We start from the raw sequence: 72,089 nt of genomic DNA, 5'->3' as shown, positions 1-72,089 counted from the left end.
CTATTTTATATATATCTATATATTATAGAAGTAGTTATTTGAAAATTAATATCAATTATTAAATAAGGATATATGTAAAAAAATAAAAATAAGCTTGAAATTTATAAAACCAATATCAATAGTTTTTGGACCGGAGATAGTAATACCAATGGACTTTTTTTTACTGCACAAAACACATCTTGCTAACAAGTGATACAGTAAGATATCATTCTTGAAAAATATATAAATACATAGATTAATCAATTTTAAGTACATGATCCAAACATCGAAATGGAAAAGGCAAGGGCATACACAGGCATTATTATGGACTATAAATAGCAACAAACATTAGATAGGAATAAATTCATGAGCAATAATATTCCTAGCCTCTGCCACCGAAACGAGCCTTAAGTTTCTTGACTTGTGCAACATCAAGGAAGGTAGTTTGTGCAACCAAGTCAGAAGGCAAGGTGTTGCCAAATAACAGAAGGTCAAGTAGTTGTGCTCCAGGGTTTGCACTACTGAATGCCAGAAAAGCAGTGGCTTTTCCGTTTCCAGAATTAACCTGAAAATGCAACTGTCCTTGTGGAAAAACCATAATATCTCCAGGTTTCAGTGTCTTGGTATAAAGTGCAGTTGGGGTCATAAAACCAGCAGTGATTTGACCTTCCACCATTATTAGAAGTTCAGTGGCAGCAGGGTGTGTGTGCATTGGGATTGATCCACCTTTGGCTATGTCTAACCGTGCCGCAGATACACCAAGACCATTCACACCTGGAAAATCAGTAACAAATGCGGAGGTTAATGCAGCATTGAAAGTGTTTGTGGTGTTTCCAGCTACAAAGCCAGAGAACACAAAGTCATCCACTGTGACTGTGTTAGGTGGCTTGCACTGATAGCCTGAAGGGCTATCTGGACCTTTTAGGTCTGCTACACAGAAATCATTGACAGAAGCATGGGAAGTGAACGAGACAAGAGCAAAGAGGAAAAGAAAGTGAATCATCTTCATCTTGGAACTTGGATGAATGGATTTGGTGTGAAGGTAATGTGGAATTGGCTATCTATTTATAAAGCTATTCTTACACGCTGAAGATACATGGCCTATGGCCTTGCTGCATGTACCCCTAAATCCTTGAGTTAGGATCGTACTATATCTAATTACATCTTGTTTTATTTTATATATGAGAATCAGACTAACGTGTAACGTGAACCACCAAGCAAAATTAACTAGTGGCTGTATCATATTCATGTGAGAGTGGACATTAGAATGAAAACAATAAAATCATATTTTTATTATACTTTTAAAATACAGGTGCACATTTAAACTAGTAATAATTAATTAGTTAAAGATTAATTGATATATGTAATTATTTAATGTGGGTTTTAATATTTTCCTTATACCGGATAGATATGCAAATGTGATTGAAGATGAAGAAAGAAACTGAAAGAAAAATGTGGGTTGACAGTGAGATAAAAGAAAAACTAAGTGTATATTTAATATTTTCCTTATACTACTTTGCATTGTCAACATAGCAATTGGTTGCAATTCAATTTGAAGAATTCCCCTGTAACATGTCTACACGCACAAGTTATTCGAAACACGCGCGGCAGCACTTGAGTGTACACTTAAATTTTAATTTAACTACTGCAAATGTAGGAAATAAATAATTTAATACATAATTATTTAATCATTTTTCTAATTTTGTCCAAAGAGACATTAAAATATCATTTTTTTAAATCTACTGTAGATTTTTCTTATTCTTGTAGAAGACCAGATATTCACGGTAGAGATCAATCATGTTGCTTGAGTAACGGGGATTAATAATATCAGATCTTGTATGAAAAATTAGGATATAAAAATATTAAAAAGAGAAAAATGGAGTTTACTCATATTTTTTTAATGAAATGATCATTAATTAATTTAAGAATTAACAAGTTAAAAATCAAACTTAAGTAGTGGGTTGACATTAACTAGACGCATGCATCATGACGAAGACTTTGATCTACCACAATCTACAATGTAAACGTGTTAGATTGAGTTTTAAACCAATGACTTTTATTAATAAAGTCATTTAAACAATGAAGTTGGAGAGGTTTTCCTTAAAAAAAAGGTGTCTACTATCAATATAACTAATTGAGATCCCAACTTGAAGAGGTTGTTTGTTTATTTCGTAAGATTCAGTTCCTTTGATTCTGTAATGGTCGAAATGGGAGCATCATCTTATAATGGCAAATTTCCCCCGAAGGGGTCCTTTTACAAAGTAATTCTCAAAATGGGGCTCTTTCTAAACAATTTTCGGGATGGGTTTGTTTTTTATGTGAACTTTCAAAGAAAACGCCAGCAGCAATGACGATTTGAGCATGCAGCAACACATGGAGGGAAAATCGCTAGTACCAGCGGCGATTTCGTGCTAGCTGGACTCGCCAGTTTGACTGGGAGTTGCACCCTGTCTCGCTAGACGTAGTGGCGACATGCCTCCAGGCTAGCGCTTCTGCCGGTCTCGCCAGTTTGACTGGCGAGAAGCTTGAAAAAAAATTGTTCATTTTCTCCTATAAATGGATCTCTCCTTGACTCCTTCACGTACCAGTTCAAAAAAAGATTGTGAGTGTGTGTATTCTGAGTGTGTGTTTGGTTTCTGTTAGTGAAAAAGATTTGCTCCTCCTTGTGTTGCTTCTTGCTCGTGCGTAGCTCCTCTTCCTTGTAAGTGTTTTTAACTCATGTTTTAAATTTCATGGCACACACTTATTTTGATTTTGAACTTTGAACTCTGAAAGCTTGAAGGCTCAGGAATTTATAACTGTTGCAGAAGGCAAATTTGGAAGTTTAGAAAACTTTTAAAATGCACACAAAAATCATAGGAGGAAGAACCAACTATTTAAGCTGAACGATGTCACACACTCAGAATACACTGAACCAATGCTTTTGGCGGTTTTGGCCCTAGCCTGCGCACCCCATGGCTTTATCGTCACTGCGTCTGGCGAGACATGCAGGGACCAACTCACCAGTTTGACTGGCGAGACCAGTTGGCTTGAAATCGCCACTAGTCCTGGCGAGTCCGCTGCCACGTGGACCATCCGTGGAGGACTTGCCATTCCTGATGGCGTCATGCATTCCTCCCACGTAAAAAAAGACATCATCCCGGAAATACTTTCAAAACAACACCATTCTGGGAATTTGTTTGTAAAAGGACCCCTTCGGGGGAAATTTGCCTCTTATAATTAACTAATTATTTCGTGATACAATGATTACATTTGTGTCATCGTAGTCCAATGGAGCCCTTACGTGCTTCTCATGAAGCTTCGATTTAGTCTTTGAGATTGGATAAGCCCAGGTAAGTTGTCCCTTGTTGATATGTTATCTAGAGGGGTTGCTATTGGCACTTCCACTTTTGCTATTAGCATTATTTATGTGAGTGCTTTTTAGTTGTATTGCCAATTGTTTCATAGATGAAAATACAAGAAAAACGTATTCACATTCCAAAATTAATGTGGGTGAGAAAAAAAATACAACGGAACGAGTGCAATAGGATCATATTTCTGTTGTACAAGTGTGTAATAAAATTGTGTTTTTATTGTATTTTTTTCTGTTAAAAACTAATTTTATTCGCGATGTCTGATTGTATTTTATTTGAAGTCGGAGAATGATATATATGAAACACGTGCGGCAGCACTTGAGTGTACACTTAAATTCTAATTTAACTATCATTTCCTGCAAATGTAGGAAATAAATAATTTAATAAATAATTATTTAATCATTTTTCTAGTTTTGTCCAAAGAGACATTAAAATATCATTTTTTTGAATTTGCGTGCAGATCTTTCTTATTCTTGTAGAAGACCAGATATTCACGGTAGAGATCAATTATCTTGCTTCAGCAACAAATATTAATAATATCATATTTTGTATGAAAAATCATGATATAAGAATATTAAAAAGAGAAAAATAGAGTTTACTCATTTTTTAATGAAATAATCATTAATTAATTTAAGAATTAACACGTTAAAAATCAAACTTAAGTAGTGGGTTGACATTAAGCAGACGCATGCATTATGACGAAGACTTTGATCTGCCACAATCTACAATGTAAACGTGTTAGATTGAGTTTTAAACCAATGACTTTTATTAATAAAGTCATTTAAACAATGAAGTTGGAGAGGTTTTCCTTAAAAAAGAAAAAAGGTGTCTACTATCGATATAACTAATTGGGATCCAAACTTGGAGAGGTTGTTTGTTTATTTCGTAAGATTCAATTCCTTCGATTCTGTAATGGTCGAAATGGGAGCATCATCTTATAATTAACTAATTATTTCGTGATACAATGATTACATTTGTGTCATCCTAGTCCAATGGAGCCTTTACGTGCTTCTCATGAAGCTTCGATTTAGTCTTTGAGATTGGATAGCCCAGGTAAGTTGTCCCCTGTTGATATGTTATCTAGAGGGGTTGCTATTGGCACTTTCACTTTTGCTATTAGCATTATTTATGTGAGTGCTTTTTAGCTGTATTGCCAATTGTTTCATAGATGAAAATACAAGAAAAACGTATTCACATTCCATAATTAATGGGGGTGAGAAAAAAAAATACAAGAGTAACACGAGTGCAATAGAATCATATTTCTGTTGTACAAGTGTGTAATAGAATTATATTTTTGTTGTATTTTTTTTTGTTAGAAACTAATTTTATTCGCGATGTCTAATTGCTATTTATCCAAGAAAATTTTACAAGAAGGAAATTGAACACAAGTTTGAATATGAATAGTCTTTTAGGTTGTAAATAATTTCTTAATTAATTGAATTTGAGATCTTTCATTTAAAATTGTTTAGGTAAATATTTTCCATTGATCCAAAAAGAAAAATATGAGATCAATTGATTTATTTTTGCAATTTACACTTTTGAGGCATTGAACCTTTTGTGGATCGATAGAAATAAATTGAATAATTTAATTGATATGTTTTCAAGCATCTTGTACATAGGTTACTTTTTTTCTAAACACATGGAGAATCCTCATCCAGTTGTGAGTGTCGATCTTAAACTAAATTTGTTTCTTAAATTTAGTGCTAAACCACGAGGTACTACTTTGCTTAAATTTTGATGTCGTTCTCTTGAATTTTCTCCATTCTTTAGTTTTCTAATAAAAGAGGCAATTTCTTGTTTTTATACCTTGGAACATATAGCCTACTATTGTAAAAACCCATTTTTAGTCCCTCTGAGCCTTTTAACTCCCATTTATTCTTTTAATTATACCGCATTTTATACCTTATGGACTGAAATTAAAACCAACGATAACCTTAAATTTTTATTGGAAAGTGAAGTAGTAAGCTTATGCTTAAGCTTGCAAGCTCAGCCAACAGAAAACCTCTAATGATGCATGAAAAATACAAATCATTGCAAGAAGATAAAGGATACCTGTCTTAAAGCACGAGTCATGGCCAAAATGGCTCCTCTCCCCTCACTAGGAGGTTGAGTTAAATGATATGCATCACCTAGTCAAAATCCACATGAAATAAGTCAACCAAATATAAAACTAAGGCTAGAAGAAAATCCTACATATCCTGCAATTAGACAAACTACCTGACATCCCATAGCCACGAACCTCTGCATAGATTTTGGATCCTCGGTTTTTTGCATGCTCAAATTCCTAAAAGATAGGAGAAACAAATAAATAACAAAGATCAAATATTATAAATAAAGTAGGTCAAGAGGAATTGTAGGGATAGATGATATATACACAATAAATTTCTTAGCCAACCTCCAAGACCAAAACCCCAGAACCATCACCTATCCTGAGGAAAAGTATAACTTTGTGCCTTATATATATATATATATATATATATATATATATAATGTTGTTTTTAGGCTGGTGGAGGGGGATTCTTTCCTCCTCACTAACTTTGTTTATCATCTTGTGGTAGTGATGAAAGTTGGTAAATAAATGTCCTTTGTTCAAGAAGTGATCCCAAGTTATTCATTCCCTGTATTTGTCTTTCTTTTCACTTTCATATTTTCGTTAAGTATATAATTTAATTTTTCAGCTAAGGTGGCAAAGAAGAGAGGAACATTGATATTGTAAAATCATATTCAAATAAGTTTGCTAGTATAGGTTTTAGTCCAAAGTCCAAACAATAAATCATGAAAGAATGGTCAACATAATTAATTAGTTAGCAAAATGAAGACATATATTGATCCTACAATAATAGGATATTTAACCATTCACATAGTAATTAACAAGAGAAAAGCCAATCGAAGGAAATGTAGAAACTCCTACACATGTTGAAATGCTAACTCGAAATTTGTGTGTACACTTCATATCCAATAATACTACAACTTTAGAGTATTGCTCATGTAGAAGCAAATATAATTAACAGACTCGATCTATTTCTACAGTATCCATATTGAATTACGGAGAGAAAAAAAACGCTCCCCTGGGTTTTTTCTTAAATTAATAAATAAGTATTAAAAGTTTATAGGTATTGCCAAAATGACTATGCCTGGACGAGCATGCACAATTGTTTGGTTGTTTACACTGATTCGTTAAAAATGATATATTATCATTTGAACTTGAAGATTTGAAACATGGAATTTCATAAAGAATTTTATAGAATTTTTAAATTCCACTGCAAATATTGTGAATAATATTTGATATATGTCGCGATGTTCATATATAATAGATTTTTATCATGTTATAAGAAGTACAACTGCAATATTATGACTAATTTCATCCAGAATCAGAAACTTGAGTATATTTCATAGCCATCTTGATTTAAGGAGAAAACATGCTCCCCTATTTTTATGAATAAAAGGGTTTTAAAAATTAATAGGTATTAAAAAAAAATGAATGAATGAGCAATTGTTTGGTATGTTGTTAACATTGATTCGTTGAAAATGATATATTACAATAGCATCGACAAGCTTGAGTTTATCATTTGAAGCTTCGAAACATGATGTCTCAAAAGAATTATTATAGAACTTTTTTTAAGTTGGACAACAATTTAATTAATTGTGTTTTATCTTTGATATCAAATTAAAATGAAGGAAAGCTCTGTTTCAGAAGGTTGTTATTTCTCATTGGATTATGATGTTAGAAATTATTATAAGTTAAAGAAACAAGAAGCAAGAAGATATATTCCCTACATCTGTTCTACGGGAGGCCAATTCATTCTGCAATAAAAAAAATAATTTTCATCTTGAAATACATATATAAATAAATTAGTAAATGAAAATGCAGTTGCCTGTCTAGCACTACAGCAGCTGAAGGAGACTAGGAGCTCATTCATATTTGTAGTATAGAATATCAGTCAGTTGAAAGTAGTATCTTCACCTGGAAAGATCATCAAAGTTATTCAATACCAGTGAGTTTCAACAAACTTACCTGCTCGCAGATCAGTTGTGCAGAATCTAAGATGTCACTAACCTTGTGAGAGAGAAAGTTAATCAGCAATCAGCAAAGATATACAAATCTTTTATGAGAGACAAAGCAACAAAACAAACCTTGAGACATGACACGTCAAGAATTTCAAATCCAAGCACTTTTTGCAAAGAAGATCAATCCCCAGAAATCTCCAAGCACTTTTTACAAATATCAATAAAAATGTCACCGTTGTTTGAATGAAAACAATTTTTTTTTAATAATCATGTTTAAATACACGGAAATACTTTTTTTTACTAATGTTGGGGGTTGTGCGTTTGGGTAACTTGTTTGGGGACAAACAAGAATAAGTTTGAGGAAGGAGTCAAAGAGATAGCAAGCTCTATACAAAAATTAAAAAATATATTTAAATTCAAATACAAAATCTTAAAATTTGTTAAGAATTAAAAATATATTTGAATCTTATCTTATAGTAAATTTCAAGGTAAATAGCAACTTTTGTCCCTTAACATATACTTTATTGACAAATGTGTTCCTAAATGTAAAATTTAAAAGTACGATAAGTATATCACATTATTAACTTTCATCTGTCACAGTCAATAAAGTAACCTGACATGGAGTGACATATTTGTCACTAAAGTGATTGCTAAGGTGGATTGTTAGCATAGTGACATATTTGTCATAATATTTTTTTTTTATTTTTCGTCTTCCTACTCTGTTGACAAATGTGTCCTGAAGGATGGAAATATAAAATTTAGTCATCAAAAATATAAAAAGTAAAACAAATATATCGATCGAGCGTTAATAATAGATTATAACTAATTATTATTATTATTATTATTATTATTATTATTATTATTATGTGTTTGTAATTTACTATTCTTATTCGTTTAGTACTTATGCAATATATTTTTTAAATTACCTTTTAATATATATATATATATATATATATTTATTATTTTAATTTCCTTATCAAACCTTAATCTTTACTGTTAAATTTTTTTTATCTTATATCTTATAATTTTATCAAATTTTTACTAAATTTCTCACTTTTAATCTTTAAAATTATTCCATATCTCAATTCCAACTTAAGTACCCTTATATTTAGATTGAAAATAATATGTTGAGTGTTTTAAGTAGAAAAAACACAATCAGTCACGTGACCAAATTTATTTATTTATTTATTTTAAAAAAAGAATTTAATCAATTTTTTTTTAAAAGAAGTCTCACAAAATTTAAACTAGATAGAGCTAAAGTGGAATTAGAAGTCTTTTTCCTTAATCAATATAATGTATATATATATCTCAAATATGAAAGAATCATTTGGATAAATCTTATGTGCTTTCACTCGAGACAACTTTTATTATACATAATATAAGTGAAATGAAAACAGTTACTAACAAATAAAGAATCCAAATAAATTTAAATAAAAAATACAATAATGCTCAAACTAATGAGATTAACTTCAAAAAAAAAAACTAGTACAGAGGTTTATTACTAATGAGATTAACATACCGTGGAAGAGTACGTAATAAAAATTAATAATTAATTGAAGAAACAAAAAATTTTAAGAAATAAAAGACTTTCATTTTTTTAAATGGTAACTCAATTGATTAAATTTTGTGAGACTTTTTTTTAAAAAAAAGAATAGTTGATTAAATTCTTTTTTTAAAAATAAATAAATAAATTTAGTCTCGTGACCGGTTGTATTTTTTCTACTCAAAACTCTCAACATATTATTTTCAATCTAAATATAAGGGTACTTAAGTTAAAATTGAGATATTAAATAATTTTAAAGATTAAAAATGAGAAATTTAGTAAAAATTTGATAAAATTATAAGATATAAGATAAAAAAAATTAACAACAAAGATTAAGGTTTGATAAAGAAATCAAAATAATAAAAATATATATAAAAAAAATTTAAAAAATATATTGCATAAATACTAAACGAATAGGAGCACTAAATTATAAACGAATAATAATAATAATTAGTCACAATCTATTATTAATGTCCAAATATATTTGTTGTACTTTTTATACTTTCAAGAATTAAAGTTTGTATTTTATCTTCAGGGACGCATATGTTAGGAGTGGAAAGACAAAAAGTCAAAAAAAAAATTATGACAAATATGTTCATATGTTGACAATTCACATTAGTACTCATTTCAATAATAAATTTATCCCTTATGCTACGTAGACTACTATGACAGATGAGAGTTAATGACAAAATATATTTATCGCATCTTGTACACATTAACATATAAAAATGATTATTTATCCTAAATTACATTAGCGAAGATGTAAAAACCAATAGAATTAAGATAAGAATCATATATAATCCTCTTCTTGCATTGATGATCAAACCGTTAAACAACAAACCTTCAATAATATTTGGGATTGGACATATAAATGGGACAATGAAACACACAAACATATTTATGCTGAGGATCAAGTTTATTGGAATAATTATATATACTAGGTAGTAGGAGTGGATTCATAGAAAATCCTAACCACTGCCACCAAAAATGGCCTTCAATTTCCTCACTTCGGAATCATCAATGATGGTAGTTTGTGCAACCGTGTTAGAAGACAAGTTGTTGCCAAATAACAGAATACTAATTGGTTGCACTCGAGGGTTTGCGCTACTATAAGCAGCGTAAAAAATGGCATTTCCCTTACCAGAATTTACAAGAAAATGTATCTGTGCTTGTGGGATAACCATAACATCTCCTGGTTTCAGTGTGTTCTGATAAACTGCATCGGTTGTTATAAAGCCAGCGTTGATTTCACCTGCCACCATCATCACTATTTCATTGGCACCAGGATGTGTGTGCATTGGAACCACTCCACCTTGAGCTATGTCAATGCGTGCTACAGAAAGGCTAAGACCGTTGACAGCAGGAAAATCTTTGACAAATGCAGAGGTTATTGCGGACTTGAACACGTTTGAAGTGTTTCCAGGGCCTAAATGGAACACAAAGTCATGTGATGTTACTGTTTTAGGTGGCTTGCAGTGATAGCCAGTAGGGCTATCTGGACCCTTCAGGTCTGCCACACAGAAGTCATTGACATTAGAAGCATGGGAAGTGAAGGATAGAAGAGCAAAGATGAAAAGAATGCGAATCATCTTCATCTTGAATGAAAAGGATTTGGCATAAGGGAACGATGCATTGGCTAGCTATTTATAGGGTAAGATATGATCTTGAGTTAGGTATAAATTAATGCAACTATATATGCAAGTCCTTCAAATTAACGCAATTAGGAGGGAGATTAACATTGTAATTAAGATAGCAAGAAAAAGAGTTCCAATGCCCGTACGTAGTTGGATGAAGCTCTCTCACTCTTCCTCTCTCTTGTTGGTGTGTAACTATCTTATTCAACCATTGGTCCAAAAAAATATAACTATATCAAAACCTTAGAAAAGCTGAGACTACCGTCTCTTTCACGTTTGCTCGTTTGTATTAATTTAAGAAACGTTACCATTTTATTTAAGAAATTTTATATTTTTTATTAAAGAAATTCTACATTAGTTATTTTTAGAAAAACAATAAAAAAGGACAAGATAAGAAGGCATGCGATTTGTTTGGATTGTTTTCAATAATATATTAGGAAGGCTACTATTGGTCATTCAAACATACAGTGAGAAATTATGTTAGCTTTTAAAATGTTTTCAATTTCAATTTAGTCTTTTAAGGTTCGTTTGGTGGCAAAGATATGGTAAAACAAAATCAGATATAATATAAGAGTTGCGTAAAATAGAACAAGAGTATAATAAACTCTTAGACAATACTACTTCAAGTGATGATATAAATTTGTTCTATATATTCATAGATGGATAGTCACATTTTTTTAATCACTTAAAAAGATACCACTTTTTTATGTATAAAAAGATACCACTTAGAAAGTAATATGATCACTTTAAAAAATTATGTGATTTTTTAGGGGTGATCTAACATACCTAAGTAGAAATGGGGTTACATAACCCAATCCAAAATGATCCAATAAAATTAGAACAAGTGTGTTATGGATTGGGTTCATTTTTTAAATTCTTTTGATACAAATCTTTGACTAATTTTATATTCTTCTTATTATTTTTTACAAATTACATTTAATCTGAAATTGCGCTCTTGCATTCCCAAACACGCGTACATCTTTGTCACCACCGAATTTCACCCTTTCACCACCACGTTCGTCGTTTTTTTCGCGGAGTGTTGGCGACAAGATTCATTGTGAAGGGATACATAAACAATTAAACTAAGATTCTGATTAAGGGCTTTTACTGGGAAGGGGTTCTCGATTTTGATTGGAGGTTATTTATGTTTTAGGTTTTGTGTGCTGAATTATGATTGAGATAGCAAATATTGTTTTTCTTTCTCTTTCGGTGACTTGGAGGCACGCTTTGGTTTGTTCCTTTTTTTTTTTTTTGTTTTACTGGTACCACTAATTTTAAACCCTAAACCACTGGTACCTTTGTGAATAAAATTTTAATTTGGTTGATAAAAAAACATTCATCCTCTTCGATCCTTTTTTCCTCTTTGCTTTCAAGTTTTTTTTGAAACAACCCTACGATGTGGAATCCCAATTAGGATTATAGACGTGGTATCCCGATTGATCAGATTACAAATGTGGTGTGCATAGTAATAACATAAACCAGGCTGTGCTTTTATTGTTGTCAAGGCACCATGTTTGCTGAACATCTTTTTCTATACTGTGTATAATAGTGTTTTTTTTCTAAGTCAAGCACCTCTTGTGGTATTGGTTTATTAATAATGTTGCTTTTGCCTTTTAAATAAATAAATGTGTTTGGAAAGGAGTTTCTCTAATGGATGCAATATTGGATGAAGAAAATTAAATCTCATCATTTTCTTGTAAGAGAAGGTATAGAAACAATTGCAGAAAAAAAAATCTAAAATCTAAAAAGTGGACATAATTTAAAACTGGTAGAAGATAATGAGAAGAATATATAACCAGTCAAAATTTTGTGTATAAAAAATATAAACATGTGAATCCAACTTTTAATACAGTTGTTTTAATTTTATTGGGTCATCTAGGATAAGATTGTTTAATCCCAATTTTAGTTTGGGTTACCTAGACAATTTTTTTAAAAATAATTATTTTTATTTTTTTTATACTATCACATGTATATATTGGAGAAATAATCATATTCAAAAGAAGTAAGATTATTATGAGTAACAAAACTTTTCTCATATATTTAGTATAAATATATCATTTGAACCGAAGATAATTAGTTAAGTTAGAATAAATGTGAGTGTTAGTTGATCAATGTGTTCAATGATTTTGATGGTTTTATTTTTTTAATCTTGATCGTTGATGATAAGATCTAATAGTAAATGTCTATTTCTGTTGCTCCCACATAAAAAAAGTCATCTATGATACACATTTGTCTAACAATATTAATTAACATTTTATTATAATTACACACATATTTGTGTAATAATTTTAACATTTTTTTATAATCACACACACAGTTAGGTATTATATTGAAATAACTATGAAAACTTGTAGTTAGGAATACCTATTCTATTTCTATTGAAATAAAGGTAGGAATGAAATTCCACCAAACAAAATGTCAATAGCAAAACCATGGGAAGCAAAACTGGCTATCTAAACAAGCATTGCCTTTTCATAAAAACATGAGAGATTGAGAACGTTTTTCATTAGAGCTAACTAGTTGTTCCACCTATTTCTTGAGGAGACTTGAAAGTTGAGACAACAAGCTTAAATAATTGATATTAGTTTCTTTTTTTTATAAAATGTAATATTTATAAATTTAATTATTTTTAATATTATTCTTATTACACATTTAAAAAAATATTTGAATAATATTAATTTATTTTTTAATATTTTAATCAATATTATATGTTTAATTTAATTTTATATGTCAAAATTTTGTGTGAAGATATATAAAAAATTATATCGAACATAAATAATATATATATATATATATATATATATATATATATATATATATATATATATATATATATATTATGTAATAGATATAAAATATATAGACAAGATATTATCATACCCATCATTTTCTAAATTAGCTCTCTGGCTTCTTACTTAGGATATAATTTTTTTAGTCCTTACATTAATATTTAATTTTATATTATTAACTACTAATTTAATGTCTAACTTAAAGTTAATTCGATGCTTTAAATATTTTTGGAGCTTTAAATTAATTAATACTTACTCTTTATGATGCATGCCAAATTAATTAATGCTGTCATAGTTTGGCAAATCAATATCAATATTCATGAGACTATATATCAACTCTGTAAGGCCTAACTAGATAATGACAACATTTAATTTAATTACCAATGCTTTCTCTTTACAAGAATTGATCTAGAACTAAAGTTTTTTTTTTGAACTTAAATATCTTTTTCTTTCTTTAAATTGCCAAATTTATTTTGTCTTTCAAATTTAAAAGTGATTTTCTAGTCTCATAATTTGAAAATAATTCATTTAATCCTTATCAGGGACTACAATGATCACAAATTAGGGACTAAAAAATAATTATTTCCAAAGTATGAGACTAAAAATACTTTTTAGTTTGGAATATAAAAAAATTATCCGAATTTAAATGAATAAAAAGATATTAATTTAAATCCTTTTTTCACACATCTTAATAGATGCTATTTGGGTAAAAAGATGATAAAGAATAAAAGAAAGACAGGAGAAAAGTTAAAAGAAAAAAAAAAAGATATGATAACTGTAGTTATAAAAAAATATAATGTAAAAAAAATATAAGGAAAAATAGTGTAGAAAAAAAAATCAAAATATTATATTTAAAACAAATTTTCTCATATATATTTGTAAATTTTTTTATACATCAATCATAATTGTTATTTTAAATTTGTATTTATTTATTTTATATTTAATCCCTATCATTATATTGACTTTGTTAACTTGAGACGTTAACTTCTAATGAAAAAGACATACCGATAATTTCAGGAAAAAAAATAGACTAAAAGAAAAAATATATTAGGAACAACTTAATAGAGCCAATGTAATGATAGAGGTGAAATACCAAAAAATACATTTCAAGGATAAATGCAAAATTTGTAAATTTTTCAGATATTAAAAATAAATAAAAAATTATTAAGTACTAAATGCAAAATCTGTAGAATCCACTAAAAAGAAGTAGTGTTTAGTGATTGAAATATTCTAATTCAGTCGTTAAAATTTTTGAGATCCACTAGTAAAAAAAGCTGATTTATGATGCTAATTTTAAGATGATTCTTGAGGAACATATACACAGTGATATTTTTTGTAATTATTTGCATGGATAAGTTTTGTATGACTCTGTCATTCTAAGGACGGTTATATGGACCGATCGTAAATCGGTTCTTAGTGGCAATCTCATAATTATTTTTGGGAAAAATGAAGACGGTCTTCTGCACCAGACCGTCGTTGTTTTCTTAACGCGCGCACCCTAGGTCGTACCTATCTCCCATTTACCATCGTCTCTTCTTACTCCCCTCCCGAGTACTGCGTTAAGCATTCCTTCTTACTACCCTCGCTCGTGTTGGGAAGGTTGTTTTGTGACCTAGAGAAGTCTCCTGCCTCATTCGTCGCTACTCGGTGCGTGGGTATCGCCATAGAGGTACATTTCTTTGTACTCCAACGTTTGTGACTGCTATGGTGTCTGCTGCCAATGTATTGAAAGAAATACTCTGTAGTTGAATCTTGTTTGTGGTCTTTGGTGAATAATGTTGCATCTAGTAATGTGCTCATTATTTTGTGTGAGCATGGAGCATTGTATAACATTTTTGGCAGAATTTTGTACGTATTTTTAGGCTCTGGGTTTTTTAGGCTAGAAGTTTGAAGGTTTAACAAAAAAAGGATATCTGTGTTAGGGTAGCTTCTATTTTCAATTCCTTGGACACCAATGATTGTGGGAAGCAGATGTAGTTCATCGTTTCCTTTTGGTTTGGGCACTACATAGTAATCTGGGTATTCTGGGGTGTGGTTTGTCAAATTTGTAATCTGTTTTGGGTTTGGGGGTCTGAAGCTTTGGTGTTGGACCATATCCATAATAGTAAGTTGCACAGACTATGGCTAGCATTTATGAAAGATCCATTGAGGTCACGAAGGTGGATCGAAGAAAAGCCATTCATAAATTTGTTAGTAATATTATATACAAATGGTTCAAAGTAGTGATGAGGTACCAATTCCATGAATCCCTTGGGTGTTTATAGATAGAGGTAGCCTAATCATTTTGTAACGACCTGAAGCATATGCATTAAGGAAATTGTAATAATATACATAATTATTGTATTCAGCAACATAGTTGGTAGAGGCATTCCTATTTTGGACCAAGGATTTTGGTAGAGGCATTGTTGTTGTTTTTTGTTCATTCTTTTTGTTTTTGTCTGTATAAAAGTTGAAGTCATTTTATATATAAAGATTTACAATATCAGAACAGACATGAAGATTCAAATAAGGTTGATAATATTCACCAATAAAATGTTTACATTAATAATGATATATAAATTCACATTCTTTGCATATATATAAGTGAATTCTGATCCATTGGACTGGTATTTGTTGATTTATTTGTGGAAGCCACAAAAAGGGATTACCAATAACACTAAATTAGAAGCAAGATATTATGCGGAAAAGAAAACTATATATAGGCAAAATATATATTATATTATATAATATAGGCACAAAAGACATAAACATGGTTGGAGCTGCACTGTGAGTGCACTTTAGTGGCTCAGCTTGCCCAAAGAACAAACACCCTTGTGAGTGCAGTTTGGTCTTCCCAAACTGGTCCAAGTAGCGAAGGAACTGAAGAACATGGTTGGAGCTGCATTGTGAGAGTGCCACTTTGCATGGTTTAATATTAACATGTCCTGTTGCATAGGAGGCTTTTAGGGCTTAAAGTGTGACAATTGTCACACACCACTCAGCTTTGGGATACAATTGAACTTTTAATTATAAGAATAGTGGCAGCTAGTATGAAACTATTGTCCACTTGCTTATATAGACTCTAATATCTTGACTACAATTAGTTATTGTTAAAGCTGAAGTTGTTATGTGAAATTTTTGGACTTCAAGCATCAATGTAAATTTTTGCCCTGAGAATGAAGAAGCTAACTCTACTTGTTTTTCTCCTAGGTACCTACATGAACTTTGTTCATCATCTTTTCTTCATAAGAATATAAAGTCAGCCTACATATTGGTTCATACAGATTTGAATCCTCATCTTTCTGACAGTGGATTGACAAGGTATATTCCAAATGCAAGCCAGGTTATTTAGTTTTTGTAACTTAACTGCTTAAGGTTGTGCATTATTAATCACTTAAAAAAATGTTTACAACTGAAATCAATTAAATATATGATTAAGTTGAATTATGCAATCTACTCATGTTACAATTAGCTAGATATATCATATATTTCTTATGCATGCTTCTATCCTTGACAAGTGCTATTAAGGACAAAAATTATAGTAATAATTTGGAAATGAAGGTTTGCTGTATTTGTAAGGGCTAAGGTTGTTCTGACATGAAGAGGGTCCAGATGGTGGCACTGACCCTTTTGGTAATTGGCTTCCAAACAAGCTTTGGAAGTCCCTTATGTCTCTTGTGCACTCAGCTGTACTTGAAGCCCCCAACAGTACCAAAACTAAGAGAATGAAACAAGATCTCCCCAATCACGACATAATGGGCAGTTCTTATTGACAAAAACTGAGCATATGCCTCTATAGAGAAGCAACTGTAGTTAACTGAGCATATTATATAGAAAAAACTCAGAATCTAAATTAAAGAGAGTATGAGAAACTATGTTAAGGATCATAGGATAGAATAGAGAAAAAAGGAAACATACTGGACTATTTTTGTAGATAATAAGGACTTACATAATCCTCTGTGGGTTCCACATGATAGACTAACTATGGAAACCTGCACTTGGGTCAAACCGTACATAGAATTGTTGTTCCCTGTCCCGCTTGCCTTGGCTGAAAACTATTGTGTGAAGGATGTATGGATCTCCACTTATGAAAACAAATAAAAAAATTGTGTAGTTGTGCACTGTAGGCCAAAATTGTCCTCCGGTCTAGTAGTTTGCCATATAAACATTTATCAGCTGTGACAAAGTAACTCCAGATTATGATCAGAACTTGACTAATGACATCACAAACAAATAATAGTTAACAATTTTGAAAGACACCATGAAGCCTTGTACCAAGTTTCATGTCTATATAGGCATGACATGTACTGTTCCTATGTTGCCTCCAGAATGGTATGATATGAAACATAAACAAAACCAAAACAAATTAATTTAAATTAATGAAAGCAACTATATATAAGAATTAGATGCAGTTAAACATGGTCATAATCATTTAGACTTAAGGCGTAACTGAATCCCACGAAATTTTTTTTCCAGCTGATTAGAGAGCAGCCCAAATTTTACAAACTGTATTTAAGTCCAAATGTCAGAAGTTCTATTTATGAGTTTTAGTTAAACATATGAACATGAATCATTATACTTTTGTTGTTTGTTCAGCATGCACCTTTCTTTGTGTGCAAATTCTGTTCCTTTCCTGTTTTTTGTTGAATTTTTTTCCCTTTTGTCTCGTATAAATGCATTTTTTATTCTAATATGCCATTTTTGACTAAAAAATTTTAGGTTTTGAAGGCTGACTGTTGGGTTGGTATTCATAGTTTCTTAGTTGCCAAAGTCAGACTGCAAAGGGAATCAGAGGTACTTCCAAGTTTATACCATCATTTGAGCTTTTTTTTTATTAATGCTATAAGTTTTTGCTTATAATGTATTTGGTATGTGTATGTGTATGTGCTAGTCTGATGTAGTTATACGTAGGGATATCAATTTCCATCATTGCTCTGTGTTGGTCATATCATGCATCTTCCTAATCCCACTTGTTGCCTTCTTTTGTAAGCATGTACGAAAATTCTGTTGGTAGATTAAAACATTGTCATCAACAAAATTTTGTATGGTTAAATCTGTAATTAATTGTGTTTCAATAGTGGTGTATTAAGATAAAGTAAAAATGATAATAGATAACTTCACATAGCCTCGTGAGATTAAAAGCAGTGCCAAATCAACAGAGTGAAACATTGAGATTCAGAAATACTCTTCAAAACATGTCTATAGGCAACAGAAAAAAATGATTCTTGAAACTGATATCTACCTGGAGGCTCTTGTCAACATTTCACCAGTTTTGGTGTCACGCACAAGCCAATCACCAGTTTTGCAGCTGCTGTCTTAGGTTAAACTATTACCAAATTTGGGATCCAATTCATGTACTGCAAAAGAACAACATTAGTAACAACAGTCAACATTGGTGGCTGCTATATATGTTAGGGAAGCCTAACATAATATACGGTTTGTACAACCTGCACATTCAACACAGAAACATATAGACATATATAAAAACGATTTCAAGAGTAGCAATGGATGCCTGCACACTCAACAACTTCCTGTGCAGGCATGTCCACCTAGTGAACCAGAAGGTGGATCAGTAAGGTGCCAAATTATGAATGAAAGTTACTCAGCTAGCAACTTAATCAAATTATATATCTGTTGAAAACTAAAAGTGGTGCAACTTAATTTGTTAATCATGCATTTTGGTTTGGGTACAAAATAGGGGACAACCACCAAGAAGTAGGAGCACTTACAAAGGACCAGTAGAACCAACGAGAATACAGGCACGTGAGAGGCCAAGGAGTGCGGGTAGTATGTCAATAGACATTAACATTGATGTACACACTCATCCACGACATTGGTCAATTGGATGAAATAGAAATTGTAGGGCTTGTGACAATGGATGTGACTAAGCAAGATTCTATTCCACATGTATCAGATTCCTTTGGGACATCAGGTCCTCAATCCTCAGTAAGTGTAACAGAAAAGCTTATCGTGGCCATGCCAAGTGATATATGGTCAGTGGTATATATATTAAACCCATTATAGTTAGCTGAATTTGAATGTATTTCTTGTAATTAGTTTTGCCTGAATGGAACTCTGACCTTATGTAATCAAAAAGGGAATGTGGTGCTCTTCCAAAACTTGGCAATGCTCATGCACTTTTCAACAAGGTATGGCTCCGGTCTTATAATTAGGTTCTACATGTTGTAGTGTTACAGATCCATTAAAAAATCTAACATGTCTTATCCATTGAGGCTCTTTTTTGGCAAAATGAAGGTATGGGATTCTCTAAAACTTCTTCTGTGGGCGGGCAAATTTTATGGAGTGCTGTCAACTTCTTCCTTTGGAAAAAGAGAAATAAAGTTGTCTTCAATAATGCCGTGCCTGATAGGAATTGTGTTTTTACGGCCTGATCCCTCCTTTCAAGTCTCTTTCGTCCAATACTCAGGCTTCTCTGAGTTCTGACAGTGTTATGTGGTTCTCATGCAGCAATTTTGCATACAGTAGCTGGCCACTCTATTTTTACACTGGCGGTGACAAGCTATCATCACTGTTAGTGTAGTGTAGTAGGATATCTTGGTGGGGAATGTCGTTATGGAGGAGGGGTACTAGGTAGTCAATTAAGCTTGGTGGTTATTTTAATATCAACATAAAGTTACTTGTGGATTTTCTTACAGAATAAAATTCGTAGGTAATTTTCTGTGAATTTTCTTGTTGAATAAAATCTTTAGGGAATTTACTATGATTTTAAAAATAATTATATATATATATATATATATATATATATTTAAATAATTGTTTTGAAATGATCTTTTAATTTAAAAAAATATCTAAATTTATTGAATTCATTTTTAAAATATAGAAATTTTTATTTAATTTTTAAAATATTAAAAAAATTAATCTTTATAATTGAAAAAATAAGTATTATTTAAAATATTAAAAAGAAGAACATCTATAATGCAAACGTTGAATTTGAGTGATTACTTTTTTTAGTATGCATTACTGGGTATCATCTCATACCCTAAAATTAATGAAAAATTATAAAAAATATTAAATATTTTCTCATGTTATTTTCCTTGAATTAAATGCCAACAATAGTAATTTGTTACATCCTGATCGAACAAGCAATTTATGAGTATAAAATAAATAAGCCAAGTTAAAAGTGCATAAATTATTTTCTCATTTGTAGTACATCCTAATCCAATTATTTGATTTTCTTGTATTATTACTATTGTTTTAATTACAAGTACTACTACTGGTTATTGGTTAATATTTAATACAAGTTATTGAAACTCCTTTTATCACACTATAAAACAATACAATTCATACATTTTTAATTTATTATTTTATATCTATCTAACTACAAAGAAAGAAATAAACAGAATATCTTAGTCTTACTTTAATTTTCGGTATATATTATTAGCAAATATATATATCTCTCTAGCAGTGGGAATTACTTTAATTTTCCATATATATCTCTATGTTTTGAAATCTCATTAAATTCTTGAGATGAATCATCATCGAATTGGTAAATGTATTTTTAATACTATATGATATATTAAATAATAAATTTACGTAATCATAAAAAAAATTAAACAAACTTATAAATTAACATAGAAAGCATGCATGTCTTACAAAATAAATGATGCTCCCTTGGATGATGACCGTAGGTTACACAAACAATCAAACAAATAGCTGATAATTGGGTTTACACCTTTGAATCCTTGTCATAATAACGCCCAAACAATGCTCCTATGAAATTAAGCAAAGATTCACAAATCACAACCATTGGCATTTCAGATAAATACACTTGCCTGAGATATCTCAAGTATAAATCAATATAAATTGCACGTTTTCAAAAGTTTAATCAGTTATCGGCAACTTAAATTCAAAAGTCTGTAACACAAATAGGAATTTCTTTTATTGTTTCTAAGATACTCCTATTCTTCTACTTTCTATATACCTAATTTGAAATAAAAAATAAAGACAAACTGGTAAATGCATCAGTCAAGAGTAAAATAAGGACTCCACTAAGAAATTAGGTGCACATCATGCCATCACATGGTTTAGTAGAAAGCTTCATGACCAAAATAAATCGAGCCCCTAAAATAAGCATATCTAAACATGTAATAGTCAAATCCAAACGAAGGCCAGAAATATGAATTGAATAACCAGAACTCCATCATGGGAATAAAAAATAGCAATAATCGAAGAAAAAGCAGACAGAAATTAATGGACAATTGAACATATCAAAATGGCATGGCTGACATGTTCTCCAGATTCAGTAAAAAAAATTAAATGGACTATCATGGATAAAAAAATATATTTAGAAAAAACACTTTACAGAAGACAGTGTAATTCAAGCATTCAAATGACAACAAACCACTTCCTACACAATTTAAATTCAAGCATTCAAATTCCTGTCAGATGTTTAAGAGATCATCAGTGTTACTATCAAACTAACTGATATACAAGCACAAGCTCTAACAATAGGCCAAGCTTATGGAAGATAAAATTCTAATACAACTTAGGTTACTGACAGAATTTAGAAATTTTCACCATGCCTCCTAAACAAAACTCTGTTCTTCAGTAAAGTAAGGTTCCCGCATCATTAATAAAACAAAAAGTAAATAATAATTTGTTATTAATTTGGAACCTAAATAATAAAAAATAACAGTAAACATATGTTAAGACAACATACCGCTTTTAAACAATTAAACAAGATATCATATATCATCGTATCCAATATGATCACTGTCTAAATGTTTATAGTCATTCTTACAAACCGAAAACAAAAGATTTGAAAATTTTAATATAAGTCCTTTAAGTAATTCCATTAAGGAATCATTGACCAAAACATGACACTTTTAGAATTTAATCACTAAAATGTGATATATTATATATAAAAATTTTGATAATTTTTACCATTGACCGGATCAATTCACCAGTTACATCATTTATCACATTTATATTATCCTTTTTTTATTTTTTTCTCTCCCTTGTTTCCTTCTGAATCCACCCTAAAATAAGTAAAACAAGGTATTAGTGTGTTTGAATATGTTATTATTTAATACGTTTTATATTTATTACTTTTAAAATAGGAAGTAAAAAAAGAGAAGGATGAAAAGGGTAGTTTGAATATTTTTATTCATTAATAGTTACCGGGAAGAGAATCTAAAAATTTAAAGGTAAGAAGTAATTGTATTAAAGGCTGCAGATTGACCAAAGTAGAGGTACTATTAGAAAGTAATTACCAAAATAAGAATATTCTAAAACATATTACTAAATTTCAGTTGTTTTGACATTGACCGGGTCAACTCATAGTCACATTATATATTATATTTATTATTTTTTTCTCTTTTTTTGCTTGGTTGAAAGAAAATGGAGAAAAATGAATGGTAAGGATATATTTTTATAAAATTTTATTATTTGGTTTAATTTTTAGGAGAAAAAAGAAAAAAGATTTAAAACATCTGAAGTGCATTAATTAAAATATCCCTCTCTTATGTGTTGAAATGTAAAATTATATAAATATACAAGTAAATTAATTTTTATAATCCCTTCTCCACTTATGAACCCAACAAGAAAATGATCATTTTTCCTCCTATTAAAATCTTTCATTTGTTCTTCTCTTAACAAAACAAAATGTGTAATCAAAATTTCTCCCCCTCTTTCCTTCTCCTCCTCTCTTTAAACCAAATATAGATCTAGAACGTAAAATAAGGTGGACGATACGACATTATTAATTAATAGTGGGGAAATTTTAAATGATAACAAGAGCGCTGCCATAGTATGTATACTTTAGATATGTTATTAAAGAAGAGATTAAGTTGCTCTAAGAGATTAAAGAAGTTACCAGTCCTGCATTTATATCATTTGTTTTCTTTTAATCTAATGATTCTAATTAGTAACTCATATTTATTAAAAAAATTAAGGATAAACACAACAAGGTATTAAACTTTTTATTAATATCTTGTTTGAAATATTATTATTTTTATTATAATAAAAGAAATCAAGTGAACATCTTGATTTCTTTCTTAATTACTTTCTTGAAATCAATGATGCACTCAAACTAAACTCTAAAATTTTTATTTATACATCGTCAAACTTCAAACCCTCAAATCATAAGTTTGGAATCAAACTTAAAATGAAAGCAAAACACACCCAAATGCACAAGTTTATTAATTGCTGACGATTATCACTAAAACAAACACTAGGTATGAGTTGATTCATAAGAAACCCTAGCCTCTGCCACCAAAACGAGCCTTAACCTTCTTGACTTGTGCAACATCAAGGAAGGTAGTCTGTGCAACCAAGTCAGAAGGCAAGGTGTTGCCAAATAACAGAAGGTCAAGTAGTTGTGCTCCAGGGTTTGCACTACTGAATGCCAGAAAAGCAGTGGCTTTTCCGTTTCCAGAATTAACCTGAAAATGCAACTGTCCTTGTGGAAAAACCATAATATCTCCAGGTTTCAGTGTCTTGGTATAAAGTGCAGTTGGGGTCATAAAACCAGCAGTGATTTGACCTTCCACCATTATTAGAAGTTCAGTGGCAGCAGGGTGTGTGTGCATTGGGATTGATCCACCTTTGGCTATGTCTAACCGTGCCACAGATACACCAAGACCATTCACACCTGGAAAATCAGTAACAAATGCGGAGGTTAATGCAGCATTGAAAGTGTTTGTGGTGTTTCCAGCTACAAAGCCAGAGAACACAAAGTCATCCACTGTGACTGTGTTAGGTGGCTTGCACTGATAGCCTGAAGGGCTATCTGGACCTTTTAGGTCTGCTACACAGAAATCATTGACAGAAGCATGGGAAGTGAACGAGACAAGAGCAAAGAGGAAAAGAACGTGGATCATCTTCATCTTTGAACTTGGATGAATGGATTTGGTGTGAAGGTAATGTGGAATTGGCATGCTATTTATAGGGCTATTTGTATAAGTTGGACACCGAATTAATATATGCAGTAACTAAGAATTCAAGTTTCACAAGGCAAGAGCTGGAGAATCAGATCGAGATTAATTTTAATTTATATATTTGCACACCATTTCTATTTCTGCATGATTTGTAGATTACTATATCATTTTCCTATCATTCTTACATTACTTGTTTTTCTGATAATAAAAAATAAGATCATGAAGACACCTTTTATTTAAAAATATATATATAGGCAATTATATGTTTCTGTGATGATATATTACAAGCACGTGGAACTTGGACGTGCACGACATGCAAATTATTTAGGTGTTATCATATCTGATAAATGATAATATTGTGATATTATCGCAGCCAACATGATCAGTGGGGAATGACGGATGCAGACCATTTTTTTACTTGAATGTGAATATATATATATATATATATATATATATATATATATATATATATAATAACATTTATTTTTCACTCTCAAAAAAATTAGTTTTGTCCTTTCTAATTTTTTTGGCCTACATATTGTGTGTTTTATAAAAAATTATAATATTTTTTCTATAAAAAATAATTTGGTAAACGAAGGATATTGCATTTTGTCTTTTTCTCTTAAACAGATACAATCGTTTCAAATCCTCTTTAGTTTTAGGTTACATGCATTCTGTGAGTATTGATTTTAGTTGCGTTATTTATATTATGTCATATACTAGTATAATAAAAGAAAGTTCCGTCGGTAGAGGAAGCTAGAAACCGCAGTCAACTAGAACTTTTTATTAGATATAATCAGTTTTTTTTATTAATTATTACTTTATAGATTATAGACTAATGTAATATAATAACTATAACTATTAATTGAAAACGAGTTATTTGAATTAAGGAATTGGACAGCAATGATCTGTTAGCCCTAGCTTGAACCGAACAACAATAATCAGTCCTTTGATCCACCACTATACGACGCTGCTACCACATCACTACCCTCTCTAGTTTCTCCATTATTGCACCTTCATGATCACACACACAACCTGGCACGCCACCTCATCTCTCTGAGCTTATTTCGTGTCTCTTTGGAATTTTGTTATAAAAACCATAAAATATGATCATGTTGGTAAATGCCTATATATCTTCCGTAGTTTTGACTAAAATATAATAGTTTCGTTGCTTCCAATTGGAATCCAAATACTCTGTATATCTTCCTCATTTTTTCCATATTACTTCTTAATCTCTAAGTTTTGAAGATATATTATACGCAAAAGATTTAGATAGCTTCATAACAAGCAATAATTGGGCTTTTGAGCTTTTCCCTCGAGCATACCGTGCTTCACGTGTTATGCTGCTATACTCATTACAGTGGCCCATGTGCCAAATTTACATATGATTTTTTTCCTTTTTTTTTCGTTTCTTGGTAAGATAACAAAGTTACGATTAAGTATAAATAAAGGAAAATGATGCATGCACACCACTATATTAATTGACACCTAAGGATAGAAGAAAAGATATATAAATATAATTAATATGATGATGTAATATATTAAGAGAAATGTTAATGTTCATGTTTGTGATGTTGAGGTCTCTATATAATTAATTAACTGGTCATGAATATTAAGATTGATCATTCATCATCAGCGAAATGTATGTTTTATCATTCCAATGTAACAATTTGAAGAACCTACTCGGATACAAATAAAATTTCAGTTTAAATTCAAAAAGAACATATACTAGTATTATTTTTGTTTTCTTTCACTTCGATCAAATAGTGAGGAAGATAGTTAGTGATAATCGGGGAAAATAATTGGAGTGGGGACACGAATTATACCTATATATTATATTAGCCTTTCAATATACTCGAGTCATCATTTTATATAAAATTAATTTGTTTTCCCTCAATCACCACTTTAGTCATAGTTTTATTATATGTGAAAATCAAATATATTCAATCAATTGAGTTAGAAGAAAAAAAGAATATTTTTTTAAAAAAATAACAAAGGAAAATATGTAAGAAAAATATATTTTTGAATTGATATTTGTTCTAAAAAAATTTAGTAGTAGATCATATCTCTAATTTTATTCACAAAATTAATAATAAATATTTTTTAAACTTATTATTTATTAAATAACTATTTGTTAAAAGTTAAATATTTAAATAATTATATAAAAATTAAAAATCCGGCCTACCCTTTTTTACACTCTGAATTCGACCTCATTGATCTCTAATCACTGTTATGCCTAAATAAAATTTCGGAATACTAAATATGTTGCAGAAATTTTGACGTTGTGGCCTAACTTTACATATTTTTGAGCTTAATTACAATTTCCCCCTCCAATTAATTATTTTCTGATTAATTTTATCTGCCAACTTTTTTTCACATATTTTGTCTCCCACGTTTCAAAATGTCATAACTTTTATATGCAACACTTTCGAATTCTGATGATTTTGAACAGCGCCTAAACATAAGCACTTGGAAAGTTAGAATTATATATATATTTTAACATGCAAAATGACAATTTTTAATTGACATTATTAATAAGTTCTAATTTCTTTTACGCCCGACAACTCTATAGTCCAACATCTCCATAGTGATTCATTAAAGAAAATAAGCATCGAAACAGTAAATATACGGAGTTGTTGGAAATAAAAGAAACTAAATATATTACTAGTCACAGTTAAAAAGTATCATTATGTTAAAAAATAGTTATTTTCAATATTTGTGTTCATGATAATTTAAACAGCCAAAAAAAAAAAGTGTTAATATCGTTCATGATCCAACAGATATATAACAAAAAGAAAGAATTCGTAGCATTTAAAAAATGAGGTAAAATACATTAAAAAAATAAAGGACAAAATTTGCAAAATAAAAACAATAAATTGAGGGTAAAAAATATAATGAAATCATATTTTTATCTCGAGTAGTTATGTAGTCCCATCACTTTGTAAAGAAAACAAATGATGCAGCAATTATTGGCGCAAAAAATAAAAAAGGAACATACGACTTGTATGGGGAAAATAAAAGGCACTATGATCTATGCAATTATGGATTGAAATGTTTTATCTTCTTTTTCTGGTTATTATGGATTGAAATATTACTTTTTTCCGTCCAATAATAATTATTATATAAAAAATAAGTTATAAAATGATTGACATTTTAATTTTTTAATATAATATTGAGTGAGTTTATTTAAATTTTTAAAAATTAAATTTAAAATAAATCTATTTTAAGAAACAGATAAATTTTTTTTTAAAATAAGTATAACATTATTTAAAAAACAATTTAGATAAATACATTAAAAAATAAAAAAACTATTTATTTTATTAAATTAAATATTTATTTAATAAAAAAGTTTAAATAAACTAATCTAATATTACTCTTTTATTTTTATTTTTCTCATAATATTAATTATTAGTCATAAAAATTATAAATAAATTATTAATAATAAAATTAATTGTATAAAACTATTAGCACTCTTTTATTTATTTATTATTTTTTCCTAATATCTGAAGGAAAAAATTTAAGACGAGAACTTTATTTTGTGACACTTCTAGTTTATATCTCATTCCCTGTATCCTCTGGCCATGGGGTAAGATCAATGACATGCACGTGAGTAAAGTAAAAATCTAAAAATAATTTTATTGTTTTCATTCTAATGTCCTGTCTCACTTAAATATGATACAGCCACTAGTTAATTTTGCTTGGTGGTTCACGTTACACGTTATTCTGATTCTCATATATAAAATAAAATAAGATATAATTAGATATAGTACGATCCTAACTCAAGGATTTAGGGGTACATTCAGCAATTCCTGAGCCTTCAAGCTTTAAGAGTTCAAAGTTCAGAATCAAAATAAGTGTGTGCCATGAAATTTAAAACATGAGTTAAAAACACTTATAAGAAAGGGGAGCTACGCACGAGCAAGAAGCAACACAAGGAGGAGCAAAGCTTTTTCACTAACAGAAACCAAACACATACTTAGAATATACACACTCACAATCTTTTTTTTGAACTGGTACGCGAAGGAGTCAAGGAGAGATCCATTTATAGGAGAAAATGAACAAATTTTTTTTCAAGTTTCTCGCCAGTCAAACTGGCGAGACCGGCAGAAGCGCTAGCCTGGAGGCATGTCGCCACTGTGTCTGGCGAGACAGGGTGCAACTCGCCAGTCAAACTGGCGAGTCCAGGTGACACGAAATCGCCGCTGATATTGGCGATTTTCCCTCCACGTGTTGCTGCATGCTCAAATCGCCATTGCTGCTGGCGTTTTCTTTGGAAGTTCACGTCAAAAACAGACCCATCCCAAAAATTGTTTAGAAAGAATCCCATTTTGAGAATTACTTTGTAAAAGGACCCCTTCGGGGGAAATTTGCCATTATAAGATGATGCTCCCATTTTGACCATTACAGAATCAAAGGAACTGAATCTTACGAAATAAACAAACAACCTCTCCAAGTTTGGATCCCAATTAATTATATCGATAGTAGACACCTTTTTTTTAAAGGAAAACCTCTCCAACTTCATTGTTTAAATGACTTTATTAATAAAAGCCATTGGTTTAAAACTGAATCTAACACGTTTACATTGTAGATTGTGGCAGATCAAAGTCTTCGTCACGATGCATGCGTCTAGTTAATGTCAACCCACTACTTAAGTTTGATTTTTAACTTGTTAATTCTTAAATTAATTAATGATCATTTCATTAAAAAAAATATGAGTAAACTCCATTTTTCTCTTTTTAATATTCTTATATCCTGATTTTTCATACAAGATCTGACATTATTAATATCTGTTGTTCAAGCAACATGATTGATCTCTACCGTGAATATCTGGTCTTCTACAAGAATAAGAAAAATCTACAGTAGATTTTAAAAAAATGATATTTTAATGTCTCTTTGGACAAAACTAGAAAAATGATTAAATAATTATGTATTAAATTATTTATTTCCTACATTTGCAGGAAATGATAGTTAAATTAAAATTTAAGTGTACACTCAAGTGCTGCCGCGCGTGTTTCATATATATCATTCTCCGACTTCGAATAACTTGAGCGTGTAGACATGTTACAGGGGAATTCTTCAAATTGAATTGCAACCAATTGCTATGTTGACAATGCAAAGTAGTATAAGGAAAATATTAAATATACACTTAGTTTTTCTTTTATCTCACTGTCAACCCACATTTTTCTTTCAGTTTCTTTCTTCATCTTCAATCACATTTGCATATCTATCCGGTATAAGGAAAATATTAAAACCCACATTAAATAATTACATATATCAATTAATCTTTAACTAATTAATTATTACTAGTTTAAATGTGCACCTGTATTTTAAAAGTATAATAAAAATATGATTTTATTGTTTTCATTCTAATGTCCACTCTCACATGAATATGATACAGCCACTAGTTAATTTTGCTTGGTGGTTCACGTTACACGTTAGTCTGATTCTCATATATAAAATAAAACAAGATGTAATTAGATATAGTACGATCCTAACTCAAGGATTTAGGGGTACATGCAGCAAGGCCATAGGCCATGTATCTTCAGCGTGTAAGAATAGCTTTATAAATAGATAGCCAATTCCACATTACCTTCACACCAAATCCATTCATCCAAGTTCCAAGATGAAGATGATTCACTTTCTTTTCCTCTTTGCTCTTGTCTCGTTCACTTCCCATGCTTCTGTCAATGATTTCTGTGTAGCAGACCTAAAAGGTCCAGATAGCCCTTCAGGCTATCAGTGCAAGCCACCTAACACAGTCACAGTGGATGACTTTGTGTTCTCTGGCTTTGTAGCTGGAAACACCACAAACACTTTCAATGCTGCATTAACCTCCGCATTTGTTACTGATTTTCCAGGTGTGAATGGTCTTGGTGTATCTGCGGCACGGTTAGACATAGCCAAAGGTGGATCAATCCCAATGCACACACACCCTGCTGCCACTGAACTTCTAATAATGGTGGAAGGTCAAATCACTGCTGGTTTTATGACCCCAACTGCACTTTATACCAAGACACTGAAACCTGGAGATATTATGGTTTTTCCACAAGGACAGTTGCATTTTCAGGTTAATTCTGGAAACGGAAAAGCCACTGCTTTTCTGGCATTCAGTAGTGCAAACCCTGGAGCACAACTACTTGACCTTCTGTTATTTGGCAACACCTTGCCTTCTGACTTGGTTGCACAAACTACCTTCCTTGATGTTGCACAAGTCAAGAAACTTAAGGCTCGTTTCGGTGGCAGAGGCTAGGAATATTATTGCTCATGAATTTATTCCTATCTAATGTTTGTTGCTATTTATAGTCCATAATAATGCCTGTGTATGCCCTTGCCTTTTCCATTTCGATGTTTGGATCATGTACTTAAAATTGATTAATCTATGTATTTATATATTTTTCAAGAATGATATCTTACTGTATCACTTGTTAGCAAGATGTGTTTTGTGCAGTAAAAAAAAGTCCATTGGTATTACTATCTCCGGTCCAAAAACTATTGATATTGGTTTTATATATTTCAAGTTTATTATTATTTTTTTACATATATCCTTATTTAATAATTGATATTAATTTTCAAATAACTACTTCTATAATATATAGATATATATAAAATAGCAATTATTGAGTCCTCGCATGCACCGATTGCTACCAGCAGGGTGCTAATGCACTAATAATAATGGTAAATGGTCAAATCACTTGCTGGAATTATGATACGCACAGCACTTTTATAAGAAGACACTGAAACCAGGAGATCTTATGGATTTCCCACAAGCCACAAGGACTGTCTCATCTTCAAGTAAATTATTGTATGGAAAGGGAAAAGGCGCAATTTGATCTTCCTGTTATTTGGCAACAACTTGCCTCCTAACTTGGTTGCACAAATTAACTATATGTACCTTCCTTGATGTTGCCCAAGTATAAATTTGTTTATGGGTGTTGAACTCATCAACTCATAGATAGTGTTTGTTCTAATTAATAATCACTGTCAGCAATAAATTTGTTCGCATGGGTATGCTTCGTTTTCATATTTTTATTAGGCGGATTCCAAACTTTATGATTTCTGGGTTTGATCATGGCTAGATAATGATGCTCGAGAAGATAGTATGACTTTACACTCTACCTTTAATTTACCGACGAGCGAAAGAACAAGAGAGGATAGGGAGAGAAAAATGTAAAAAAGAAAGACAGAGAAATGGATATATATATATATATATATATATATATATATATATATTAATCTCGTTGACTTAATAATCATTTTAACATGGGTTGTTTCAACTTATTTCAAGTAAAAATGGAATTGAAAACTCCATCATATATGATTGAGACGATTCTTTTATGTGCTTTAAGATGTTTAATTACAAGTATTAATTACACCAATCATTTAGTTATATTTTTACTTTGAATAAGTTAGACAACTTCAACGCACTGGTTGAAAAATAGCATTTTACAACGACTTTCTCCAGCGGTTGTTGAATAATTGATGCAAAACATGATGTGGAGAAAAAATTTCAATTTAAAGTAACTTTGTTATATCGACTGCAATTTAACCGATACAGAAAACGACTACATCAAGTTCATTTTCACCTTAACTCGCGCCCTCAATGATCTCTCTCTCGCGAGTCTCACTCCACTACGCAACCTCATCCTCGCTATTGCTGGTCAACCTGTAATTTATTTATTTATACAGATAGAATGTAATGTATATATGTATGCACGTGAGAGTGAGAGTTCTTACACGCCAATGATCACTTAGGAAAATAAAAATGTCAATTAAAATTTTGAGTGTAGAGAATGTTCAAATTAATTTATATTCATTTATTTTATGTATTCCAATGCAAAACATGTAGGTTTTGAATGTCATACTTTGTAACCACACAAAACATGAATGAACTCTTAAATTAGTTTTTACTCCCTCCAATTTAAAACTATAATTCAAAACTGTAGATGTATAAGGTTAGTACACAGCTATTAAAAATATTAATTGATAAAATTTAGATTAAAATATCCGTATTTAATCATGTCGTTGGAATTATCATTATTAACCATAAAAATTTGGATAGTGAAAAGGCTAGAAATAATATTAAGTGGACATTCTCGTTGAAAAAAGGATAGTTATTGTTGTACATCTTGGATAACAAAAAATATTTAATGCAGTAATAATTGTAAACAAGATTATAATTGGAAAAAAAAATTGCAAATTTAGTTTTGGGTTTGTAAACATTTATAATTTTGGAACAAAACAAAAATGCTAAAAGATGTATAGTTTTGGAATAGAGAGAGTATACTCCTTAAGATTTCTATTATAAGAAAAAAAAGACATATTTTATACTTATTAAAAAATTAGATAATTTTATTAAATTATATCATTTTCAATTAAAAAAATAAACACTTTTTTTAAAAAGGCTTAAATATGTTGTAGCATATTTAATTTTTGTGTTTATTTTCTAATAAATTTTAGTTGTGTTAAATTTCTAAAAAAATAATACTTTTATTTTTTATTTTTAATATTTTATTTTATTCTCTAATAAATTAATGAATTTTCATTTATTTTTCAATAAATTAGTATTTTTATTATTATTATTTTGTGTCATCATTATCATTTTTTGGGTTTAGAGTTAGACGCAGGGGTTCTACTACTTAGTTCTCGTTGGCCCAATGGGTCAGATGCAAAAGATCCGTAACCTATGATATATGATCCAATGCCCATCTTACGCAAAAGCACTATTGATTGATAAGATAAAAACAATGTTTTTTCTTGCCTTATTAATTGAACCTCCCTTCTTGTATGCTGCAGTGTGCTTTCCTTTAAAATATAAACAGTGATTGCTTACACTTTCTAACACATTTTTTTACAATTGATTAAAATTTACAAAATTATAAGTTAAACTTGTTGAATAAACAGTGAAATCCACAAGTTTAATTTTTTTGTAATTTCTATCGGTAATTTTTAAGCGAGTAGATACAATGTGTTGTTAAATAATGGACTGAGTGGTATAATACAGGTTCGTTTTCGATAATACGAATTAGATCCATTGATTTGCCATTCTTGGTTTTGATATAAGATTAGGTTTTTGTGGAGCTTCTTTATATACATTGAGTAACTTCAATTTTTATCAGCTGCTAAAAGTGATCGATCTGTTGTGCAATGTGCAAATATTGACTGTGTGATTGGTGTGCTATGTAAGATGTGATCGTAAAAACGTCTACAGGTTATAAGTCAAAACCTTGACCTTCTCTACAGTACACGCTAGATCCAATTGTTACCAAAAGTCAATGCAAGTTCTTCTTGATCCTGTCAATTGATGGAAACAATTTTTTTTTCTTAAATACCAATTTGATCCTTATAAAACATTTTAATTTTAATCTTTCAAAGATTTTTATGTAAATTTTTTTAGAAAACTTATGTAGTAATGTAATATTATCAATTATTTTAAACTGTCTAACATTTAATATTATTATATATTAAAGATTTTTTTACCGAATTATATTTTAAAGACTCAAACTTAAAATTATTAGTTAAATTAGAACTATCTTAAATTTTGGTGGTTCTATTCTAATAATTTAAATTATGAATTTTCTATTAATTTATTTTACAGATGAAATAAGTAGTATTTCTTTATTAAGACTTGAGGTATTATATGTGCTAGATCCGAAGCCCCCAAAAAGTGGCTTAAAAAGGACTTCAGTGTTGGCAAAAAAAAAAAAATAGCAGGAAAGGATTGACTAAATCTGTCGGGATCCGAAGCACATTTGATTTCAGCAATGATTAAAATAGAGCTTTTTTATGAAGATAATTAAAATACAGCTAGTACTATTTATACCGATGTAAATGTTTCACTCCTGGACTTTATAATGTTTTTCTTAATCAAAGTATTTGTCTTGAGACTAATTAATCTTTCGAGAGGTAGTGAGATCTATTTATAAGATTAATAATTTTTTTATACACAAATTATAGATCGAACATATAATCACATATTTAAGTAATAAATAATTTATCAATCATATCACATCATATTAATAATTTTATATTTTTCTTTTTATCATAAAACTTTTCTATGAAAAAAAACATATACCATCTTTTTTTAAGAGAAACATATACTCTCTTTATGAAAAAGTACTTATTATTATTTTATATTTTAATTATTCTTTTATATTTAATATTCTAAATTCTGTAATTATTTTCCTTTGCAAATACAAATTAAATTTTCTTATACAATTTTCAATTAAAAGCAAAATTCTTATTTATATTATTGATCAAATATCAAATATTTGTAGATAATAGTATGCATAAATTGATTATATAATGAAATTGATGCTTCTAAGCAATTTATGTTTGTGTACTAAAATAAAGTATATTTTTAAGCTGATTTTTTATAACACATTTTTAAAATGATTTAATCTTACAGTTTATTATCTGTTGAAAAGTTACACCAATCCTCACCTTCTCCTTCTAAATTTTAAATTTTTTATTTGAATAAATTATGCATATTTTATACAGATTAAGATATTTTAACTTTTCTCAAATCGATTATGTATATTTATTTATGATTTTAAATATTCGGTGATTATCAAGCAACGTCATTTTTATTAGTGACTGAAATATTCAGTGACTACCTAGCGACTAAAACATTTGTCTGTCACTAATGGCTTAGCGACCTGAATTTCCATTTATTTCAATCGTTGCTAATTAAATCATTGTGCGATTTTCTACATTTAGCGGCTGATATTATCGGTCTCCAATGAACTTTTTTTGGTAATGTTGTTAACGTTTGTCATAATCACTTTAAAGGTTACCTATAAGATGATTTTTACTTAATTGATGATTGAAAACCTTTGTATTGATATGTATTAAAATTAAATTGTTACTATTATACTACCTTGCATGCATATTTTTTTTTATCTTCCTTACTTTTTTATTACATCGGGTAATTGTACTTACCCCTTTTTTCTGCTCTTCTTTTTTGTCATGCATTCTCCTTATAATGCATGTAAGCACTTGAGGAAATAAAGATGAATCAGAAAATAGAAGAAATAGAGTGTGTTTGATTTGTATTTTAAAAATATATTTTTAGTTTTCAAAAATTAAAAATAGAAAAAGTTGTTTGATGGATGAAAACAATTTGTCCTGCTCTACAACTTTTATGGCCATTACTTATTTTGCAACTCCGAAGTGTCAAAGTCCGAAATACATAATTCGTGTTCTCTCTGCATCCAAGCAGCTTCTCTCCCATGTCGTTATTTTGCTGCCATTGAAAAGCGAAAAGGGAAATAGCTCCCAATTGTTGTTTTTCTATTTTTTAAAACACTTGCTTTAGAAATACAGTTTTTAAAAATCAATGGACTTTAGGTGATAAATCGATTGATAAGTAAAGTAGAATTGTACTTTTAAAAAATCGTTATTTTAAAGCAAAAGAATGATAATAAACAAATCAAGCAGGCCCTTAAATTTTGAGTTCTTGGCTTTATTTGGCTTATTTGCAAATGTACTACACAAGACTCGTACATGTGATACTATGAGACATCATTCTTGAAATAATAATGATATTTGGGCATTCTTTTTAAATAAATAACTATGTGATACTCTTTTTTTGCACATCATTATTCTTATAAACCTATCACTTATCTCTTCTCTTCTCCCATCTCTTTAGGTGTTGATGAGTATTTGGGTACTTACCAAACATTTTCCTTCTTGAAAAATTTAAGTAACATAATTAAAGATATAAATAAGTAGATAAATACAACTATTATTACTCTATTTTCCAACATACTCCCTCAACATAAAGGTGTTTTTTTTAGTAGAACAATCTTTCTCCATTACGAAATCTTCAAACATGGAAGTGGAAAAGGCAAATGGCATACACAACATTATTGACTATATGATTAGAAATAAACATTAGGAAAAGATCAATTCATGAGCAATAGAAGCTAGCCTCTACCACCAAAACGAGCCTTAAGCTTCTTCACTTGAGCAACATCAAGGAAGGTAGTTTGTGCAACCAAGTCAGAAGGCAAGCTATTGCCAAACAACAGAAGGTCAAGTAGTTGTGCTCCAGGGTTTGCACTGCTGAAAGCAACAAAAGCAGTGGCTTTTCCCTTACCAGAATTCGCTTGAAAATGCAAAAGTCCTTGTGGGAAAACCATAACATCTCCAGGTTTAAGTGTCTTCTCATAAACAGCACCAGGTGTCAAAATACCAGCAGTGATTTGACCTTTCACCATTATTAGTATTTCACTAGCACCAGGATGTGAGTGCATTGGAACTGATCCACCTTTGGCTAAGTCTAACCGTGCTGCAGATATGCCAAGACCATTGACTCCTGGTAACTCAGTGACAAATGCTGGTGTTAATGCAGCATTGAAAGCGTTTGTGGTGTTTCCAGCTACAAAGCCAGACAACACAAAATCATTCACCGTGACTGTGTTAGGTGGCTTGCACTGGTAGCCTGAAGGGCTATCTGGACCTTTTAGGTTTGCTACACAAAAATCATTGACAGAAGCATGGGAAGTGGATGATAGAAGAGCCAAGAGGAAAAAAATGTAAATCATTTTCATCTTGGAATTGATGAACTTCGATGAATATGGATTTGGTGTGAAGGTATAATAATGTGGGATTGGCTAGTTATCTTATTTATAGGGCTATTTGGCATAAGTTGGAGAGTAAACTAAGAAATGGCCATGCAGTTACGTAGAATTCAAGTTCCACGAGGAAACAGCTAAAGTCAAAGCAAGTTTAATTTCATAATATATACTAGCACACCACTCTATTTCAACGAGACTTATCTATTATATTAATTTTACATTACTTCTTTTTTGGATAATAAATATTGTAAGATGAAGACAATTTTATTTCGCAATATAGTATCGTCCACTTTTTCTCTTGGCTCTTGTATAATTTTATATTAATGCAATTATGTAGTCTTAAGATATGTAAACTATTTAACTATTTATCCTTTTCAATTTATTCTCTTTTTATTTTTAATTTAAATTTTTAAGAAAATGATTAATAATTTAAATAATTTTATATCATGACAGTTTAATTTAAAATATAATTTATATATTTAAAAATATTTATTATATAAAAATAAATATTTATCTTACACTTGTTTTTATAATAATATATGAAATGCACGTGGAACGTGGAGTCCATTATTGTACCGTCTTGATCACGCACAGTCGCACTCAACTTGGAGTGACACCTCATCACTCTGAACTTATAATGAGTTCGTTTGAATTTTCGTTGCACAATAAATTTATGTAAGGTAAATTTTGCCTACGGGATCCAAATACCTTGCTTCATAACAAGCAAATAATTAGATTGGATAATTAATTGTTGAATAATATTTAAATTTAATCTTTAGCAGAAATGATTTACTTTACTTATCTATTGACACTAAATTTCAGATTAGTTAAAAAAAATTCTTAATGATTGGAGGATTAAAATAAAAAAAAAATGACAAGCAAATAAATTTTTCTTTAAAAAAAAGCAATTAATTACCAACTAAAATAAATAAATAGCAATCATTAATTAATTGGGCTTTTCCCTCTATCACACCCACCTTCACGTGCTGTGCCATAGTTGTGAACTTGTGATTTTGTATTCTTTTTTTTTTTTTGGTAAAACTAACAATGTTATGATTAAATAAATAAATGGAGGGTATGTTCTATAATGATTATTGAGGAAATTATATGTTTTTAAAAAACATAACATTTTGAGAAAGAAAATTTATTTTTATAATTATTTATAAATTATTAAGATGGGGAAAGGAAAAGAATAGACAGGAGAATAATATGAAGAAATAAAAAAAGTGACACCATTATTAGGTCATGTAGTGTTTATTTCTTGAGGCATTATGCTAGACCCGAAGCAGCCCACCTCAACAAGGCCCATTTTTCCTGTACAGTGTACACCGTGATTTTGGATTCAGGAAGGTTTCAGCTCCAGCCCCCCCAAATTTTACACACACTTTTCTATGTATTTTCACAATTTGTACAAAAAAATTCTGCATCTGAAAAATAAAAATACATAGACATATGTATATGCTCTGCTATGTAATTTCTTCAAACTAAAAAAGAAAAAAGAAAAAATTTATCCAGATTATGAAAAAAAAAAAAGGTATTCAAATGAAGAGTTTAGTGTGTGTACATCATGTGGCTTATTTTTTATTTTTTAAAACTCCACGCATGAGTTATCACTCCTTTGGAAAAGCTATGATGGGACTTGGGAGGGAAAATAAGAGAAAATTAAGCAGTACTAGTGAGTATATTTATATTTTAAATTTTAAAGAAACTAGTTATATTAAATATACAAAAACAAACCATTCGAAAGGACCAGCGTGTAGCCTAGCTTTTGGATAGAGTTCCAATTGCATGTGATGCCTTTATCTTCAGTCGCATTCCAAGCTTTGGTCCAATGAATGACAACCATTCTCACTTGTAAAAGGAGATAAACAATGACATTATTGTTACAAGTCGGAGAACCTGAGATTTTTAATCAAGCAAAACGATACTTTTTTCTCCGAACTTTATTTCAAGCTTTGCTTACGTCCCACAATTATATTTTATTTCATTTGTCATTTCTTATGTTGGAAATTTGGCTTGTTTGATAAGAGTTTTAAAAAAATGCATCACATGCTAGTTGTAGTTGTGCACTTCTATCCACATAAACATGTTAACAAATTTCATTTGAGAGATGTTGATGAATAATCAAGATAAGTTTAATAAATTTTAAAAAGAAGATTAAGATTAGTATTTAAACATTTTACAATTCCACGTTAAGATATATTGAAATATCCTAATTCTATTTTTGTTGTTTCCTTGCTTCCCTGTTTTACTTTAATTTCCTTAGATTGTTTGATCATGTTATTTAGTTTTCTTACATAATTTTATTATAGTCTTTAAACATTAGAGATCGATTCAGATTTTGTGAATACAAATAAGTGTACGAAATTGTTTATCTTAATTTAACTTAAGAGTCTATTTTAGATCTATCCTCATGTCAGATTTGTCTACACTTTAGATATCTTTTCCTAGACATGAGAAAGTGTTGTTATTGGGCTATCTTCATTTGTCCACGCTCCATGTGTCCCTTCCTAGCGTGAAGGAATATGTTGCAACATCACATCAACTAGAGGTATACAATGTAACCTTTATAAGACTCATGCAATTCTCACCCGAGCCGGTTTTGTACAATGAATTAGGTCTCAAATTTAAATTCTAAAAAATATAATAGAAACAATAAAAAAAATTATTTTATATAAATAATACTACATTGGCAAACAAAATAAAACAACATATTTCGAGACGTGTGGACAACTGTAATAATTAAAACATGCGTGATAGTAAAGGACAAATAGCATCCTTAGCCCGACATGTATCAACCAGGGAAAATGTGGATAAGACTCTCAGGCAACATTGGCAAACAACCCTTCTTAAGATAGCAATACTCAAATCTCAACACATTTTTAGTTTTGGAACAGAGAAATGGAAAACAAAAATCAAGCACGAGAGTTTATTAAATTACTTCACATTAACACGAGCAATTCAATGACCATGAGACCTGGACAAGTCTAATGAATTTATTTTTTTATACGTAAGAATCAAACATAAATATTAAAGGATTTAAAACTAGTCACTCACGTAGCTCAGTCAATTGAGCTGGACAAGTTTAGCGAATTGAAAGCACAAAAGTAATGAATTGAGCAAAATAATAAGCAATTATTAATTAACCATAAGGCTAGCCTAGCCACTACCCCCAAGAACACCCTTAAGCTTCTTCACTAGGTCAGGATCAAGGAAAGTGGTCTGTGTCACCAAAGGAGTGGAGAAGTTGCTGGCAAACAGTGCAAAGTCAAGGATTTGGAGGCCAGGGTTTGCACTGCTGAAAACAGGAAAAGCAAGGGCCTTTCTCTTACCAACAGCAATTTGGAAGTGCAACAGCCCTTGTGGGAAAACCATGAGCTCTCCCTTTTTCAGCACCTTCTGATAAACTATGTTACCTGAAGATATGAATCCAGCAAGGATGTGACCTTGAAGCACAATGAGTAGTTCATTGGCACCTGGATGAGTGTGGAGTGGGATAACACCACTAGGACCAAGGTCCAACCTTGCTGCAGATAGTTCAAGGCCATTGAGACCTGGGAATTGAGCAACAAAAGCTGGGGTCACAGCAGCATTGATTATGTTTGTGACATTTGCAGCTTCAGCTAAGCCAGTGTACACAAAGTCATCTGAAGTGACATTAGCAGGTGGCTTGCAGGGGTAGCCTGCAGGGGTGTCTGCACCTTTGAGGTCTGCCACACAGAAGTCTTGGACAGTGGCATGGGAAGTGGATGAGAGAAGGAAAAGGAGGAACACAATGTGGAGAAACATCTTGTGTTGGTGGTGTGAAAAATGGGAATGTGGGAATGAATGGTAGGCTACTCTACACAATGGTGTTATATATATTGAGGTTTGTTGCAAGTTGGAGGCCTCTGAGATAATGCCCATGCAGCTAATAATGACAAAGGCAAAATGAGAGCCAGAGTAACACTTTATGGATTCTATAGAACATTCCGGCTGATAAGGTCCCCCCACTGTGGGATCAGACAGAGACAGAAAATGAAAAGTTGTTTTCATAATTAAACCATTATTGACACTTTGGTCTCATATAATGATAATTATAAGATAGGAAATTTCCTCAAGAGGTTATCTAGTGGCCACTACTTACTTGTTACTACAAAAGCTTTTCAAAGTGAAAAATTTAGTTCTAAATGATATACTTAAAAACATCATTTTTTTTAATTTATTCACATGTCATTTTTAACTCCTTTAGATCTAGGGTAGAAACTAAAAAGGATTAAAATGATGTGTAAAAATTAAAATGATTAATTTCTCAAAATAATAATATTTACTTAAGGTCTTTCGATATATATTTTTCCTTATAAAAGAACTACCTACTCACCTATTTAAAAGAACAAAATTATCTACTAATTATTTAGGTCGGGTAAAGATAAAGTTGAAGTAATTAATATCAATCAATCTACATCATGTAGTTATAACAGCCACAAGTGTCATATCAAGCAGTTAATTATCAAAAGGTTCAGAGACGAAGCAATTATTGTTGGGTTGGAGTCGGGGAGCACCCAGTTAATAAAGGACTAACAAAAGAGTAGTAGTTATATGAGTTACTTTTACGTATTTTTCATTAAGCTATTTACTAATTAATATAAAACTAATAATCCACATTTAATTTTCTAATAATCATTTTTCCTAATTTTGGAGAATTGAATGGTATTTTGAGACAGCTAACGCAAGACTATAGCAGAAGGAGCAGAAAATGAAACTTATTAGAATGTGGTCCAAAGTCATGTGGGAAGGATAGGAAGCCCATGAACACGGACATTTGACAGCTAAAAGCTTTGCTGTTCTTTCAATAGGAACCATGTAAATGTGTGGAAAAGAGAAAAGTTCTTCTTGCTAAGATTTCTTATCACCATCATTTGGCCGGTATAGAAGACCTTATGGCGTAATGAAGGGAACAAAAATAGTCTGCATTACCAGTTTGTCCTTTGTAATGTTAGCTTTTGGCATGGACTTAAGGTTTTAACATTCCAATTAATTATAGAGCAGCATTGGAAAATATTGGAATAGCAGAGAATTTTGTTAATACTCTTTATGACACCTTCTTTTTAATATTTTTTTATTATTGGATAGAATTTATTAAAAAAATATAAATTTTAGTAGATCTCCCTGTTTTTCCTACTTTAAGAGTGGGACTCACCAAAATTTATAATTTCTAATAGATTATAGTCAATAATAGAAAGTATCAAAAAAAGGATTGTTGGCACTCGTCCTAGAATAATATTAAGGGAATAATTAAGTGATCTTATAATTATATATGGTTGAGGTTTTAAAGGTATCATATAAACAACAAAGAACTAGCAGTTAATTAGTTTTTATTTTCAACTGATATTAAGGCCGAAAAATTGTTATTAACTTATGTCACATTTTTATATGAAGGGTAACTTGAAGACAAGGTAGAAGTTAACAAAACACTGCAAGATTAAGATCTTCTTCTGATACATAGAATGAAGAATCTCAGATGTTTACTGAAGTTTCATTTTCACTATTCACTCTAATCTGCCACTTTGAACGAGATTTTTTCCCTTGATTCCTTTGAACTTTTATTGGACAACGACTTGGCCATAAATCTAACAATGCAAAATGAATGATGGATGATCATCTTCCTCACACTGAAGCGTATAGTATTTATCCGTCTTCCCAATAGATTCCGCTGTTACACTGTTTTTAACAGTTTTCCTTGATGTCCCTCTAATTCTTATCAAAAGGGTAAACCAAAGAGGAAAGAAATAGTGTGGTATTTCACTGAAACCCAAATATGGACGATGAAAAAGTACAAAAGCTCTGGTGAAAATTGGAAGACAGAGAAACCGCAAACAAGTTACCATTGATACATTGTTCTTTGCTTAAAAAATTAGGAACAGAAATGTTGACTTTCTATGGAAACCAAAACTATACAACAACAACAACGCCTTATCCCACTAGGTGGGGTCGGCTACATGGATCAACTTCCGCCATAATGTTCTGTCAAGTACCATACTTCTATCCAAATCATTAAGTTCGAGATATGGAAATCAAAACTATATGGACAGAAAAATAATTCTACTAAATGACTATCGAATGATTAGTCCTTTTTTGTCAGCTGCTTCTACAACCGTAATGTTTGTGGAAGCAAACGCTGGTTTGAGTTTGGACTTTTGAATGTCATCCCACAAAAATAGCTAGCTGATATATAGGAAGGTCCCTGTCAGGATTCTAATTAGATGCCCTAATTGGTTTTCGAGCCAAAAGTGGATGGTATTACATGAGTTACAAAACAAAAAATTGCATCAAATTTAGAATACAGAAATTGAGACAATCGATTTTGTGAATCATATAGAATTATTTCAGTTTAACTAATAGTTTTTTTTAATAAAAAAAAATAGAATAACACAAGATGTGCCAACAAGAACACCAGTACATGATACATGCCAGCCTCGACGGTAGTACCATGACTAGTTGTCTTAGGTTTGAACCCAAAGAAAAGAATGCTTCTGAATTAAATATCGCGAGTGAGAATTATGCACCCATAATAATCCCATGGGTCTGGAGCAAAATTATCTTCGTTGCATGATGTATGTAATCTGTAATAAAAAATAAAAATTTGTTTATACACTCCTTGAATTGTATATACTTTGGATGGAAAGAAAGATAAAAGAAAGAAAGAAAAAAGGACCCAGTAATATAGACAAAAAATATATATATTTTTTTTTAAAAGTATACCCTCGCTTATATTTGTTCATGCATATTGAATTATAGGACCAATATATGAACATTCTCATTTTATCTGCATTTATTGTTTTATTCTTGTTATGCCCCATTTGTGTTTTACAATCAATCATACTTTCTTTAATTGTCATTTCCTAGTTGAGCTTGTAATTATGATATTTGAGATTGAACACCGTGCATGATAGGTCAATCACCCAACATGGTATGTCACCAAAACATGAATTACACTTGGATATATAAGTCCATGTTAGTACATTGTTAACCAAAGTTATGCTTGCACAAGTCAAACACATTCCTTAGTCCGGTGACACAATCACTAGGGCTAGGCTATTAACAGAAAACAATTGTTATATTAAGAAGTATAGTTGATAGGTATTCGGTTAGGACAAGAATTCCATAATCATTCTCATCAAATAGTTATCCGGCCTTAGGTTACCCATAATCTACCCCCACAAACATGTGATTAAATCGAGATAGAGCAAATTGAATTGATTAAGGGTAAAGGGGGGAGGTTTAGGCCACTTAAATCCTGATTAAGGAAGAATTATGTACCTAGATGGTAATCCAAGCACGAAAGCCTACAATCTAAGGCTCACAAAAACTTATATAAATAAAAAGGAACCCCCAAATAATGACTACTATTCATTTGATGTGTATTTTATTGTTTTAATTATTATTTATAGTCAAACTCGAGCAATTGAAATACCTTTTGCAGATATTCTTCTTCTTTGTCATCTTATTTGGTACATGAAGAAGACAAAGTTAAAAGGTAGGATCCCTCGACAAGAGGAATCCCAATAGTATTTGACTATTATTTAGTAAGAACAAGAAGTCTAAAATTCAATGATCATTAACAAATATCTATAAGTTTGATAATAACAAATTAAATCTCTTATAATATGATTTATTCCGCTAAAAAAATTAGCAAACTAATAATTAACATTTGTTGATAAAAAATCTCCTAAACCAAGAGAAATATGATCTATCCATTATCAAAAAACATATATCTATGGTAAATGACACTCTACTCATATGAAGGGTTCATTACATGTAAACCTAATTTTAATGTCTACTTTAATTATCTTTGACTTCTTCTAAGTGATTGACTTCAACGTTCGAGTACTTTTACATATATTACCACCCACACCACACCAAAAGGATAAACAACGTAGCAAGGGAGAGACGTCATCATCATTGTAAACTTCATCAACCAGTACCTTAGATTTTTATAGGTGCATATCATTTTTAAAAGCACCTTTTTTACTAAATATAGTTCCTTTGTAATTTTTATTTCTCATTTAATTCCTCTGAATATTATGAGTTTTTCTTTTAATTAATCTTTTTAGCACGAGTTTGAAGTTTCTTTACCAAATAAGAAACTCATCTAGAGGACCAACTAAGGGGAAGAAAATTAACCAAAGAAACTATTTGGTAAAAAAAACAAAGAAAAACAAAACTATTTCATGGAAAACTCATTTAAAAGAAAATTAAAAAGATAAAGTCACAAATTTTTAAAGCATTAAAAACTTAATTTAACCATCAATCTTTATATCAACAGTCTAAAGCACAAATAAAGAAAATAGTGAGCTTGGATTATTTTACCGTAAAAATAAGTTGAAGTTTTTACCATGAATCGATGATACTGTATGAAAAATGCATGCTGAATATTTTTCATATGCTGTTTGCATGTAGAGGGAGGGATTTCGGCTGTAACTTATAACTAATAGTCATCTCGGGATTCTAGCCCCAAACTTATAATTTTAAATATCTAATTTCTTCCTATAGTTATAGATACTTAGAAGACACGGATTAAAGACATTAAAAAGGATTGAAATGAAAAAAACACTGATTTACAAGATGACAACTTAATGCAATCAATTCTGTTAAAAAAATGTTAATGAAGTAAAAAAAAAAAGATGACAACTTATTAATAAAAAAAAAGTTGATTTGGCAACCCGGAAGTTGATTGAGATTTGAGTGTGGTTAAGTATCGAAATTCCGGTCCATAGCTTCTTTTTTTTTTTAAGGGTTCATAGCTTTTATCAGTTTTATGTAAAGTTTTCATTTTATTAACAAATAATATGGGCTTAGAGTAATGAAGTTTCCAAAAAATTCATTAAATGGTGAGATGCAGTTAATTAGCTAAAGTAAACTTTTAATCCTTATGTTCTTAATTATATATTCAATTTCACCTCTTGATTATCATTTAAGAGTTTAATTTCATCTTTTATACTTTTAAACTGAATTATAATAATTATTTTGAAACACTGGTCATTTTAGGTTTTGGGACAGTGTCTCAAAATAAAAAAATTATTATTATCTTAGAACCACCATTGTCTCACTTAAAAAATTTAAAGGACTGAATTTTAAAAAAATGGAACTAAGGGATAAAATAAGTAGATTGATCAACTTATAAAAAATAGGTACTCGATGGTGTATAATCAATTGGTACTTATATACTAATTAACTCACTTATAAAAAAAACGAATGAAGTTACAGAGACACTTATTTATTTGGTAATAGTTAAACAATTGTGATTGAGGAAACCAAATAAAAATAGCTTAAGAAAAGGGAAGGAAATAGATAAGGGATAACAATGAATTCTAATATGGATGGTTAACATTATTATACTAGCAAAAACTCAAGTTTTAATTTCATAAAAAAAATTACATTTCGTTAGTGAAAATACATGGGTCTGTGAGATTTCCACAACATATCTTGCATTAAATGATGTAGTCAAATATATTGTTTATGTAATTTTGCTATTTTTTAAAAAATATATTGTTTATACAAAAATGGTGGTCCCACAAGGTAGGAGGAGAAGAAAGAGAGAAAAGAGTAGTTGGTTTATTATTAGTATTTATTCATATTACTAAAAAAGAATTAAGTTATGGGTATTCATTTATTTGGTAGTTGAAGTATTCTGATTCAGGAAACCAAATAGAGATAAGGTTAAAAAAAGAAAAAATAGATCAGAGATAGAGATAGAACCAAAAATAAGCATGAAAGACAAAATGTCCCGTAGTAAAGAAATTTAAAATTTCAACAATTACATAGCGCTCATTTTGACTTGTTTAAATTATAAATAAATACATTTTAATAGTTCATCATCTTACCGTCACAACAGTAAATTTAAGTAGAATTCATAGATCGAGCTGGGACATTGTTACAACTACAATATAAATAATAAATAGGGTAAACTAAACTCTATCCTAGTCGAGTAGTCGTAGAAATTTTGGTAGTGTACTCATCATGTAAAAATCTGATCACTAATAAACCTTAGAAATAAAATAAAAATGTAGGTTATATTAACATATCTCATGTTTAAAGATCAATATTATTGATATTTCTTCAGTAAAAATAAAATATGATTCATATTTGTAAACCTTTAGTATTATCAAGAATTCCATATATCCTAAAAAAGAGAGCTCCACCTTAAATTTCTCTAATATGGAGCTTATGGTGATCATGTAATATAAATAATACTACTATTTTGAGAATGACTTCTGACACCCCTAAATATAATGTCCTAGGTACACCGCAGAGCTAAAGAAAAGTACAACTATAAATTTATTATGGAGATAGGATATACAACGAGATTATTTATGGCTATCTGATGTAATGATATTTTTAGAATCGATCACGTTTTCTTTTTCTGTTACTCAAAACCATTAGCATACAGACTAGTACAAAACAAATGAAAGTGGGCGTGGATGAAGAAAAAATGAAAATTGGAGTAAGTAGTAGCATCGAATTTGTGTAATTAAAATCAATTACTGCAATATTTATTACTAATGTTTTGGAATAGATTATGTGATGTTAGTACAGTAATTATAAATTTTATTTATTTTTTACTTCATCTGATTTTGACCTTATTTTTTTCACATTATTGATCATAGTTATTATTATTTTTCTACATGTTTTTATCTCTTTTCCTCCTCTAATCCATCTCATTTTTAAAGTATCTTTAATTTATATTTTTTCGAAACATAATGTACCGTCACTACCGTTGTTACTCCACTGACTGAGCTTGGGTAAAAGTCAGAATTGACTCAGGTGCAGTTTATGCCCACCTCTATCATACTATAATTCTGCTCTGCAGGTTTGGCTTAAACCTTGCGAGATAGCAAGGTTATTGTGCTCATGAATCATATATTACACAAAAGGTTACATTTTAAAAAAATATTTTAATCATTTGGACTTATTTTCATTAGTATAATCTTTATCTAAAGGAAATTAATTTCTTAATATAGACATTGATATACTAGGCTTAATTATGTCAAGTGCGATGACCTTATTATCATGGTTTTGCTATAAACTAAAAAGATAAGTCCTTTTTTCTTTGGCTATTTGTAAGATTTTCCATTCACCTCTTTGAATTCTTATCAATAAAAGTATATGCTTTAAAAAAATCAATAAAAGTATATCAACAGAGAATGTTGGGAAAAGTTTCGCTTACACAATATCAATAATGAGAACATTAATCAGGCCACAAAAATATATAATGGTTTTCGCTTTGGTTTTCTTAAAATTTGTTTGTCTGTTTTGGTCCTTAATATTTTTTTTTTCATTTTAATCTATGACATCAATATTTCTGTTGAGTAATAATCTGACTAATAGGAATTGGAAAACAATTCTAATTTTTCTTATATAATAGGTATTAAAATAAAAATATTCTAATATAAGAGAAACTTCGTATATAATTCTATATAAACTGAAACAATAATGTCATAGACTAAAAAAACAATTAAAGAAAACATTTCCAATTCATTTTAACCACCGGAAACGTGAGTAATTCAATTAGTAAAATAGATTTTGAGGGGAAAAAAACATTAACTCTTTGTTTCAGGCACATCTTTGATATTTCTATAAAAAAAAAAAAAAAAACGCAGATACATCTCATTGCGAAATCTGAAGATCGCACCTTGGGAGATAAGGTCAAAGAATAGAAGATAATATTGATACAACGACATTAACCAACAATGTTTTTCCTTAAAAAAGAAAGTGTATTAAGTTATGGTGCTGTCGCCATCTTTAAAATTGTGAAAATATGTGAATAAATGCAAATAATAGGGGTGTAGGCTGGTACGAATCGACCAGGAAATCTGATACACTCAACCAATCTAAACTACATTTCAGAATTGGGTTGATTTTAACTTATCCAATTATAATTAGGCTGGATATTGAATTAATGAGTTTCATATCCAATTAATTCAATCAACCCAATGTAGATATTAATATTAATAATAAATTATGATATCATATTAAAATTACAACTATGTCAGTATGTGACTATGTGTGTATTGCTTGCATAATCCTAACTTGACTGATTTTTAATTTGAACATGCATTGGAGTCTCCGAAAACATGATTAATTTATTATTGTGCTTAAGTTGAAGTGTTCTACTTGTAAGTCATTATAAACTTCTAATTACATAGTATACACTGTCATTTTTTATTGTGGTCAGATTGTAGATGTTTCTTGCTTAGATAGTTTTTGCATAGTTGAATGCCTTTGACTTTGAAGGACATGTACTAATTAAGTACTTCATAGAGATCTTGGTCACTAGTTACTTGGGTGTACTCAGGCTCATGTGGTTTTACAAACAAATATGAATGTGGAATTATTTGCCATTTACAATGGCTTGAAGTTGGTGTGTGACCTTTGGATTGTCTGAGTTGATTCATTACTTGCTATTGATTTTATCAACAAAAGAGAGAATCAGTAGCACCCGTACGTATGCAGCAATCATGAACAGGATTCGTTTTTAAGCAAATGCTTTGACAATTAAAGTTTCAACACACTATGCGAGAAGGAAATTTGTATGGAGATTTTCTAGTAAAGAAAGGCTCTTCGTCTCAACATGTCTTTACTGTTTTCTTCTCTTGTCCAGAGGCCTTAGTTCATACTTTTGCTGCATATGAATGAGGCACCCTCTTTACTCGTTTGTAATCTCGCCTTTACTTTTCATACTCAATAAAAAAAAACTACCCAACCTAACCTTAATCAGCTTGATTTGCTTTGGGTTGTTTACAAAAAACAACATATTTTACCCAACCCAACTCAATTCTATTTTATTAGGTTGGATCATAAAATAGACGAAATCTGACTTACTCGTGCCCCTGACATCTATTGTAGCTGTGATGCAATTAAGTATATCATAAAAAAATTGATGTTGCAACTTTAATTGTGGTTATAAAATACAGCTTAAAATAATGCTAACAAAAAATAATTATATTTATATCTTAAATAAAACTTTACTTTACTATTTAAATAAAATGAAGTTTTCTAATTTGGGGATTAAAATGTAAATATTAAACTATAAAATGTGTTTTAAATCCTTAATGTTTAGTTAAAATTTATTTTAATTCCTATGTTTTTCTGTTTTTGTATTTTTAAAATGTTATTATTTTTTTCTGATCTTATATTTCATTTTGACCTAACTAGAGACAAAATTCAACACATTTTATAAATACAGAGGCAAAAAAATACTGTTTTAATATTTTTAAAAAATCAATTTTGATTAAATCTCAAAGAACTTAAAACACATTTTATTTAATACTAAATAAATATGAAAACATTATATTAGGTTTAGTGTTGTAAGAAACATGCAAGCTTTATCATTTAAATCTCAGGTACCTAAAAAAAACCACCATGAGCTAACATGAAGGAGTTATAGGGATAATCATGAGCAATGAGAGTTGTGTTGGAAAGAGGGGTCATTTTCCTCCAAAACAAGTTCATACAAAATACATGATGCTAAACAAATAAAATTAAACATTTAAGGTTGAAGTGCATATAGATATAGATAGACTAGTCTGATTTGATTCCATCCAGTCAAAGGGAAAGAGTAAAGACTAAAGAGGCTCCCAGGTGATATTTTGAAGCCTGCACCCAGTCAGCCAGCAAACACTCCACAAATCACAAAAATGGAAAGAGATGAGCTCAATGGAAATTCAATTCAGGAAATTTTTGGGTTAATGAATGAAAGGGTCAGTTAGGTGTGTGTCAAAATAAAGGAGGGGGAAGCATGTGTTTTGGGGCAGAGCAACAGAGTTGAACAGTTTTAACCCCTCAGAGTGCACTTTCCTGACACCTTCTGCCAACCCTCTAGGGAGAAAGACAAGTGCTTTCAATTGCAAGCAAACAACTCCGAACCTCCTTCTACCCGATAGTCTTTTACTTGCACTGTCCCAACCAGCATCATCACGAGTCTAGTGAACTTCAAAAAGTTAATATCATTTTCAATACTAAGAGGAGAAAAAATACAATAATAATATAATAAAGTGAAAGAAAGAAAACAAAGTCCTTTGATCCTTTCCGTTGCTGCCATCCTGATATTTATTCGGATTGGAAATTTGCCATGTATACTTTCATATGGTTAGTTACCACAAAGTTGGGAGTGTGAAGTTTAAATTGCTGAATAATCATTATTACACTTAATCATTTCATGGGGATTTTTAATTGGGAGAAATTCAGATGCGGTATCTGAAATATTTTGATTGTTGCTTTCTAAATTAGAATTATGAAATGTTTAATTTGACTTTATTTTTGTCAAGATCAATTCAAATTTTTTGCATTAAAGCCAGAGTAAAATATAGTGTTTGAATTAGATTAATTTTCTCATAATTAATTCCAATTTTACCATTATAAATATAATCAATTGATATAAAATTATTTTAATTTAATCAGTTATTTTAGATTAAAATCCTAAAAATACCCTCGTGTTAAAATACTTGAAAAAAATTATTATTTAAAATGATTTTATCTCACTCAAATAATATTATTATAAAATACATGTAAAAGAAGAAATAATTATTTTCACTTTTAATGATTCCACTTAACTTTGAAATTATCACCCTGAATTCAAACACATTATTAGAGCTTCATCTTAGAAAACATTCATTATTCCGATTATCATTGAGTTAAAACTCTAACTCAAGCATGAAAAAATACATTAAAGTTTTGTGTTTTTCAATTACCATAAAGTTTGATGAATATTGGTTTTGACGTTTTGTGGTTATGGAAATGATTAAGGAGAAAACATGTAAAGGGTTATGATGGCCTATTGACAAGACGGTGGCCAATAGAGAGTTAAAGGCCAAATTGACTGTAACCCAAATTCCACTGATGAAAGTGAGATGCTTGGGTTTGGGGGGTGAAATGAAAAAAGGAGAAAGGAGAAAGCATCAATCCGTGGCCAAAAAAAGCAGGATTCAGCTCTAGCCTTGGCCTCCAAATCTATCAATGAGATAACGCCACGCATGCTTCAAGCCAAAAAAGATTAAAAATGACACGTACGAGACTTTCTCTTATTCAAAAAGTTACTACAATTGCAAAGAGAGATTGATAATTTGATATACTAATGGCCACTATTGCTCAGCAGCTTACACTTCACATAACCGGATGGCATGGCACTGTTTTCCATGAAGTGATGTGGAGACAGCAAAACCAAAGGTGCATGGACTAACATGCATTTGAATTTAATTTTTCTTCTTTTCCTTTGTACATTTGTTTATGGATTTCTGTAAAGATGTTAGAGACAAGGGCAGCAACAAAGGCAGCTGCAGAGAAAAAACAGAAGCAACAGAGGTGCAGTCATTATAAAGAGCAGACTCACTCACTCACCCATCATCCAGCACATTAGAGAAATAGAGAGGAGGTGGCAGCAAAGCCAGAAAGCATCATCAGACTCTCAGACCCATTAGTATTATCCGTGCACAGGAGAAGAATCTCTACCCTTGAAAAATATATATAAAAATAAAATAATAATGACCCTCCAAAGTCCAAATTACTATCACCCCATCTAGAGAATTTATTTCACTCTTTCAAATCTTATATCTTCTTGTTCTTCACTTCCCCACTATTTTAGAGAGAGACACACACACTCTTCCTTCCTTTTGTTGTCTCAAAATGATGAGTGCAAGTGCAAGAAATAGGTCTCCTTTCACGCAAACTCAGTGGCAAGAGCTTGAGCATCAAGCTCTTGTTTTTAAGTACATGGTTACAGGAACACCCATCCCACCAGATCTCATCTACTCTATTAAAAGAAGTCTAGACACTTCAATTTCTTCAAGGCTCTTCCCACATCATCCAAGTAAGTGCTTTTGCTGGCATGTTACTAATGTTTTTTTAAGGCCATGGATAATTTTGTTTTTTTAAAATACACTAGTGGTTATTATTATATATGTCTACTTTTTATGAGGGACAAATAAAATTTAGAGCCTGGTTTGTTGTCATAACTCTCTGGCTGCAGTTGGGTGGGGATGTTTTGAAATGGGATTTGGCAGAAAAGTAGACCCAGAGCCAGGGAGGTGCAGAAGAACAGATGGCAAGAAATGGAGATGCTCAAAGGAGGCATATCCAGACTCCAAGTACTGTGAAAGACACATGCACAGAGGCAGAAACCGTTCAAGAAAGCCTGTGGAAGTTTCTTCAGCAATAAGCACCGCCACAAACACCTCCCAAACAATCCCATCTTCTTATACCCGAAACCTTTCCTTGACCAACCCCAACATGACACCACCCTCTTCCTTCCCTTTCTCTCCTTTGCCCTCTTCTATGCCTATTGAGTCCCAACCCTTTTCCCAATCCTACCAAAACTCTTCTCTCAATCCCTTCTTCTACTCCCAATCAACCTCCTCTAGACCCCCAGATGCTGATTTTCCACCCCAAGATGCCACCACCCACCAGCTATTCATGGACTCTGGGTCTTATTCGCATGATGAAAAGAATTATAGGTATGTATAGAATAAAAAGTACTACTTTTTTTTATTTTGTTCTTCTTTCAATTGCTAAAGACTATTTTATAGTTTGGTCTTTAACCGAGTTGAATGTGTTATTATGTGATCCATGTAGTGGACTTTACCTGATATAATAAGCTTTATTATTATTGTTGTTAATTGTTATGTTGTATTTTACTTGTTGATTCTTGATGGCAGGCATGTTCATGGAATAAGAGAAGATGTGGATGAGAGAGCTTTCTTCCCAGAAGCATCAGGATCAGCTAGGAGCTACACTGAATCATACCAGCAACTATCAATGAGCTCCTACAAGTCCTATTCAAACTCCAACTTTCAGAACATCAATGATGCCACCACCAACCCAAGACAGCAAGAGCAGCAACAACAACAACACTGCTTTGTTTTGGGGACAGACTTCAAATCAACAAGACCAACTAAAGAGAAAGAAGCTGAGACAGCTACGGGTCAGAGACCCCTTCACCGTTTCTTTGGGGAGTGGCCACCAAAGAACACAACAGATTCATGGCTAGATCTTGCTTCCAACTCCAGAATCCAAACCGGTGATGATCCTGCTTCTTCTTCCCTACTCTCATTATCACACCCTTTTTAATATATTCCATTTCATGCTTACCTATAAAAAAATTGTATTTGTACTTATGTAGTCTCCTTTATCCTTGGCAGATGAATGATGTTTTTTCAATAGTTATTATTGTGAGCTGGTGGATACGGCCAAGAGAGAGAGAGAGAGACTTGTTGATAAAGATCATCAGTGTTTTTGTGGCTGGGGTGAATTTTCTTTTGCAAAAGGTGTGATGTTATTGCGTTATGTAGGGGACCACCGTAGGATTGGTGTCTTTGCTTTGCTAGATATAATATATATATATATATATATATATATATATATATATATGCTTCTTTTCTTTCTTCCCCTTGAAGAAAAGTTTTTTTTTAAAAAAAAAAACATGTCTCACAGATTTGCACACTATGTTGTTTGACTGGAAAGCATATTAAGTTGCTCTGCAGTCTTCTTTATAATGGGTGGTAGCAAGGACAATTCTAATAAGCTCTCTGATGTTTGTGTTTGTTCTGAACCTTGTTATGTGCATGGACCCAGCAGGGAACATGCGCAATGAATATTTGCATATATTACCAACAACAACAAAATTCTCTCTCTTACCTAATAGACTAGGGTAGACACTGCAGATTTATATCAAGGTTTCAAACTTTTCATCAACAGCTCATTGTTAGTTATTGAATTTGTATATTTTCCTTTGTTTCATTGCCTTGGGCAATCAACATGGGGTAACTGGGTATACCTTAATCTAACCTCATTATTCATAACTTGATAATTGATTATTTTTCACCATAAATATTCAAACACACTATTAAACACTTTTATGTTTATAAGATCTCATTCAACACTCTACAATCTAGGCAGTAAAGCTTTTTGCAATGTTGAAGTTCTTCAAAGTTCTTTAACAAGGAAAAGTAAGTCACAGCAAAACTACAAAAGAGTACTATGTGCCAAATTGTACTACGTATTATTCCCTTCCCATAGGGGTATTTACTTATTTGCAAATTACAGTTCTCTCCTGCCCCAACTTTATGTCATTTGGGATATATTCCAAATGAAATGATTTTGTCAAAATGGTAAATATGACTACCATGACAGGAGTTGGGTTCGTCGTCTGATTTTTTAGGTGAATCAATAATTGAAGGTTGAATGATGCATTGATGGTTCGAAACTAAAATAAACTTATCCGATCCAATGTGTTTAAAACTGAAAAAAGTGAATTTCTTTTATGAAATTGAATTGATTTTTAATTTATATATTAAAACATATGAACAATATTTATAAGGGTATGAAGTTATTATATTAATTTATTTTAAAAAAAAAACTTACTCTCCAATTTATGTTTTTCAATTATCAATTTAATGTTGTTCATATGTTTTTGTATTTGAAATTATTTCAAAAACGTATTTTTTTATATCTTTCTCCATGAACGTTATGTAATTTAATTTTATCGAAAAAATCTACAAAATTGATAAAATAAGATATTTTACAAAATTCAAAAATTAAATTACAGCAAAAGTTTTTTTTCCAGCAATTATGAAAAAATGTTGAAGACTTGGCTACAGTAAGCTAACAATCTCAAGTTATAAAGGTTTTATTTATACAATGTTCACTCTAATCCTACCTTAACTCACTATGGTGTTCTAATCATGATTTTTTATGCGAAAAAGTCTAAGTAGCTTAACTCAACACTTAATCTCTTAGTAAGTCAAGCTAAGAAAGTAAGTCAAGCTAAACCACTTGGATTCAAGAACAAGAATTTATCAAGGCTAACAAGTGTCTTTTCATTCCTAAACATAACACTTGTTAGATATTACTTTTAGATCTTAGTCAAAAAGCATTTCTCAATGACATTTTAGCTATTAAACATGTTCATATGGTTGATCACTAATGACACTAACAAACATTCATTAGATGTTCTATTTAAAACTTAGTTTTCAAGTATTTCCGAATGAGTAAAAACAAAGAATTAAAGCTAAGGTAGTCAAACCATAAAACAAGCAATCAAAATGGAAAGAAGCAATAAAATAGGAAATAACATTGAATAAATATAATGATTAATTATATTTAGCATACCAATCTCAAACAATAGAAGAACTAGTCTCTCATTATCATAAGAGACCTTAAAATTACAAAATGGAAGGGAGATGAAAGGAAATGGAGGAAAATGGAAGATGGGAACTCCTCAATTGCCACACATAACCCTTGGTCGATGCTACCTCCATCCCTATGAATATGGAGTTTAAATAGGTCCTAGAATGGTTGTACTATCATTTCTGCAAAATGACTTGCACACAAAGCCTAACTTTTGCACCAAGCACACATACAAAAGCAGTCTTGGCTAAGCGATTGTGTGTTAAGCTGAGGTGTGCGCTTAGCCCAAATCAACGACAGTAGGAACAATTAGCTCAGCGCACACCTCACACTGAGCGCACACCGAATTTTGAGATTTCCTCTCAAAACCCATCGGATGCTTATCATGTGACCTTCCAAGTTGACTCTAACGCGCTAAGCATATGGAAGCGAGCTACTTCATCCCAAATTCTTCCTTCCTTGTTAATCCACCAAAACACAATTAAAACTAATGAATTCACTAAAATTAACTTCATTACGATAAAAATCTAAAAGAATAGTAAATTCTAACTTATTGGGATAAACTAAGCAATAAATATGAAGAATTAAGATAATTATTGTGAAAATTAAGTACAAAAGCTAAGCATGCACAACAATTATCATATAAATTTAATAATTATTACATGATTTTATAACTTTGAGCTAAATAGTATTTTCTTAAAACTCATTGTTGGACTCAAAATTCCTTTCACAAGGATCATATATGTAAAATTTCAATTAATCCTAAATCATTTGTTATCTTGTTCATATAGATTAAATTTGATGTAATATAAACATTTCAAAATATACTAAAATATAGATCATTTAATTACCTTCATGTTGTTGTTCATTTTTTACCAGATTTCACACAAACGATCTTGACGATCTATAAACGATCTATAAATATAATTCAACGATTAAATCAATAAAAATCACATTTTATATCAAATTATAAAAATAATATAATAATTATCAAAACTATACGAATATAATTTTAGCTCTCCTCATTATAAATATAAATATAAATAAATTATAATGAATTATAATACATAACAGAATCAGACTTCTAGATATTTTCAATATTTGTTCTGTTATCTCTTTTGAAAATACATTTCACCATTTTCGTTTTTATATTTATCTATATTTCAAGATTATTTTTTTATCTTTTCTCTTTTTGTAACTATATTTTTATTTTATATTTTCAACCGTTCATATCTTTTCTCTTATCCTCTTTCATTTCTATTTTTAAATTGAATTTTAGTACAGTAACTTGATTGTAAATACTCACTCAAACACATATTTAAGTATAAGGTTTTGTCTCCTAAAAAAAAAGTATAAGGCTTTTGAATTGTGGGTGACGATTCAAGTTGAAGGATAATACTAAACTTTATCTTATTTGGGGTGCATTTGAGTAGTAAAAGAGAGAGAGAAAAAAAAATAAAAAATAAAAAATATAATAAATGATGTGATACAAAATAAAGAAAAAACTAGAAAAATGAACAAACAAAAGTTAATATAAATAAATAAATAATGAAGAAAAGAAAAGAAGTAATTGCATGTCTATAATATTCCAAATTGCAAGGGTTTGGCTTACTAATTCTGACGGTAGTATAACTAAGAAAAATAAAATAAAATTAACTGTTGCTTGTACGATAATTTTTGTGGGTAATGTTACCTTAAGACCTTATCATGATTTTTCCCGGATGAAAACACACAAACACATTGGCATGCGTGGCTAAAACAATACATTATGCAAAAAATATGTAATGTAAGCATGTATCTTTATAATTGTTGACATAAATAATAATAAAAATTTATTATTTACCCAAATGATACAAGGCAACTATTATTTACGTCTATGATACAAATTTATGTTCAAATCGATTTCTCACTTTTATTTTATTATTATTTTTCAATTTTAAGTTGTGAAATCGGTATTATTTTGTTAAATCTAATATCGGTCAACCTGACGTTAAATATATATTTATCTAGAGGATGCTTGATATCAAAGTAGTATCATACACGAAAAAATTTGATGTTGGTCAAAATACCTATATTAGATTATTAAAAATAAAAAATTGTTTATTTTATTTAAAGAAATACTTTTAAAAACGTAAGTACTTTTTTTTATTCGGATATACTTTGTTATTAAAAAAGGCATTTAAAAAAAACGTAGGTCAGAATGTTTTTTTTTTCGTTTTATTTATTTGACTTTTTTTTTGTTTTTTAAAAATAGTTTTCTAATTTTTTATTACCCTTTGTTTTAAAAAAATTATGTTTGTTTTTTTATTTTTTTGTTACAACTTTTTTTAAAAAAAATTGAATGTTTTTTTTGTTTAAATTTGTTTAAATTTTTTAAGTATACTAATTTATATATATTAATTTAAAAGAATATAATTTATGATGTAAAAACTTGAATATAAAGTACATTTTTAGATTGATTAACAGATTATAAATTTATTAATTTTTATGATATTAGTTTAAAAGTTATATTAGCAGTAAATTATGATTGAACATTAGAATAAAAGTATTTTACATTGTTAATACATGACTATCAAATAAATATTTTGGTATAATTAAAATTAAAATTTATAATAAATAAGAATTAAATATTTTTTACAATGTAGATATATTTGAGGATTTCACATCCAAAATTATTTTTTTTCAAAAATCATAATTAACTTTTGTTGTTTCTCTCGGATGTAATTTTACTTAATTGTATTTTTAAAATATTAAAAAGTTGTCAAACATGCAAGCTAATGTGAGAATCGATTGATTGATTTATTTGTTTGTTTGCCTTCACCGTAAAATAGTAAAATTCATGCTAATAAAAAAGACTATAATGTCTTTAATCAGGTTAGCCACTTGACTAACTTTATCGAGACAGTGTCACTTTTTTTTTCTGCTGAAGACGAGACAGTGTTACTAATCCAGTAATCAATTCTTTTAATTGTGTTTATATATATATATATATATATATATATAACACTACAGTTTTTCTGTCATGAAAGAAAGTGAACAACACTTTTATAGTTGTAGTTGTGCCATCAAATGATAATGGGCTACTTTTTCCAGTAGTAGGGAAAAGCTTGCAAACAGAGCCTAGAGAAGTTGGTATCTTTGAATTCTTTTCCGTGCCCCAATATTCAGGTGGACTCGAAGGTATAATAATATTTATTACCTTTGTTTAACTCCTCCAAATTTGTTGAAGATTTGGGCCACATCATGATGATATATACAATCTCGAGTTGTCTTCTTGCCCTCACTGACTTGGCCATTGTGCCATTACATATAGTCCAAGTAGAAACAAACATGAATACAATCACAAATCAAGAGACAAGGTGTTCAAACATAAAGTTACAAAAAATGATGGTGTTACAATTTAAAATCATTATAACAAAAATAGGACGGCGTTACAATTAGCATATCAATCATTGATATGAGAATGGCTTAAAATCTTTTAAACAAAATTTCAAATTCAAATCTTATAAATAAATATAAAATAAGAGGAAAGACCTAAAAGAATTAACATGATCAATTAAAAATATCAAGTAAATTTTTGATAAAGATTAATAATTAACAATATTAGTGTTGAATAGTACTTGTACTAATAACATGATTATCTAAAACAATTTTGAACTTAGAGGATTTTGTTACGCATTTCAGCTTACAAGATTTGCGTCAAGAACGATTCAAGGCTACTATCAATAGCGTCTACATTTTTTTAGTGATCTTGACTTAAATTATAAGTAATTAAAGCAAATCCTCATACATGCTATATCGTTTTGTAACTAAAAAAACAAAATACATGCTCTATCGTTATTATCTTCAGCGGGAAAACTTTAATGTAATTAATATACGTTACTTTTTAAGTTTATCCGAATAATATGTTTCAAATTTTTTAAAAATTATTCGTAAAATGCGGAAAATCACAAAAATGGATGGGAAAAAACTAAAATAATGCAAAGCGCATGAGTTGTAGGTGTAATTTATCTTACATTTAAGAATAGATGATAAAGTCAATTTATAATATCTTTTATTTATGTATGGCCAGCTTGTCCTTAACTTAAAAGCTACTATTTGAAGTTAAAGTTCAAACTATGAGCTTAAAAAAAGTACAACTTGTTTGTTGATTTTAAATTATAAGTTATTTGATAATAAAAAAATACCAACTTCAACTTCTTTTGTACTTTATTTTATATTTTTTCAACATTTTATACCAAGACAAATTATAATACCATAATAATTAAAAAAAATTATAACATTGTTTTAACATGTTTATTGACTGTGTAATGCTTGGGTATGTTCACTGTTCAGCTAAACATAGAAAGAAAAATGAGATAACTGAATTTATTGATAAGCTCCGCATATATAAGTGGTTTAAAACCTACTCCTAGGAGCTCTTAAAATTAAAATACACAATTTATGTGAATTTTCTTTAAAAAAAACCACATAGACTGTAAAAATAGCTCACTAGATATGTCTTTAACATCTTCGTTCTGTAAGAGCCTTTTTTAACACGCTGCATCCCACATGACTGGCCTGAACAAACTCAACATGAAATTTATTGCCTTGGCAGTTCCAGGACATCAAACACGAAAAAGGAAATTACTTTTAAGCGTCTGAAATCACATTTAAGTATAGCACAAAAAAGAAATAACATTTATGTTAGCATTCTTCTATTGCCTTATGTACGTTTGAGAATCAATTTTTATATGCTTGAAAAAATTGCATACGCAAGTATAGCTTGATCCCAACTACTACCGAAATATATTTATTCTGCGTATGTTGAATACCTTCCAACTTTTTCTAATTTTGTACATGCATTTATACCACAAATATGTTGGGAAGGTTGGATAAGAAAAGGTATGAAATCAATAATACCAAACCTGACTTGCCTACAATTTTAACAGCAATGAACCTCCTCAATTTATGTTCCACGAAAAACAAACTCAAAACCTAACTATTATAACACCCAACATAGCAAATAAATTGAACTGGCTTTCTTCATTAGCATCATCCTGTTCATCAGTTCAGACAACAAAATGATCCTTAGTTTAGACAAAAAATTCAAATCTACGAAAAATCCATTCAGGAAATTTCAGGCAATTCACACACACAAAAAAAAATCAACTTCTTTTCCATTATAGCATTTGCTGCTTCATCAAAAGCTACCTTGATTATTGATGTAGTTGATCCTTCCACGAGTTAAGATTTACAAGATCAATACTCTTTTGGAGACGAGAGAGATAAATAAAAGGCACTCTTACACTCAAGTTAATGATGTGAATTAAAAGAATAATAAGTATATGAACAGTCTACGTGGTGGTGAAGAACATGCACATTTTACAGTATTTAAGTGCAGGTGAGTCACCACCTTGGTATGAGAGAGCACTCCCACGGGGAAAATCCAATGTGGCATAATTCTCATAGTCATTGAATATTTTCAATCCTTATTGCAAATGGTGTGAGCAAGATAGCTTGAATCTTCTGCTTTAGAGCGTATGGAGTATCATGAGGTATAGACTAGGTCGCTTTAGTGAGTCTGAGACGACTCTTGACTTCATCAAATCAGGCTTAGCCATGTACACCCAGATCAATTTTCTCAAACGTACAATCAATAATTCTAACCAAAATGTTACCATGAACTAGGTTGTAGAAACTATACATGATCATCTAAAGAACAATAGAGACTACTGAAAAAAGAGACTAGAAACAATAAATAAATTGACTTTTAAAATAACAAGCCACAAAAATATCTACAAACACAACGAAATCCTATAGATTTCTTAAGCGCAAATTAATGATAATGGGAATAGTTATGATACAAAATTCGGGCACTTTTAATGTGCCTTATTCAGCACTCACCATCCGATTAGCACAAATAACTGATAACTAACGCCTAACGGCTTAAATAGGGACAACCTGTCTAGACAATATACAGAATGTTGCTATTAGATTATGCCACATTGCAAGCGAAGTTAATCATATACATTTTGTCAGCTTCTAAATCTACCATATTTTCCTTAATGAGGTTGGTTTATTAAGATATGAAGGAAATAGGAGAAAAACACAAATAAACAGAATACTGCCAAATTCATACCACTCCTAAGAACATATAAGATGTAGAAAATGATAGTACAGATCTAAATCATTCATTTCCTTCTCTTATAAAATTCTTCAAAACAAGAACCGCCAAAACTTTTCCTGCTAACGGTAGTCCGGAATAAAACAATGTCTCAAGGTTCTATCACAAAATATGTGGCATCTAAAAGCAACATTCTGTGTATTGACTAGATAGATAGACAGGATATCCCTATAAATCGTACTAGTTTCCAAAGGCACAATTCAAAAATCAAATTGTGAACATCCTCGAGACATATAATACTCCATGGGGAGGTTTCCACCAAATTAAGGTTCAAATTATAGCGTGTTTGAAAATCCCCTTTTGAAGTTCATTTACTTTCTAGATGGCAAAGCAGAACATCATCTCTATCTATCATTAAAAAAGAAGAAAGAATGGTCGTTTAAGGGTGTGCCAGACATTAGAAAAAAGATTCTATATTTCTATTGAAGCAACAACAGAATAACAAATGTCAACAGTTCTAATGTACTACTAGATAACTCTAGACACAAAGACAAAAGAATATAAGAACATTGAACCTGACATCATCAATTCGAGGTGAAAAGCCAAAGAATATAAGATTGTGTCATTGTTAATCCTTTAAGGATTCCTAACATCATTGTACACGGAACATGTTAGAGAAAAATCAAATTAAAAAAAAAAATAATAAATAAAAAGGTACATGAGGGCTACTTTTTCTTTTCCATTATAAGCCAGCCAATGTAATGGAACTAAGGGAAAAAGGGGCAACACAACTTGAAACGTGAAGGAAACGTGAACTAGCAGTACCAATATACACAGTAACGCCAAAGGGGCCGAAATGATGGCATCAATTGCACAATTCATGTTCCAATGATTCCTCAAATTCTCCATGTCTTTCCATGCTTGCCTTTTTCATGTTCCTCCCACCAGATTCTGCAAAATCCAACCAATATTCCCCTTCCTCGAACCAAACCTCGTTCAGCAAAGAATTTCAACCCATTAAATTAAAATAAAAAAAGAATTTGATAAGAAAACCGTGGAAAATCTCGTTCAAGAACAACTCTCGTATCTGTCATCGCTCTTCAAAAGTTGTCTTCTCTTGATTACCAAGAACCCAACCACGCCAACTTGCATGATTGCCGCAATGCCCACAAACAAAAGTCCAACCTTTTTACCGGCATTCATCTTGTGCGGTGGTGGTGGTGGCGGCGGCGGAGGCGGTCTGCGGTGGCGGCGGCGGCGGTGAGGAGGTCTTCTCACGTTGGGCATATTGTTAGGATAGGGCGGCGGCGCTCCCGGCGGGGGAACGAAACTGAGTGTCATAGATTTTGAGGGTGGCGGCGGAGGAGACAGTGACAACGGCGGAGGAGGTGGCGGAGGAGGCGGAGGCAGCGGTGGACTTGACACCCAATACGCCGGTGGTGCTAATTCAGCGCCATTGTTCCCATTTTGCGTCTGCGATTGGACAATAAATGCGTAAAAGCTAATTGAAATACCGAAAATAACCAAACTCAAGGGCGAAAACGCTGAATCCATCGATTTAGAAGAACGATTTGAATCTCTCAATTAGGGCTTCCAGTTTTCAGAGGGGGTTTCTCCGCAACTACCCCCTTTCGTGTCGGGGGATTATCCAATGAAATCAAACGATCCCTTTGAATCTAGGGCCTTCCAGTCGAAATGGGTCGGGCGCAAAACCCTCGCCTTTTCTCGTTCTCCGTCCGAAACAGAAACGTAGCCCCAAAACAGTGCTCTCTAGGGTTTTTGATATTCAGCCACCAGAAATTAGAAGACAAAAGAATGCGTGCCGGTTTTGAGAAATTGAAGTAAAAGGGCGAGCAAATCTGGAGAGAGATATGGGATCAGACCCAGAGAAAGGGGTGGATTGAATTTCTCTGGGGTTTCTCTCCCACCTTCTCAGAAATGGGAAGGGGGAATGCAATTGAGAGAGAGAAAGTATACGCGGGCTTCAACGGTTGGCCTAATTTAGGCGAGTGATGAGGTTGGAACAATGGAATCTTTGGACCTGTCATGACTCACGAAGACAGAGGGAGTTAGAGAGAGATTGTGACATGACGTGTCATAAATGGTGGGGCCCTATATAGTAAGGCACTGTTTGATTGTGTGGGACCCTTTTTGGTATAATAGTCATGGGTGAGTGTGATGTGGAGGTACTCTTCCTAAGGTTGGGTCCATCATATCCTTCATATAAATAACCCCAAAAAAATTTAGATCCATTTGTGGGGTCTCAAACTGGGATTGGCTTCATTGTTAGAGATTAGAATTGGAAACCACTCCCCCTTCACAAAACAACAATGCCAGCAATAGTCTCCTTTCTTTTTCTTTTTCTTTTTTTATTCCTATCCTACTTTTATCATCAAATTGTATTATTTTGTTACGTTTTGTTAAGATTTTAGAATATTTTGTTCGTATTTGTACTATTTAAATATTTGTCAAACAGATCATCAATCAATTGAAGTTACAAAAGTAAGAATGTAGTTCGCATATTTAAGAGGAAAAAATAGTTCATATAGTTTTAGCTTTTTTTTTTTTCTCAACTCATAGTTTGTTAATTTTTATTTATTCGTATTGAAGGTGGAGTATAAGTATTTTATATTCACATTGTATTGTCTGTCACAGTAACATTGACATTATATCAGAAAAAAAAAACAATAATATTGACATACTTCATATTAGTGAAAGTTTTCATTATTTCTCTCACATTAACCATACATTTTGGAGATACAAGCAACGAAGGTCTTGGTATTCTGACAATCTGGGATTGCTTTTATTAATGACTCATCAATGTACCTTTTAATTAACATCAAAGCATAGTGTTTAGACCTAACTAGTCTAATTTTTATGAGCAGTTTTCCTTCATTAGTACCTGTCTCAATAAAAAGATTATATTACTCACCCTTCATTACTTCTAGCTAAGTCAATGTCCAATAAAATCATGTCTAAAAAAAAAAAAGGTCCAATAAATTCAATGCTACCTGAATATCATTTAGTCATTTATTATAATTATTTATTGTCAACATCTTTATTTGAAAAATGAAAATATTTACAAAGTAACTGATAACAGGAGAAATTAAACAATAAAAAACATTTCTCTATTGGGCAATCATGTATAAAGACCTTGGTGCTTAGCTATTGTTAGTTGTTAGCTATATATATATATATATATATATCCATCCTCAGCAATAAATACCTAAAGCATTAAACGATCTTGCAAACTAGGGCCTATAGAGGATGCTCTTGTGCATGGTCTTCTATATATTATGCATGCCGCTCAACATCTTAAAGATGGTTTTGTCATTAGAGTGAGCAAGGCACATGTTTCCTTTTGGTATGATATAAAGGGCTTCCAAAAGGTTATGTTTGTACAATGATGGATTTTGAACACATTCTAGACATTTAATTGTTTTTATTTTTTTAACTCTCTAATTTATAAAAAAAATCTGATTAATTCAAAGTTCAACTAAAAAATAAATAAAACTTGACTAATAATTATTTCAATCAATAATTAAATTCAGTACTATTCAAACGAAATCAAAACACACCCAATTATTAATCAAGGATGTTTAAACTAAATGGATCTTGAAATTTTAATATGCTTGCCACACATATTCCTATTCCCCAAGACATAAAGCACTGCATTATCAGTATTATTTGGGCTTGATCTTTGATCAGGATGTTTTTCTGTTAGTTCCGCCTATAAGTGGCTTCTCTCAATGGCTCCTCCTATCAAGATAAACTCGCATGTAAACGTGGTCCTGGCTATGGTCACTACCCCTCCCAGAAAATATAAAAAAATTTCTTTCGTTGGCTTCTCACAAAAGCCTTCCTACTAAACAAACAAAAAAAAAATCAAATATAACATAATTTTCATCATGGGTAACATATATCATGAGCAATAATTACAAAAATTTCAATACTTATTGCTAACGAAAATTTTATTGTCCTTGCATTTTAAAAATATCATTCTTAAAAAATTTATTCGACATAACCCCTTCCTTCTTCAATTGTCTTTATTAGAGAGAAATTTATATACCTCAAAACCACTAAGTGTTTATAGTCTTAATCAATCTTAATTTCCTAACATGTAAATGATATTTTTTTAAAACTTTTTATAGATTGAAAATTTTTGTTTTTATTTTGTAAAGATTGACCGAAACCATACATATATATTGATATCGGACCATACAATATTTTCTTCTTATTAGCATACAATGTTAATTACCCAACTTAAACGCCTTGTATTCACAAGAGAAAAAGTGTGAAAGACTAATATAAAAAATAAAATAAAATTTTCTAAGAAAAATTAAACAAAATGAACTCTCGATAAAATATTTAATAATCATGTTAAATGTCTGATATTTAATTACTATTTTTATTAAAACTTTACTTTTTATCATATTATTAATTAATTAGCATCAAAAGCGGTTAAAATATTTCATTAAAATATACTAACTCCACTAATGATCAATAACTAATTAAGATAAAGTACAATTTTAATAAATATTTTAAGTACCCTGTCTTATATATGATAAAAGTCGTTTAAGTTGTATGGAATGATTAATCTAATTTATGAAACTTTTAGAAACCTCTATTAGTTCTTGATTTTACGAAAAGTCGATTACTTTAATCTTGTTTGGTATAAAATAACACTAAAAAATAATTAAAGTAAATGACATTAGAGACTGATAAACTTTCTTTAGAATATTAAGAACTAAAATACCTTCTGTAAAAAAAAAAGAATTAAAATACCTAACCTCGACCATCTTACTAGTGTCTCAAATAGCAGTCTTGTTTGTTTTTGGTCGTAGGTATAAAAAACAAATGTTTGAATCTATGTGGCCGAAAAAACAAAACTCATAACAGTCGGGTAAATGTCTCAAGGTTTATTGAACTGGGCTGGACCACCAAGAAATTTTATGAACCCAAGTTTGGGTTTTGATTTCTAAAAGAGTCCGGGCTGAAAAATTTGTGGTAGAGCATCAGCAGATGGGTTCGACATTCTATTTCTGAAATTGTTTAAAATTTACATCAAATTATTAAAAAGGTTTAGAAGTCGAAATCTTGATGGAATTTGATGATAATAATTTTTAAATTTTTTTGTGCTTAAAATGTGATGTTTTAATTGGTAAGTTTTAAGGATAAAATAGTATAAAAAAACTAGTTTAATGATTTCAAATTCACGGAGATTCTGGGGATAAAAGATAATAACGTTGAGAGTTTCAAATAGAAAAAACTAATGAAATAATTTGACTGTAATAAATAAAAAAAATTCATTTAGAGTGAAAAATTATTAGAGGATCAGAATTATGTATTAACCATAATAAAGAGACAAAACGTAAAACTAAGTTAAAAGCAAAAGTTTTCAAATTAAATTTACGAGACATGCAAAGTTCCACTGAGATGTTTTACTTATAAAAAAAAACTAGTAGAACTGGTATTGTCCTATAGCCATCCACCATAGGTATATGTATAATTCGGTACGGAAGAAGTAAATTTGAATGCAATATCTAGAGATAATTAGATTGCATGATAATGTGATATTCAAATGAAAAACCGTTAATTTGGAAAGACTGTAAAATGAACAATAAATTAAAGGCAATTCGAAATTTAAAGAATTGTAGCTTTAGAATTTACCAAAGTTGGTTTTTGGTTGTGATCTGTGAAGACTGTCTCGAACATGTGACCATTGATGGTATTGTAATAAGCAAACCATTAGACCGTAGACTTTGTCATTAGAAATTACCACAAAAGTTTCATGTTCTTGAAGTGTAAATTTGCAATAAAATAAATTTGGAAGTAATGTATTGTTCTAAAGAAATAGACTTTGCAAGAATGTAAAAAAAATGCAACGAAAACGAATGACGAGAGTAGGTTGAAGCAAGTAATTAAAATTACAATGAATTGTAATTAATGAAAAAGGAGTAAAGTGTTGGAAATGTAAATTAAAGATAAAAAAAAAGAAGAATAGAAGAAAAAATACGAAAATATAAATATCTTAAAATAATAAAAATAAAGAACTGAGAAGTAATTAGAGATTGAAAAAAAATGGTGAAACATGAAGACTTTATTTAAATGTGGTTGGAAATATACACTTGACTCTTTAAACTAATAGTCATTTTGATGTTCACAAGGGATTAGGAATTACAAAATATTTTATGTAGTTTGTTAGGAATTACACAACGAAAATGACTTACAAATTAAAGGTGATGAAATATGATGCAAACAACAATCTACTGTAAGTGCCTACAATCAACTTATTGAGATGTGGACATCCAACTTAGTCTAAGAGACACTTGATAACTACCGATAATTTTGACTTGAAATTCTAGAACCCTTATCACACAATCATCTCTCTTCTGATACGTAGTCCTTTTTCCTCGTCAAACTTTCTTATCGTTTTACTATGCTTTTCAGTTAAAACTGGTTTTGATTCCTTCTTGAAATCTTTATTATTCGTACAATATAACTTGAATAAACTTCATGCTTTAAATTACACAGCCTTTCAACAAATCAAAATTCGCAAATATCAAAATAATGTTTCCAACACTTGCACAACGTGGTTGAGACTTAAGAAGGATAATAGACACGTGGAGGAATAAGGAAAGATAAGAAGAGATTAATATATTTACAATAAAACTTATTAATAATTATATAAATTTTAGATTTAAATATATTTTTTAATCCTTGTAACTAAATATGCTAAATTTTGATTCTAGTTTTTAAATTTTGTGTCAGTATATTTTAAAAAAAAAATGTTTAATTACTCATTTGGTCCTTATAGTTTCATCATTTGTATTTTTTAGTTCTTATACTTTTAAACTAATTTTTTAGTTCCTATAATTTATATTTTAATTTTTTTTAGTCCGTGTAATTTGAAAGTGATTTTTTTAGTCCTTATAATTTATATTTTAATCATCTTTTAGTTTCTATAATTTGAAAGTGATCTTTTTAGTTTCTATACTTCATATTTTAATTCTTTTTTAGTTTTTATCATCAAAATATGAGTAATATTATCAATTGCGATTAATTACAAAAATATTAACAAGTGATTCGTAACTAATTTATTACAAAATAATTTGTAATAAAAAATAATTGATAATTTATAATTAATTTGTAGCTGATTATTTTTATATATTTTTTATAATAATAATTAAAAGGTAATTAAAATACAAATTAAAATGACTAAAAATATTACTTTCAAATTATAGGAATTAAAAGAAAATTAAAATATAAATTATAAAAACTAAAATGATCATTTTTATACTATAATGATTAAAAAAAATTAAAATGTAAACTTTAAGAATAAAAAAATCACTTTCTAACTATAAGAACTAAAATTTGAAATGAAGACCAAATAAATAATTTATCTCTTAAAAAAATATTTTGATTATCATTTAATGATAACTTATCTTAGACATAAATATTTTTATTATGTTAATGACTAGTCTCAATATGTGACATCATGACATATTTAAATACATGTGACATTATGACATTATGACATTAATAAGTGGTAGAAAAGCAAGAATAAATATTGCAGGTTACACAAAGAAAAAATCACCTATAAAATAATGGGCTTATTAATTTTATTTGATGTCTTTCACGAAACGCAATGTTACTTGTTGCAACAAGAAGAAGAGAATCTATTGCAGTGGAGGAAATAAAGAGCAAGAAGCATGTTGGCGGGATCCAGGTCTCCAGCCGCAGTAACGCAGTCTCTTTTTACAGTATCGTCCCAAAAGTGTCAGCTAACAATTGTCCTTCCTTGCTCTAAAGTCTAATGCTTATGCCTATGTCATTATCTCTCATGCATCTTTCTTTCTCCCCATTAACAACTCACCACTTAAATATATATATATAAGATTTTTTTTATATTTTCAATTAATCAAATATCATCAAAAATATGACTTTTGAGTTAATTATTATAAAAATTAATAAAATACTTGTCATAGAATACAACTTATAATTAAATGTATATTATCAATACGTATATTATTTACATATAGAAAACTGTTAATAACACATTTTTTTGCATATACTCTTAATAACACATGTAATGAGAGTTGTTTAATTATATATTGTATGGGTTTCTTAACAATAAAATACATGCTTATTTAATTTGTTATTTGATATGTTACGTTTGATTGACTTACTTAAAGTTAGAGATTCTTGCACACATAAGCAACCATTCCATATAATATAAGTTATTTAATATTCGTGTGTACATGTTGGAAAGATAATATGTGATATTGAAGAGAAAGAAATAATATATATATATATATATATATATATATATATATATATATAAAACTTGTAAGTTAAGGAACTTGTTGGTAAGAACTTCTATTATTTATAAAATAAAATATAAAAACTCACATTAAAGTAAAAATCGATTGGGCTATTTAAAATTGAAGTGACATGTATGATCTTATTTAATGAGATAAAGTGAGTTATTTACAACAACATTATAAATACTTAAATAACTCTTTATTAATATTATTTAGGTAACATTTATTAAAAAATATAAAATTAATTAGGAAAGGGATTTATTAAACAAGAATACAAGACTCACAAAATTTTATAATTTTTAATAAATTATAATTAATATAAAAAGCGTTAAAATACGATACTACTGGTATTTGTCCTTACTTTATTATTCTTATTATAATAGCAGTGTAGTAATTTTCAGACTCATGGGGGGACACAAACTGGTATGTTGGAATTGTTGAGACAGAGGAGTGAGGGTGGGAAGTGAATGAAGGTAAAGGCAGTGAGAATGCATGGGCCAAAAGGAAAAGCAACCTTCGTTCCATTGTGGAGAAAAAAAGGGCTCATTGTTTATTGCAGCCTGGTCCCATGCATCTTTTTTCCTTTACTACATTTCGATATTATTTTTCCCTAAAAAATAAAAAGATGATGAGAAAGTGCGAAAGTTTTGAGTTGGAGGACACACTGAAGTGAAGAAAGGATAGTAGTATGTGACTATGTGCATTACATGCCAAAGCATTGGAAATTGAGGCTAAATTTCTTACAGTGGTTAAAATTCAGCTGGTTGCTACAGGGCACCCCAGGTGGCCATTTGGAGGAATGGGGATGTCCCTATATCTCTGTGCCACCATACCATTATCACCATTCAGGAATTCAATCGTGACATCTATCATTATAAATATGATTAATATCTTAATTTTGGTAGTTCAACATAATTATAACTGCCACTTTAATTGTTTTCGTGAGAAGGACTCTCTCTATGAACTATCCCCCATAAATACAAAGGAGGCACTTATACAACGCAGTACGCATACGTTAAACAATACCAGCCAAATGGGATACGTTTGCTTATTTTTTATTCAAAACCATTATTATATTATTAAGTAAATACGCAATACAATGCCAATGTAAACAATTTTTACATTATTATTTAATCAAAAATTATCATATATGATAAATATGTTCACTTAATAATATTATTTTAAAAGTTATACCATTCATATTTTTTTATTAGTTAATAGTGTGAAAAATTTATACCAACATTATATAGAAATTAAATTCTATATTTTTTACTATTGAATTATATATATATATATATATATATATATATATATATATATATATATGAAGTTTAATACTATCATTTTAATGAATATATAGTCTATATATATTGATAGTGTAAGTTTTTTTAACTTTATTATTCAATCATAACTACCATTTATCATAATTTATATATTAACTTTTAAAATAAATATTTTGTTAAATTCCATTATAATTATTATGGCATAAAAGTTAATCAACTCCTTTATAGAAGATTATTCTAATGTAGAAAAAGGTATCAAATTACTAATGTACTTGCCACAAAAGAATTTCAGAATCAGAGTAGACCATATATTATAAAATAGTGGATTATGTTGTAAATTCCAGTTGACTAGATCTTAGCATCATCATATCTCATCAAACTCCTGCAACTTTTGATTGGATTTGAAATGAATTAGGGTTGGTTAGATTCAAATGCAAGAGTCTAGAATTGGAAGTCA

The 72,089-nt window shown here is 30.2% G+C and overlaps 9 protein-coding genes across 22 annotated transcripts; 3 read left to right on the top strand and 6 right to left on the bottom strand.

Moving 5' to 3' along the window:
• Positions 1 to 137: 137 nt before the first annotated feature.
• On the bottom strand, positions 138 to 1,091 carry LOC114418176 (auxin-binding protein ABP19a-like). Its single transcript, XM_028383396.1, has one exon. The coding sequence runs from the start codon at positions 986 to 988 to the stop codon at positions 362 to 364; it is 627 nt and encodes a 208-aa protein (XP_028239197.1). The 5' UTR covers positions 989 to 1,091; the 3' UTR covers positions 138 to 361.
• An 8,555-nt stretch (positions 1,092 to 9,646) lies between these two features.
• On the bottom strand, positions 9,647 to 10,495 carry LOC114419134 (auxin-binding protein ABP19b-like). Its single transcript, XM_028384749.1, has one exon. It carries the CDS (start codon positions 10,476 to 10,478, stop codon positions 9,852 to 9,854), a length of 627 nt encoding a protein of 208 aa, XP_028240550.1. The 5' UTR covers positions 10,479 to 10,495; the 3' UTR covers positions 9,647 to 9,851.
• Positions 10,496 to 14,621: 4,126 nt separating this feature from the next.
• Positions 14,622 to 20,003, top strand: LOC114418174. 14 transcript variants are annotated; one of them, XM_028383395.1, is made up of 7 exons: positions 14,630 to 14,975; positions 16,496 to 16,608; positions 16,840 to 16,846; positions 18,005 to 18,079; positions 19,200 to 19,231; positions 19,383 to 19,434; positions 19,541 to 20,003. In XM_028383395.1, the coding sequence occupies exons 3-7, from the start codon at positions 16,841 to 16,843 to the stop codon at positions 19,727 to 19,729; spliced, it is 354 nt and encodes a 117-aa protein (XP_028239196.1). In that variant the 5' UTR covers positions 14,630 to 14,975; positions 16,496 to 16,608; position 16,840; the 3' UTR covers positions 19,730 to 20,003. The 14 variants fall into 14 exon arrangements, 1 of the variants encoding a protein (XP_028239196.1); XR_003667995.1 differs by lacking the exon at positions 16,840 to 16,846 and having other exon boundaries at positions 14,623 to 14,975; positions 16,496 to 16,606; positions 19,200 to 19,278; XR_003667989.1 differs by lacking the exon at positions 16,840 to 16,846 and having other exon boundaries at positions 14,632 to 14,975; positions 16,496 to 16,606; positions 18,984 to 19,278; positions 19,519 to 20,003.
• Positions 20,004 to 23,237: 3,234 nt separating this feature from the next.
• On the bottom strand, positions 23,238 to 24,159 carry LOC114418289 (auxin-binding protein ABP19a-like). The gene has a single exon (XM_028383561.1). The coding sequence runs from the start codon at positions 24,130 to 24,132 to the stop codon at positions 23,506 to 23,508; it is 627 nt and encodes a 208-aa protein (XP_028239362.1). The 5' UTR covers positions 24,133 to 24,159; the 3' UTR covers positions 23,238 to 23,505.
• A 5,544-nt stretch (positions 24,160 to 29,703) lies between these two features.
• On the top strand, positions 29,704 to 30,657 carry LOC114418173 (auxin-binding protein ABP19a-like). The gene has a single exon (XM_028383394.1). The coding sequence runs from the start codon at positions 29,807 to 29,809 to the stop codon at positions 30,431 to 30,433; it is 627 nt and encodes a 208-aa protein (XP_028239195.1). The 5' UTR covers positions 29,704 to 29,806; the 3' UTR covers positions 30,434 to 30,657.
• A 5,249-nt stretch (positions 30,658 to 35,906) lies between these two features.
• LOC114418761 (auxin-binding protein ABP19a-like) lies at positions 35,907 to 36,793 on the bottom strand. Its single transcript, XM_028384262.1, has one exon. The coding sequence runs from the start codon at positions 36,732 to 36,734 to the stop codon at positions 36,108 to 36,110; it is 627 nt and encodes a 208-aa protein (XP_028240063.1). The 5' UTR covers positions 36,735 to 36,793; the 3' UTR covers positions 35,907 to 36,107.
• A 2,870-nt stretch (positions 36,794 to 39,663) lies between these two features.
• LOC114418172 (auxin-binding protein ABP19a-like) lies at positions 39,664 to 40,605 on the bottom strand. Its single transcript, XM_028383393.1, has one exon. It carries the CDS (start codon positions 40,548 to 40,550, stop codon positions 39,921 to 39,923), a length of 630 nt encoding a protein of 209 aa, XP_028239194.1. The 5' UTR covers positions 40,551 to 40,605; the 3' UTR covers positions 39,664 to 39,920.
• Positions 40,606 to 52,074: 11,469 nt separating this feature from the next.
• On the top strand, positions 52,075 to 54,483 carry LOC114418327 (growth-regulating factor 5-like). Its single transcript, XM_028383617.1, has 4 exons — positions 52,075 to 52,605; positions 52,765 to 53,248; positions 53,450 to 53,811; positions 53,933 to 54,483. The coding sequence occupies exons 1-4, from the start codon at positions 52,422 to 52,424 to the stop codon at positions 53,938 to 53,940; spliced, it is 1,038 nt and encodes a 345-aa protein (XP_028239418.1). The 5' UTR covers positions 52,075 to 52,421; the 3' UTR covers positions 53,941 to 54,483.
• A 7,999-nt stretch (positions 54,484 to 62,482) lies between these two features.
• Positions 62,483 to 64,067, bottom strand: LOC114418171 (WAS/WASL-interacting protein family member 3-like). The gene has a single exon (XM_028383392.1). It carries the CDS (start codon positions 63,577 to 63,579, stop codon positions 63,094 to 63,096), a length of 486 nt encoding a protein of 161 aa, XP_028239193.1. The 5' UTR covers positions 63,580 to 64,067; the 3' UTR covers positions 62,483 to 63,093.
• Between the last annotated feature and the right edge of the window lie 8,022 nt (positions 64,068 to 72,089).

Source organism: Glycine soja, chromosome 7 (genome assembly GCF_004193775.1).
Source record: "Glycine soja cultivar W05 chromosome 7, ASM419377v2, whole genome shotgun sequence".
Lineage (NCBI taxonomy): Eukaryota > Viridiplantae > Streptophyta > Magnoliopsida > Fabales > Fabaceae > Glycine > Glycine soja.
This window is presented reverse-complemented; position numbering and strand designations above follow the sequence as displayed.

Bases quoted from the DNA above. Each gene is read 5' to 3' on its own strand.
- LOC114418176 (XM_028383396.1), bottom strand. From the start codon at position 988: ATGAAGATGATTCACTTTCTTTTCCTCTTTGCTCTTGTCTCGTTCACT.
- LOC114418174 (XM_028383395.1), top strand. The intron at 18,080-19,199 runs GTACTTCCAAGT...CACATGTATCAG, and splicing joins GACTGCAAAGGGAATCAGAG to ATTCCTTTGGGACATCAGGT. The intron at 19,435-19,540 runs GTATGGCTCCGG...GGCAAAATGAAG, and splicing joins CTCATGCACTTTTCAACAAG to GTATGGGATTCTCTAAAACT.
- LOC114418171 (XM_028383392.1), bottom strand. From the start codon at position 63,579: ATGGATTCAGCGTTTTCGCCCTTGAGTTTGGTTATTTTCGGTATTTCA.
- LOC114418173 (XM_028383394.1), top strand. From the start codon at position 29,807: ATGAAGATGATTCACTTTCTTTTCCTCTTTGCTCTTGTCTCGTTCACT.
- LOC114418761 (XM_028384262.1), bottom strand. From the start codon at position 36,734: ATGAAAATGATTTACATTTTTTTCCTCTTGGCTCTTCTATCATCCACT.
- LOC114418327 (XM_028383617.1), top strand. From the start codon at position 52,422: ATGATGAGTGCAAGTGCAAGAAATAGGTCTCCTTTCACGCAAACTCAG. The intron at 52,606-52,764 runs GTAAGTGCTTTT...CTCTGGCTGCAG, and splicing joins GCTCTTCCCACATCATCCAA to TTGGGTGGGGATGTTTTGAA. The intron at 53,249-53,449 runs GTATGTATAGAA...TCTTGATGGCAG, and splicing joins CATGATGAAAAGAATTATAG to GCATGTTCATGGAATAAGAG.
- LOC114418172 (XM_028383393.1), bottom strand. From the start codon at position 40,550: ATGTTTCTCCACATTGTGTTCCTCCTTTTCCTTCTCTCATCCACTTCC.
- LOC114418289 (XM_028383561.1), bottom strand. From the start codon at position 24,132: ATGAAGATGATCCACGTTCTTTTCCTCTTTGCTCTTGTCTCGTTCACT.
- LOC114419134 (XM_028384749.1), bottom strand. From the start codon at position 10,478: ATGAAGATGATTCGCATTCTTTTCATCTTTGCTCTTCTATCCTTCACT.